Raw genomic sequence first — 72,089 nt, 5'->3', positions numbered from 1 at the left:
TGCAAGCTGCGTCGCGCCGCCATCTTGGATCTTGATTAAATTATTAAACATTACTATGACTGCACATTTAGATGAAGAGGTTACATAAGGATTTATACTTTTCATGTATGTGAAAGATGTAAGAAATAAAGTCAATTCAATTCGATTCGATTCAATATAATAAATTTCTGAATTCTGGGTGGAACTTGAGATGAACACACAGGAATTTTGCCTTCAGTTAAAATGACGATTTCTATCCTTGCTCTTGATGCGTCTCAAACAAGGAAAAGCTTGTTCACACGTGAGAATTTGAAAACTACTGGAAAATATTCATTGCTTTCCTATGTACGACAGGATACTCTTCTTCCAGAGCTTGTTCAGGGGCATTTCAGTAAATCTCATCTTGAGTGTATGATCAGAGTACAGCTCACAAAGTTCTTTTGCTTCCCTCAAAGTCAATTTCTCAGGCTGAGCAGATGATTCAAAGAAAGGATCCCTCACCCAGTCGAACATGTGTTGAAAGGGTAGAAAAATACTGTTCAATTTTGTTCTGCAGTTCTTCCAAGTGGTTTTCAATAAGACTCGAGACTTTCTGACACCCTTCTTCACTCTCAAGCCCAAACAGGAATGGAATTCGCTTTGCAGTTCAAACATCTTGTTGAGAACTCTTCCTCTGCTGAGCCTCCGGATTTCTGTATGTAGCAGATTAGTGTGCTTTTTGTCCAGGTTTTCACACAGTTTTCTAAACATTCTCGAGTGACCTGGTTTTAATATTACTAAATAACCTGAATCTTGAATCTGACTGTGACTTTATTTTCAAAAACTTTAGTCTGTTTGTTTTGAGAATCCAATAGTCGTTTAAAATAATCAGTACTTTTACGTGTCATATGGCTCTGAATTGTAGTTAAGTGCCTTTTCAATTTTGCTTGAGCCATTGCTATATTTGTAAATTGTTCGCCACAGGCTAGACGCAGTGGAAAAGGACAACTTGGATCACCAGTCCATAAGCAGCTTTCATTGTAAAGATATAATACCTGCTGATTACTTTAGTCCCGTCCACTGCTTTTGTTTCCAGGACTCAGAAGAGGCTGGTGGACTTCTTCTGGGGTAACAGGAGGGATTGGGTCTCTGCTACTGTCCTGACTCTGCTGATTGCGGAGGGCGGTTAGTCATTGGTGTGCGTGCGCTCCCAGCTGGAGGTTCTCAGCTTTAGGAACTTGCAGAGGTACCGACCACCCTTCGAGATCGTGTGCTCAGGCGATGCACCTTCTCCGCCAAGTACACTGCCTGCAGGAGGGCACGTGGCTTCTAGGGGACAGCATCAGCTGCGCTGCTTTGAGGGAACTGCCTCGCTTTTATCGAGAACTGTTAAGGGTCTAGTCTCATCCAGACAGAGTGCTCCTGCGACAGTGGGGGGTGGGGGCTCGGTCATCTAGCTATGAGGGTGACTGGTCCCATCCTATCACGGTGGGTGTCGAGAGTGCTCGAGAAAATGCAGAGGAAATGCATTTGGTAGCGGAGTGATTTCCCCAGTGGAAATCTCGTCAAGCAGGGGTCTTTTCCCCTGAACATTGGAGTCCTGGGGTGGAAGGCGTTGCATAGGACAATACCGTACAATAGGTCTTTAAGTGGGTTCACTGACAACCGTCCACTTGTCAATTCTGTGGCTGGGAGGAGTCAGTGTAACAAGCTTATATGGAATGTGAGCCCGTCTTTGAGTATCCAAAGGGGCTGCTGGTCAGGTTCTGGTTGCACTTCAGCCTCGCGTTCCTTATATACAGGCACCCAATACGAAAGGGGGAGGGTCGCGAGAAGGATCTACTGGTGGGCTTGTTCCTGGGCTATGCCAAGATGGTCATTCGCGGGTCTACGGGTCTTGGCGGTGGAAAGTCGAGGGTTCTGCCAGGACCGACTGCCTGCCCCTCTTCCGAGGATAAGTTCGTGCCAATCTGTCCATGAAGAGGGAGCATGCGGTCACAATGGGTACAGTGGGAGATGCCCAGGAGAAGTTCCCTCCTCCCGGGAATTGACTGCTTTATAAACAGTAATAGACAGTAGTAATCATATTTTAATTTGAATTTATTCACTGTCTTGCAAATACTTACTGTTTGTACTTTATGTATTTGTTGTGTAAATAAACTTGTTTAGTTTTGTAAACAAAAGACAAAAGTGCAGTGAAATGACTCAGAAGATCGTAATTCTTCATCGGTAACCTTAACAAAACTGTCGGTATTCCTAGGCCTAGAAGCCTCTTCCATTTCACAACTCCTCTTCCAAAATGGCCACATAGGACCGTCTCTAGAATGCAAATATCCTTCCAATTTTCTATTATACCGATAGAGTTTGTTCGCTCCTCAAAATCAGTCGTCGGCGCCTAAAGGGAAGTTGTGGGAGGTAATTTGGGAGTGAAAGGCTGACGTCACAGCCCGAGTTGGACGTGTCCATTCAATGCTCAGAGAATGCACTTCACGCTCCTCATCAGCCTACCATCCTCCCTTCCGTGCAATATAGCGCTCACCAATTATCAGCGGCTTCCTCTATCTCGCGTCAAAACCTGAGAATGGACCCAACCAAATAAACACGGAGCAAACAAGAGGAAATCTGCAGATGCTGGAAATTCAAACAACAACACACATGATGAACTGCCATACACCACTAACGAGATGATCAACGGAGCTGCTCGGTTACTGCGCGTGACGTCAGCCAGCAAAGCGGGAAAAGTTTAAAAAGAAGACCGCCAGATCCGGCGGCAGCGGAGTGAGAGGGTAGCAGGTGAATAGGGCTTTGGCTAAACGGGCTGAGGCGGTAACGGTACGAGGCGAGGTAGGTTTACCTGTGTTAATTGCAGAAAGGAAGTATATGTATGAGGCCGGTGTTCTGTGCTCGGTGTCAGATGTGGGAAGTCCTGGAGTCTCCCAGCCTCGCGGAGGCCATATCTGCACCAGTGTGTTGAGCTGCAGCTCCTAAGAGACAGCGTTAGGGAACTGGAGTTGCAGCTCGATGACCTTCGTCTAGTCAGGGAGAGCGAGGAGTTGATAGAAAGAGTTATAGGCGGGTAGTCACAACGGAGCTACAGGAGACAGACAAGTGGATAACAGTCAGGAGAGGGAAGGGGAAGAGTCAGGTACCAGGGAGTACTCCTGTGGCTGTACCCCAGAACAATAAGTACTCCTGTTTGAGTACTGTTGGAGGGGGATAGCCTACCTGGGGGAAGCAACAGAGTCCGGCCCTGAGGCTCAGAAGCGTAGAGAAAGGAAGAGAAAGGCAGCAGTGATGGGGGACTCTATAGTTAGGGGATCAGACAGGCGATTCTGTGGACGCAGTAAAGAAACTCGGATGGTAGTTTGCCTCTCAGGTGCCAGGGTCCGGGATGTTTCAGATCGCGTCCACGAGATCCTGCAGTGGGAAGGAGAACAGCCAGAGGCCATGGTACATATTTGTACCAATGACATAGGTAGGAAAAGGGAAGAGGTCCTGAAAACAGACTACAGGGTAATAGGAAGGAAGTTGAGAAGCAGGACCAAAAGGTTGAGGATTAGAATGAGGTGGAAGATAAAAGCATAGCTGAGTGATTGGAGCAGGGGGCAGGGATTCAGATTTCTCGATCGTTGGGACTTCTTCTGGGGCAAGTGTGACCTGTACAGAAAGGACGGATTGTACTTGAATCCCTGGGGTCCAATATCCTGGCGGGGAGGTTTGCTAAGGCTACCGCGGAGATTTTAAACTAGAATTGTTGGGGGGAAGGTGGGAACCGAACTGAAGAGACTGGGGAAGAGGCGGTTGGCTCACAAATAGAGAAAGCTTGCAGACAGTTTGTGAGGGAGGATAGGCAGAAGGGAGAAGGGACGCGCTCAGACCGACGATTTCAGATGTGTCTTTTAACGTAGGGAGTATTGTGAGCAAAGCGGATGAGCTTAGAGTGTTGATCAGTACTTGGAGCTATGATGTGGTGGCCATTACAGAAACTTGGACGGCTCAGGGACAGGAATGGTTACTTCATGTGATGGGTTTTACATGTTTCAGAGAGGACAGGGAGGGAGGTAAAAGAGGTGGGGGCGTAGCACTGTTGATCAGAGATAGTGTCACGGCTGTAGAAAAGGTGGTCGACATGGAGGGATTGTCTATGGAGTCTCTGTGGGTGGAAGTTAGAAACAGGAAGGGACCAATAACTCTACTGGGTGTTTTTTATAGGCCACCCAGTAGTAACAGGGATATTGAAGAGCAGATAGGGAAACAGATCCTGGAAAGGTGCAATAATAACAGAGTTGTCCTGGTGGACGATTTTAATTTCCTAAATATCGGTTAGCATCTCCCTCGATGGGGTAGAGTTTGTCAGGTGTGTTCAGGAAGGTTTATGACACAATATGTAGATAAGTCTACAAGAGGAGAGACTGTACTTGATTTGGTATTGCGAAATGAACCTGGTCAGCTGTCAGATTTCTCAGTGGGAGAGCATTTTGGAGATAGTGATCGTTATTTTATCTCCATTACAATAGAATTGGAGAGAGATAGGAACACACAAGTTGGAAAAGCGTTTAATTGGAATAAGGGGAATTATGAGGCTATCAGGCAGGAAATTGGAAGCTTAAGTTGGAAACAGATGTTCTCAGGGAAGGGTATGGAAGAAATGTGGCAAATGTTCAGGGGATATTTGTGTGGAGTTCTGCATAGGTACATTCCAAATAGACGGGGAAGTTATGGTAGGGTACAAAATCTAGTCAAGAAGTAAAGAAAAGCTTATGAAAGGTTCGGAGAGCTAGGTAATGTTAGAGATCTAGAAGATTATAAGGCTAACAGGAAGGAGCTTAAGAAGGAAATTAGGAGAGCCAGAAGAGGCCATGAGAAGGCCTTGGCAGACAGGATTAAGGAAAACCCCAAGGCATTCTACAAGTTGTAAAGAGCAAGAGGATAAGACGTGAAATAATAGGACCTATCAAGTGTGACAATGGGAAAGTGTGTATAGAACCAGAGGAAGTAACAGAGGTACTAAATGAATACTTTACTTTAGTATGAACTATGGAAAGGAATCTCGGTGATTGTAGTGATGACTTGTGGTGGACTAAAAAGCTTGAGCATGTGGATATTAAGAAAGAGGATGTGCTGGAGCTTTTGGAAAGCACCAAGTTGGATAAGGATGAGATGTACCCCAGGCTACTGTGGGAGGTGAGGGAGGAGATTGCTGAGCCTCTGATGGTGATCTTTGCATCATCAATGGGGATGGGAGAGGTTCCAGAAGATGGGAGGGTTGCGGATGTTGTTCCCTTATTCAAGAAAGGGAGTAGAGATAGCCCAGGAAATTATAGACCAGTGAATCTTACTTCAGTGGTTGGTAAGTCGATGGAGAAGATCATGAGAGGCAGGATTTATGAACATTTGGGTAAGTATAATAGGAATAGAAATAGTCAGCATCGCTTTGTCAAGGGCATGTCATGCCTTATGAGCCTGATTGAATTTTTTGAGGATGTGACACATTGATGAAGGAAGAGCAGTAGATGTAGTGTATATGGATTTCAGCAAGGCATTTGATAAGGTACCCCATGCAAGGCTTATTGTGAAAGTAAGGAGGCATGAGATCTAAGGAAGTATTGCTTTGTGAATCAAGAACTGGCTTGCCCACAGAAGTCAGAGTGGTTGTAGATGGGTCATATTCTGCATGGAGGTTGGTGACCAGTAGTGTGCCTCAGAGATCTGTTCTGGAACCTTTACACTTCGTGATTTTTATAAATGACCTGGATGAGTAAGTGCAGGGATGGGTTAGTAAGTTTGCTTATGACACAGAGGTTGGGAGTGTTGTGGATAGTTTGGAGGGCTGTCAGCAAAACATTGATAGGATGCAAAACTGAGCCAAGAAGTGGCAGATAAAATTCAACCCAGATAAGTGTGAAGTGGTTCATTTTTGTAGGTCAAATATGATGGCAGAATATAGTGTTAATGGTAAGGCTCTTGGCACCGCAGAGAATCAGAGGGATCTTGGGTTCCGAGTCCATACCACGCTCAAAGCAACTGCGCAGGTTGACTCTGTGGTTGAGAAGGCATACAGTGTATTGGCCTTCATCAATCGTGGAATTGAATTTAGGAGCCGAGAGGTAATGTTGCAGCTATATAAGACCCTGGTCAGACCCCACTTGGAGTACTGTGCTCAGTTCTGGTCGCCTCACTACAGGAAGGATGTGGAAGCCATACAGGAAGGGTGCAGAGGAGATTTACAAGGATGTTGCCTGGATTGGGGAGCATGGCTTATGAAAGCAGGTTGAGTGAACTTGGCCTTTTCTCCTTGGAGCGTCGGAGGATGTGAGGTGGCCTGATAGAGGTGTATAAGATCAGAGGCATTGATCATGTTGATAGTCAGAGGCTTTTTTACCAGTGCTGAAATGGCTACCACAAGTGGGTACAGGTTTAACGTGCTGGGGAGTAGGTACAGAGGAGATGTCAGAGTTAAGTGTTTTACGCAGTGAGTGGTGAATGTGTGGAAAGGGCTGCCAGCAACAGTGGCCGAGGCGGATTCAATTGAGTCTTTTAAGGGACTTTGTGGGCCAAAGGGCCCATATTGTGCTGTAGATTGTCTATGTTTCTATGTAAGAGTTTTACACAGAGAATGGTGAGTACGTGGAATGGGCTGCCAGCAATGGTAGTGGAGGCAGATACGATAGGGTCTTTTAACAGACTTTTGGATAGGTACATGGAGCTTATTAAAATAGAGGGCTATGGGTAACCCTAGTAATTTCTATGGTAGAGACGTGTTCGGCACAACTTTGTGGGTCGAAGGGCCTGTATTGGACTGTAGGTTTTCTATGTTTCTCTGTTTCACTGCAAGCGCTAGCATCACGTGTTGCACGAAGTTCAAAATTTAGTGTGTTTTTAATCACGATCTCGCATGGAACCCCTAACAACTTCTCAGAGAACCCGGGTTGAGAAGCCTCGCTCTAGGTTATTCCAGTTTGTGTTTCATTCACAGATATAACACTTTGAAAAATTTTTGATGAACATCAGTTCCTACAGTTTTTTAAAACAGAATTTTCTCTTCATCTGCCTGTACATCCTCTGCAATATTATGTTTTATTATTTCAATTCCAAATATGTCAGATCCTGTTTTAGCTGTAACCTATCTCATATATTATAAAGCTATAAGGTTCAACAACATAGAACCATGTGCAATTCATTCCCATTGCAACATTGCTAAGGACCATGCAACTTTCTACTGTCTCCATTTACCTGTGTTAATTTCATGTTCCTCTAGTTCTTGCTCATTTAAGTTCCTACTCAGCTGCATTTTGTGTTATTTCTGTTACATCAACTGTTAGTTAATTCTATGCAGCTACTCCTTGTGTGAGGAAACTGTGCATCATTTCGCCTTTAGGCCTCATTCTCACATTAAACATCCATCTTTTAGATTTGTTAATGCCTACGATGGGAAGCAGATTCTGGCTATATACCCTATTCCTCTTAATTGTCATTGTCTATCTGTCATGATAGCTTGTAGAAATAAAACTAGCTCAGCCTGTTCATCCTCTCCCCATAACTAAAGTGTTCCAATGATTCCAATATTCCGGTGAATGTGCTTGACACTGGCTGCAGTGCAAACACCTTGTTCCTAAAATGTAGTGACCAGAATATCACACAATACTCCAAGTGGGACCTAACCAGCATTTTCTACACTCTAATATTACGCCCCATCTCTTATGCTCAGGACCTCATCTGCTGAAGGCGAACATGCTATATAGTTTCTATTAGAATTCCTATTTTCAGTTAATTGTTTATTTCTGTCCCTATGTCTCTGTTTAACAAAACTCCCCAGGGACCTTCTATATGTCCTGACCATGTTTAACTGCTCAAAATGCACCATTTGGCATATGACTGAATTTGCTCACTTTCTAGTTGTTGAATATCTTTATTTACACTTCAACATAATGCAAACATCTTTGTGTCATCCACAAACTTCTTGCTACATATATTCCCATCAGTTTTTTCAGTCATCCTGAGTCCCACCTGCAGCTAATGAAGTTAGAAAATGTTTTGTCAGCTTTTCTCTGCACTGAACTCACTGACTTCCATTTCATTCTCAACAGTAAATACAGACCAGAAATGTAATTTAGTTTATCATCTATTTCCTAGCTCTACATTGGTTATGATATTGATCCTTAAGGGGAGCTACTTCATTCACATCCGCCCTTTCATTCTTAATATAACTTTCCCCCATATTGCTAATCTATCGCCCATAGGCTGATGACACCCTGTATGGCACAATAGATAGGGTAAGCACTGAAAATATTGGTGAAACTCAGGCTGAATATAAAATGCTCAGTAAATAAGAATGACAACAGGAAATATATGAACATATTAACATCTGAAACAGTGGAGCTGCAAAGTCTCTTAATGGCATTCACACCATAAATTGATAGTAAGGGGAAAGGCCTGAAAAATATCTATGCAGGAAGACAATGGGCACAATTGGAAGACTTCATAGTTATTTTATAACTAACACTTACTGAACTGGTAAGGCAAGAGGAAGGCAATAGAGAAAATAGACAAGATGAAAATTGATAAAGGAAATGCACTCAAAACGGTGGTTATTCCCGAAATAGATGCAATCTGGATTTGAGAAGATCCAAGGACACTGCTGGAATTCTGTAAGAGTATTACAGAAGTGAAGTCCATCTAATTTCATCCAGCTTAATTCCATAAAAATGCTAAATGTCACATTTATCCTCTGAATGTGAAGATCAAATTTTTCAATACATTATAATCAATTTAAGATTGAGGAAACAGGCGCGTGACATAACACATCAAAGATTTTTTAAAAAGACAGCCATATACAGTAGCCATCATCGTAGCTGCCATCGTCAGAGTGGACTGAGTCAGAGCGGGATGGCTTTGGCTCAACAAGCTTTGGCGTGACCAGGCAGAGGTGAGGGTAGGTTCCGGTAAGGTTTGTTTTGTTTGTTTAGAGTAGAGAGAATGCCAGGCAGGATGTTGGAATGCTCCTCTTGCAGGATGAGGGAAGTCAGGGAGACTTCTGGTGTTCCTGACAACGACACCTGCAAGAAGTACATCCAGCTGCAGCTCCTAACAAACCGCGTTAGGGAACTGGAGCAGGAGCTGGATGAACTCCGGATCATTCGGGAGACACGGCCATAGTGGGGTGTGTCAGGAATGGACAGGAGGAGGAGTATAGGAAACTGATACAGGACTTTGTGATATGGTGCAACTCAAACTACCTGCGTCTCAATATCACCAAGACCAAGGAGATGGTGGTGGACTTTAGGAGATCTAGGCCTCATATGGAGCCAGTGATCATTAATGGAGAATGTGTGGAGCAGGTTAAGACCTACAAGTATCTGGGAGTACAGTTAGACGAGAAGCTAGACTGGACTGCCAACACAGATGCCTTGTGCAGGAAGGCACAGAGTCGACTGTACTTCCTTAGAAGGTTGGCGTCATTCAATGTCTGTAGTGAGATGCTGAAGATGTTCTATAGGTCAGTTGTGGAGAGCGCCCTCTTCTTTGTGGTGGCGTGTTGGGGAGGAAGCATTAAGAAGAGGGACGCCTCACGTCTTAATAAGCTGGTAAGGAAGGCGGGCTCTGTCGTGGGCAAAGTACTGGAGAGTTTAACATCGGTAGCTGAGCGAAGGGCGCTGAGAAGGCTACGGTCAATTATGGAAAACTCTGAACATCCTCTACATAGCACCATCCAGAGACAGAGAAGCAGTTTCAGCGACAGGTTACTATCGATGCAATGCTCCTCAGAAAGGATGAAGAGGTCAATACTCCCCAATGCCATTAGGCTTTACAATTCAACCGCCAGGACTTAAGAACTTTTTTTAAAAGCTATTATTAATGCTTTTTGAGATAGTGATTTAGATGCATATCATATTTCTTACTGAGTTAAGTATTGTATGTAATTAGTTTTGCTACAACAAGTGTATGGGACATTGGAAAAAAAGTTGAATTTCCCCATGGGGATGAATAAAGTATCTATCTATCTATCTATCTATCTATCTATCTAAGTAAAGGTTGAAAGATAGTAGCTACAGGGAGATCAGTAGTTAATAGGGAACTGGATAGTTAGAGGTACCGACAGGAGGTTCTGTGGTCACAACAGATACTCCTGGATGGTTTGTTGCCTCCCAGGTGCCAGGGTCAGGGATGTCTCTGATCACGTGCACAGCATTCTGAAATGGGAGGGTGAGTAGCCAGATGTCATGGTACACATCGGTATCAATAAAGTAGGAAGAAAGAGTGAGGAAGTCCTGGAGAGTGAGTATAGAGAGCTTGGTAGGAAGTTAAAAAGCAGAACCTCGAGGGTGGTAATCTCAGGATTCCTACCCTTGTCACATGCCAGTGATGGTAAGTATAGGATGCTCCGGAGGATGAACACGTGGCTGAGGAACTGGTGTACAGGGCAGGGTTTCAGATTTCAGGATCATTGGGACCTCTTCTGGGGCAGGTGGGACTTGTACAAGAGAGATGTGTTACACCTGAACTACAGGGGAACCAATATCTTTGCAGGGAGATTTGTTAGTGCTATTGGGGAGGGTTTAAACCAGATTTGCAGGGGGGTGGGAACCAGAGTGACAGCAGATAGTGGAGCAGGGGTGAAAATAAAAGCTATTAAAAGTACATGCAAAGTCACAAATAGAAGGTTTGTGTGTGGTGGTAATAATCTTCTGAGGTGTGTCTATTTCAATGCGAGGGAAAGCAGCCGAGCTGAGGCCGTCGATTGACACATGAAATTATGAGATTATAGCCATTATTGAAACTTGGCTACAGGAGGGGCAGGACTGGCAGATTAATGTTCCAGGGTGCCGATGTTTCAGACATGATAGAGGCAGAGGAATGAAAGGTGAGGGGGTGGCATTGCTAGTGAGGGAAAAATATTACAGCAGTACTCAGGCAGGACAGATTAGAGGACTTGACTACCGAGGCCATATGGGTGGAGCTGAGAAGCAGGAAAGGTATGACCACATTAATGGGGTTGTATTATAGACCACCCAATAATCAGTGAGAATTGGAGGAGCTAATCTGCAGAGACATAGCAGACAACACCAGGAAACATAAAGATGTGATAGTAGGGGATTTTAATTTTCCACATATTGATTGGGACTCCCATACTGTTAAAGGTCTAGATGGGTTAGAGTTTGTAAAATATGTCCAGGAAAGTTTTCTAAATCAATATATAGACGTACTGATGAGAAAGGATGCAATATTAGATCTCTTATTAGGAAACGAGTTAGGACAGGTGACGGAAGTGTGTGTAGGGGAACACTTTGGTTCCAGAGATCACAACACCATTAGTTTCAACTTGATCATGGATAAAGATAGATCTGGTCCTCAGGTTGAGGTTCTAAACTGGAAAAAGGCCAAATTTGAAGCAATGAGAAAGGATCTAAAAAGCGTGGATTTGGACAGGTTATTCTCTGGCATGGATGTCATTGGTAAGGTGGGAGGCCTTCAAAGGAGAAATTTTGAGAGTGCAGAGTTTGTATGTTCCTGTCAGGATTAAAGGCAATGTGAGTAAGAATAAGGAACCTTGGTTCTCTAGGCATATTGGAACTCTGATAAAGAAGAAGAGATGTATGACATGTATAGGAAACAGGGAGCAAATAAGGTACTTAAGGAATATAAAAAGTACAAAAAAATACTTAAGAAAGAAATCAGGAGGGCTAAAGAAGACATGAGGTAGTTTTGGCAGTCAAGGTGAAGGATAATTCAAAGAGCTTCTACAGGTATATTAAGAGCAAAAGGATAGTAAGGGATAAAATTGGTCCTCTTGAAGATCAAAGTGGTCAGCTACATATGGAACCAAAAGAAATGGTGGAGATCCTAAATGGTTTTTTCCATCTGTATTTTCTAAGGAAACTGGCATGGAGTCAATGGAAAAGAAGCAAACAAGTAGTGAGGTAATGGAACTTATACAGATTGAAGAGGAGGGGGTACTTGCTATCTGCAGGAAAATCAGAGTAGATAAATCCCCAGGACCTGACAGGGTATTCCCTAGGACCTTGAAGGACTCTAGTGTTGAAATTGAAGGGGCCCTGGCAAGTATATTTAAAATGTTGGTATGTACGGATGAGGTGCCAGAGGATTGGAGGATAGCTCATGTTGTTCCGTTGTTTAAAAAAAGTTCAAAAAGTAATCCGGGAAATTATTGGCCGGTAAGTTTGACGTTGGTAGTAGGTAAATTATTGGAAGGAGTACTAAGAGATCTACAAGTATTTGGATGGACAGGGACTTATTAGGGAGAGTCAACATGGCTTTGCGCGTGGTAGGTCATTTTTAGCAAATCTATTAGAGTTTTTCAAGGAGGTTACCAGGAAAGTCGATGAGGGGAAGGTAGTAGATGTTGTCTACATGGACTTCAGTAATGCCTTTGACAACCTCTCACACGGGAGGTTAGTTAGGAAGATTCTGTCGCTAGGTATTTTTATTTGTTATTTGTCATCTATATCAATGATCTGTATGATAATGTGGTAAATTGGATCAGCAAATTTGCTGATGATACAAAGATTGGAGGTCTGGTGGACAGTGAGTAAGGTTTTCAATGCTTGCAGATGGATCTGGACCAGCGGGAAAAATGGGCTAAAAAAATAGCAAATGGAGTTTAATACAGACAAGTGTGAAGTACTGCACTTTGGAAGGACAAACCAAGGTAGAAAATACAAGGTAAATGGTAGGACACTGACGAGTTCAGTAGAACAAAGGGATCTAAGAATACAGATACAAAATTCCCTAAAAATGGCATCACAGGTAGATAGGGTAGGAAAGAGAGCTTCTGGTATATTGGCCTTTATAAACCAAAGTATTTAGTATAAGAGTTGGAATGTTATGGTGAGGTTGGATAAGCATTGGTGAGGCTGAATTAGGAGTATTGTGTACAGTTTTTGTCACTGAATTACAGGAAAGATATTAATAAGGTTGAAAGAGTGCAGAGAAGGTTTACAAGGATGTTGCCGGGACTTGAGAAACTGAGTTACAGAGAAAGGTTGAATAGGTAACATTGAAGTAGTAAAATGGATTCAACAGTGGCTGGATGGGAGATGCCAGAGAGTAGTGGTGGATAACTGTTTGTCAGGTTGGAGGCCATTGAGAAGTGGTGTGCCTCAGGGATCTGTACTGGGTCCAATGTTGTTTGTCATATACATTGATGATCTGGATGATGGGGTGGTAAAGTGGTAAGTATGCAGATGATATTAAGGTAGGTGGCGTTGTGGATAATGAAGTAGGTTTTCAAAGCTTGCAGAGAGATTTAGGCCAGTTGGGAGAGTGGGCTGAATGATGGCAGATGGAGTTTAATGCTGATAAGTGTGAGGTGTTACAGTTTGGTTGGAATAATCCAAATAGGACATACATGGTAAATGGTAGGGCATTGAAGAATGCAGTAGAACAGAGTGATCTAGGAATAATGGTGCATAGTTCCCTGAAGGTGGAGTCTCATGTGGATAGGGTGCTGAAGAAAGCTTTTGGTATGTTGGCCTTTATAAATCAAAGCATTGAGTATAAGAGTTGGGATGTAATGTTAAAATTGTACAAGGCATTGGTAAGGCTGAATTTGGAGTATTGTGTACAATTCTGGTCATCGAATTATAGGAAAGATGTCAACAAAATAGAGAGAGTACAGAGAAGATTTACTAGAATGTTACCTGGGTTTCAGCACCTAAGTTACAGGGAAAGATTGAACAAGTTAGGTCTTTATTCTTTGGAGCATAGAAGGTTGAGGGGGGACTTGATAGAGGTATTTAAAATTATGAGGGGGATAGATAGAGTTGACGTGGACAGACTTTTTCCATTGAGAGCAGGGGAGACTCAAACAAGAGGACATGAGTTGAGAGTTTGGGGGCAAAAGTTTAAGGGTAACATGAGGGGGAATTTCTTTATTCAGAGAGTGGTAGCTGTGTGGAACGAGCTTCCAGTAGAAGTGATAGAGGCAGGTTTGGTATTGTCATTTAAAGTAAAGTAAAAGATATATGGACAGGAAAGGAATGGAGAGTTATGGGCTGAGTGCGGGTCAGTGGGACTAGGTGAGAGTAAGCGTTCGGTATGGACTAGAAGGGCCAAGATGGCCTGTTTCTGTGCTGTAATTGTTATATGGTTATATGTGGTTAGGGCTTTATTCTCTGGAGCATAGAAGAATGAGGGGAGGCTTGATAGATGTATATAAAATTATGATGGGTATAGATCATGTGAATGCAAGCTGGCTTTTTCCACTGAGGCTAGGGGAGAAAGGAACCAGGGGACATGGGTTAGTAAAGAGGGAAAAGTTTAAATGGAACATTGGGGGGGGGGCTTCTTCACACAGAGAGTGGTGGGAGTGTGGAATGAGATGCCAGATGAAGTTGTAAAAGTGGGCTCATTTCTAACATTTAAGGAAAAACCTGGACAGATACAAGGATAAGAGGTGTATAGAGGGATATGGGCCAGGTGCAGGTCAGTGGGACCAGGGAGAAAAATGGTTCGGCACAGCCAAGAAGGCCAAAAGGGCCTATTTCTGTGGTGTAAAGTTCTATGGTTCTATTTAGAATTATAATGGCATGAGAGGGTAACTGGCCAACGTTGACCAGAAAAGGACAATAGAGCAAAGAACAGCAGAGTAGCAATGTCTGGAGCTTCTACGAAAAAGAGGGACGTGCAAAACAGGTATATTCCAAATAAGAAAAAATTTTTGAATGGAATAAGGATACTACTGTAGCTGACAAGTGAAGTCAGAGCCATTGTAAAAGCAAAAGAGAGGGCATACAAGGAAGCCAAAGCTAGTGGGAAGGTAGAGGATTGGGAAGCTTTTTAAAACTTGTAGAAGGAAACTAGGAAGATAATTAGGAAGGAAAAGATGAACTATCAGGGGAAGCTGGTGACTAATATCAAAGAAGATACTAAAAGCTTTTTTGAGGATAGAAAGGGTAAAAGAGAGTTGAGGGTAGATATAGGACCAACAGGAAAAGACACTGGAGATATTGTAATGTGAGATGCATAGATGGCAGAGGAACTGCATGCATATTTTGCATCAGACTTCAGAGTGGAAGACATCAACAGTATACTGGACATTCAACAGTGTCAGGGAAGTGAATTATGTGCACTGAAAGTTATGACTGAGAAGCTGCTCAGGAAGCTTAATGGTCTGACGGTGAATAAACCTCCTGGACCTGATGGGATGCACACTGGTGTTCTGAAGGAAGTATCTGGAGAGATTTTTGTGGCATTAACAATGATATTTCAAGAATCGATAGGTTCTGGCATTGTAGCAGATGACTGGAAAATTTCAAATATAACTCTGCTGTTTGTGAAAGGTTGGAGGCAGCAAAAAGGAAACTATAGAGTTGTTCGCCTGACGTCAGTGGTTGGGGGGTTGTTGGAACCGATTGTTAGGGATGAGATTATGGAGTACCTGGAAACACATGACAGGATAGGCCAAAGGCAGCATGATTTCCTGAAAAAAAAATCCTGCCTGACCAACCTACTGCAATTTTTTGAATAAATTACAAGCAGGGTAGATGAAGGAGATGCAGTGGATGTGGTGTACTTGGGGTTGCAGAAGGTCTTTGAAAAGGGGAGGGAATTCAAAATGCAGAGATTCAAAGGGACTTGGGAGTTCTTGTGCAGGATACCCTAAATGTTAAGCTCCAGGTTGAGTCAGTGGTGAAGAAGGCAAATGCAATGTTGGCATTCATTTCTAGAGCTACAGAATATAACAGCAGGAATTTGATGGTGAATCTCTAGAAGACAGACGTGTTGAGGGTCTACACTTGGGAGTATTGTGTGCAGTTTTTGGCTCCTTATTTTAGAAAGGATATACTGACTTTGGAGAGGGTTAAGAGAAGATTCACGAGAATAATTCCAGGATTGAAAGGGTTACCATATGAGGAACATCTGACAGTTCTTGGACTGACAGTAGAACGGGGTGGGGGGGGGGGGGGGGTTCTCATAGAAACATTACGAATGTTAAAAGGCCTGAACAGATAAGGCATTTGATAAGGTACCCCATGCAAGGCTTATTGAGAAAGTAAGGAGTCATGGGATCCAAAGGGCATTGCTTTGTGGATCGAGAACTGGCTTGCCCACAGAAGGCAAAGAGTGGTTGTAGATGGATCATATTCTGCATGGAAGTCGGTCACCAGTGGAGTGCCTGAGGATCTGTTCTGGGATCCTTAGTCTCCGTGATTTTTATAAATGCTGAGGAAGTGGAGAGATGGGTTAGTAAGCTTGCTGATGACACAAAGGTTGGAGATGTTTTGGATAGTGCAGAGGGCTGTCAGAGGTTACAGAGAGACATTGATAGGATGCAAAACTGGGCTGAAAAGTGGGAGATGGAGGTCAACCCAGATAAGTGTGAAGTGGTTCATTCTGGTCAGTCAAACAAGATGGCAGAATATAGTCTTAATGGAAAGACTCTTGGCAGTTTGGAGGATTAGAGGGATCTTGGGGTCTGAGTCCATAGGATGCTCAAAGCAGCTGCACAGGTTGACTCTGTGGTTAAGAAGGCGTACGGTGTATTGGCCTTCATCAATTGTGGATTTGAATTTAGGAGCTGATAAGTAATGTTGCAGCTACATAGGACCCTGGTCAGACCCCACTTGGAGTACTGTGCTCAGTTCTGTTCGCCTCACTACAGGAAGGATGTGGAAGCCATAAAAATGGTGCAGCAGAGATTTACAAGGATGTTGCCTGGATTGGGGAACATGCCTTATGAGAATAGGTTGCGAGAACTCAGCCTTTTCTCCTTGGAGCGACGGAGGATGAGAGGTGACCTGATAGAGGTGTACAAGATGATGAGAGGCATTGATCATGTGGATAGTCAGAGGCTTTTTCCCAGCTCTGAAATGATTGCCACACGAGGACACAGGTTTAAGGTGCTGGGGAGTAGGTACAGAGGAGATGTCAGGAGTAAGTTTTTTCTCAGAGAGTGGTAAGTGTGTGGAATGGGCTGCTATCAATGGTGGTGCAGGCGGATACAATAAGGTCTTTTAAGAGACTTTTGGATAGGTAAATGGAGCTTAGAAAAATAGAGGGCTATAGGTAAGCCTAGTAATTTCTAAAGTAGGGACATGTTTGGCACAACTTTGTGGGCTGAAGGGCCTGTATTGTACTATGTTTCTATGTTTCTATATGACAAAGCTATTTTCCATGGTAGGGGAGTGTAGTTCAAGAGGGCATGACTTCAGGATCAACGGATGTCCATTTAGAACTGAGATGTGGAGAAATTGCTTTAGCAGAGGGGGTAAAGCTGTCATATTTGTTGCCACGAGCGGCTGTGGAAGCCAGGTCATTGAATGCATTTAAGGCAGAGATAGATAGGTTCTTGATTAGCCAGGGCATCAAAGGGTATGGGGAGAAAGCAGGGGAGTGGATATGACTGGAAGAATTGGATCAGTCCATGATTGAATGGTGGAGCAGATTTGATGGGCCAAATGGCCTACTTCTGTTCCTATATCTAATGGTCTTATAATATTGGACATTAAAAAGATGTATATTAATCATCTGTTGTAGTGAACCATATTTATAAAGGAGAATCATCATAACATATACAAGTTGTCTTTCACTTATTTGGTTTGCATTTTGTGGAAGCTAAAATAGGAATCCAATGAAGGTAATCTGGCAGATAGAGGGATTTGCGTAAAATGCCATCTAAAGTCCTACATAAATCTGGGAAGAAGCTGTTCCTGAATCGCTGAGTGTGTGCCTTCAGGCTTCTGTATCTCCTACCTGATTGTAACAGTGAGAAAAGGGCATACATCTATGTAGACTCTAAACTAGTGGCATGAACTTCGATATCTCCATCTTCTGCAAATCCATTCCCGCCCTTTCCTTCTTCAGTTGCCCACTCTAGACCCTCTGCTTATTACCTCCCTCTGGTTTTCCCATGGTCTACTCTCCTCTCTTATCAGATTCCTTATTCTCCAGCCCTTTACCTTTTCCACCTACCACCTCCTATCTTCTTACTTCATCCCCCCTCACCAACCCATCTGGCAACAGCTATCACCGTCTAGTTGTATTCCCTCCTCCCCATCACCTTCTTATGCTGACATCTTCCCCTTTCCTTTCCAGTCCCAATGAAGGGTCTCAGCCTAAACCTTTCACTATGTATTCATTTCCACAGATGCTGCCTGTCCTGCTGAGTTCCTCCAGCATTTTGGGTCTATTCCAGCATCTGCAGAATCTGTTGTACCTAATAAAACAAATTAGTTCTATCTGATCGTGGTCGAGATCTTTTAAAAAAGAACTACAATTAAGTGTTTTATTTACGCCATAGAAAATTGAGTGGCTTGTGTGCAATTGTAGAGCTTTGGCTGGTTTAGAGCCCTACAAGTACATTGAAATCAATAGAAACATAGAAAATACGTGCAGGAGTAGGCCATTTGGCCCTTCGAGCCTGCACCACCATTCAGTATGATCATGGCTGATCATCCAACTCAGATCCCTGCACCTGCTTTCTTTCCATACCCCCAATCCCTTTAGCCACAAGGGCCATATCTAACTTCCTCTTAAATATAGCCAATGAACCAGCCTCAACTGTTTCCTGTGGCAGAGAATTCCACAGATTCATCACTCTCTGTGTGAAGAAGTTTTTCCTCATCTCGGTCCTAGAAGGCTTCCCCTTTATCGTTAAACTGTGACCCCTTGTTCTGGACTTCCCCAACATCGGAAACAATCTTCCTGCATCTAGACTGTCCAATCCCTTTAGAATTTTATATGTTTCAATAAGATCCCCCCCTCAATCTTCTAAATTCCAGTGAGTATAAGCCTAGTCGATCCAGTCTTTCTTCATATGAAAGTCCTGCCATCCCAGGAATCAATCTGGTGAACCTTCTGTGTACTCCCTCTATGGCAAGAATGTCTTTCCTCAGATTAGGGGACCAAAACTGCACATAATATTCTAGGTGCGGCCTCACCAAGGCCTTGTACAACTGCAGTAGAACCTCCCTGCTCCTGTACTCAAATCCTTTTGCTATGAATGCCAACATACCATTTGCCTTTTTCACCACCTGCTGTACCTGCATGCCCACCTTCAATGACTGGTGTACAATGACACCCAGGTCTCGTTGCATCTCCCCTTTTCCTAATTGGCCACCGTTCAGATGATAATCTGTTTTCCTGTTCTTGCAACCAAAGTGGATAACCTCACATTTATCCACATTAAATTGCATCTGCCATGAATTTGCCCACTCACCTAACCTATCCAAATCACCCTGCATCCTCTTAGCATCCTCCTCACACCTAACACCACCGCCTAGCTTTGTGTCATCCGCAAACTTGGAGATGCTGCGTTTAATTCCCTCGTCTAAATCATTAATTTATATTGTAAACAACTTGGGTCCCAGCACTGAGCCTTGTGGTACCCCACTAGTCACTGCCTGCCATTCTGAAAGGGTCCCATTTACTCCCATTCTCTGCTTCCTGTCTGCCAACCAATTCTCTATCCACATCAATACCATACCCCCAATACCGTGTGCTTTAAGTTTGTTAATAGATGTTCTTCGTTTCGTAGAATCACTTCATATATCGGTTTCTACACAAGATGGCTCTGCAGTGCATTAGAACAGTGTTATAGTCCTAATCAGGTCTTGTTTTGAGATAGGTCTGTGCATTTTCATGAACATGCTGGACAGGTAAAATATCAATTTTAATGTCTTTACCTATGAGCAAGTTTTGAGAAAACTTTAAATATTATTTATTAATTTAGTGGGTTATTTTACAATAAGGAATTATTTACAATAAATTTCAACATGACAAAAATTGTAAAAAAATGTGGGTCTTCTGAATGCTTCAAATTTTGCTATCATTTGTGCTTCATTAGACCACATAAAGGGGAAATGCAAGTGCAATGAGGAAATGACTGCAATTAAATTACTGCATCAAACTGAAGTGGAACTTGGTTTCTCTTATAACAAACGCTGTCTGACCTGTTGTGTATCTTCAAAACATTGCTATTGTAATGATTAGAATGGCTTTTGTGTATTGGAACAATGTATCCTGAACACAGTGTGCTGATTCTGGGTCTGGTTTCTTCTAAATAGAACATAGAACGTAGAAAACCTACAGCAGAATACAGGCCCTTTGGCCCACAATGCTATGCTGAACATATATTTAATTTAAAAATTACCCAGGGTTACCCATAGCCATCTATTTTTCAAAACTCCATGTACCTATCCAGGAGTATCTTAAAAGACCTATCGTATCCGCCTCCACCACCATCACAGGCACATTCCACGCAATGACCACTCTCTGCATAAAAAAACTTCTCCCTCACATCTCCCCTGTACCTTCTTCCAAACACCTTAAAACTGTGCCCTCTCATGTTAGTCATTTCAGCCCTGGGAAAAAGCCTCTCACTATCCACACGATCAATGCCTCTCATCATCTTATACAATTCAATCAGGTCACCTCTCATCCTCCAAGGAGAAAAGGCCAAGTTCACTCAACCTATTCTCATAAAGCATGCTCCCCAATCCAGGCAACATCCTTGCAAATCTCCTGTGCACACTTTCTATAGTTCCCACATTTTTCCTGTAGTGAGGTGCCAGAACTGAGGACAGGACTCCAGATGGGGTCTGACCAGGAGCCTATATAGCTATAAAATTACCTCTCAGCTCCTAAACTCAGTCCCACGGTTGATGAAGGCCAATGCACCGTATGCTTTCTTAACCACCGAGTCAACCTGCGCAGCAGCTTTGAGTGTCCTATGGACTCAGACCTCAAGATCCCTCTTATCCTCTGCACTGCCAAGCAATTCTGGATCCCTTGGATCCCATGCCTCCTTACTTTCTCAATAAGCCTTGCATGGGATACCTTATCAAATGCCTTTTTGAAATCCATATACACTACATCTATTGCTCTACCTTCATCAACGTGTTTAGTCAGATCCTCAAAAAATTCAATCAGGATCATAAGGCCTTTGACAAAGCCATGCTGACTATTACTAATCGTATTTTGCCTCTCCAAATGTTCGTAAATCTTGCGTCTCATGATCTTATCCATCAACTTACCAACCACTAAAGTAAGACTCACTGGTCTATAATTTCCTCCGCTACCTCTACTCCCTTTGTTGAATAAAGGAACAACATCTGCAACCCTTCACTCCTCTGGAACCTCTCCCATCCCCATTGATGATGCAAAGATTATTGCCAAAAGCTCAGCAATCTCCTCCTTCGACTCCCACGGTAGCCTGGAGTACATCTCGTCTGGTCCCAGAGACTTATCCAACTTGAAGCTTTCTAAAAGCTGCAGCACACCCTTGTTCTTAATGTCTATATGCTCCTTTTCTCTCTGCTGTAAGTCATCCCTGCAATTGCTAAGATCCCTTTCCATAGTGAATACTGAAGCAAAGTATTCATTAAGTACCTCTGCCATCTCCTCTGGTTCTATACACTTAATTCCACTATCACACTTAATTGGTCCTATTCTCTCACATCTTATCCCCTTGTTTTCCACACACTTGTAGAATGCCTTGAGGTTTTCCTTAAACCTGCTCACCTTGGCCCTCCAATGGCCCCTTCAGGCTTTCATAAATTCATTGTTAAGCTCCTTTCTGCTAGCCTTATCATTTTCTAGATCACTATCGTTACCTAGTTTTTTTAAAAAACTTTTGTAAGCTTTTCTTGACTAGATTTTCAAAAGCCTTTGTACACCACAGTTCATGTACCCTACCATCCTTTACCTGTCTCATTGGAACGTATCTATGCAGAATGCCACACAAATATCCCCGAACATTTGCCACAGTTCTGCCATACATTTCCTTGAGAACATCTGTTCCCAGTTTATGCTTCCAAGTTCCTGCATGATAGCTTCATATTTCCCCTTACTTCAATCAAACACTTTCCTAACTTGGATTCAGAATGAGTGTACAGAGAGGTGCAGGAAAGTTGAGGAAGAAATGCAGGTTAATCGATTGGAGATTCATACATACTTTCAGCCTATCTTATTTTTCTATTCCATATAACCTTCTTGCCTTGATTCCATCCTACCAACTTCCAATTTATTAAATGTCCCTTTAGAAACCACACTTGAATCTGCAGGCATCATACTTTCAGGCAACAGATTCCAGGTCAAAAGGTTAATGCTTACCCCCATTAAATCACTTGTCCTTGGGCTCTTCAATACAAGACAGTTTTCCTCAAATAAGAAAATGAAAGTCAATGTTTTTTACATATGCCTAAAAATTCCCATTAAGATATTTGTTTTCCACCGAGAAGAAACCTGCTGTGTAACTAAAATCCCAATTAGAGTTCTCTGCAGTATATCAATTACCCTCAAACCCTTCTCAAAGAATGCGACTGAAAGTATAGACAATAGTCTTGCTATTTAACTTGTTTATATTAATATTTAACACAATGTACTGCACCGCTCTAATTACACTGGACAACAAAGATTTTGCTTCCTGAATATTTTTGGGTGTATCTTATTGATTTTGGGCTGCTGGTCATGAAAATTTCCTATCATGCAGCATTATTTTGAAATCACCTATATTTGCTACTTCAATTCATATTTTGAGTCAGTTAAAATGTTGTCCAAATGTAAGCTAAAATGTTTCCCATGTTGGCCGGGTATGTCTGGGCATGCTTAAGGCAGTGCAGATGCTGCATGGCAGGATGGGTTTTAGAAAGGTTTTAAAGCATCACTGACACATCATTGTATATATTGTGTTTACATGTATATCGGTTTACAATCATGTTGATGTGCATGGTCGATGCACATAGCATAATGTGTGTACTCATTATATTAAAATAACAGTATTTGCAGGAATATTTGTGATAGGAAAATGTCTTGCCAACCTTGCAACAGTCACGAGACTTTCTGTTATATGCTTAAACCTCAAGACAGAGTATGACTCCTCTTATTAAGAAAGCCTATGAGCTCTACTTTGCATGTAAAGTTGGCAACCAACACAAAGCCTGGGCTCCATGTATTTATTGTGCAAAATGCACTGTCAATCTTAAAGCTTGGCTCAGAGGTACTTTAAAGTTAATGCAGCTCACTGCTCCAATGATATGGCGAGAGCAGGAGGATCATGTGCCCTACTGCCACTATTGTATGACCAGTGCATCTGGTTTCTCTGCTAAAAACAAGAATTCTATTGAATACTGCAATCTCCCTTTCAGCCATGAGACATGTGCTGCATGATGCCAGTCTTCCAGTACTGAAGCCAAGAGAGATGTGAAGTCTAGAGGAGACAGACAAAGATGCCATCTTGCATGAGCAAGGAATATAAAACGACACTGACACTGATGTAGATTTTGAAAACATTATATTGAGTGAGCCTCATCTGATAAAGAAATCATTGTTAAATGACCTGATCATTTAACTAGTGGTTAAATGATTGTGACTAGTGGTGTGCCATTGGGATCAGTGCTGGGTCCATTATCTATATAAATGATCTGGATGATAATGTGGTAAATTGGATCAGCAAATTTGCTGATGATGCAAAGATTGGAGTTGTAGTGGACAGTGAGGAAGGTTTTCAAAGCTTGCAGATGGATCTGGACCAGCTGGAAAAATGGGCTGAAAGATGGCAGATGGAGTTTAACACAGACAAGTGTGAGTTATTGCACTTTGAAAGGACAAACCAAGGTAGAACATACAAGGCACTGAGGAGTTCAGTAGAACAAAGGGATCTAGGAATACAGATACAAAATTCCCTAAAAGTGGCATCACAGGTAGATAAGGTAGTAAAGAGAGCTTTGTAAATCATTGGCCTTTATAAATCAAAGTATTGAGTATAAGAGTTGGAATGTTATGGTGAGGTTGTATAAGGCATTGGTGAGGCCAAATTTGGAGTATTGTGTACAGTTTTGGCCACCAAATTACAGGAAGGATATTAATAAGGTTGAAAGAGTGCAGAGAAGGTTTACAAGGATGTTGCCAGGACTTGAGAAACTGAGTTACAGAGAAAGGTTGAATAGGTTAGGACTTTATTCCCTGGAGCGAAGAAAAATGAGGGGAGACTTAATAAAGGTATATAAAATTATGATGAGTATAGATGGAGTGAATGCAAGCAGGCTTTTTCCAATGAGGCTAGGGGAGAAGAAACCAGAGGACTTGGGTTAAGGGTGAAGGGGGAAAAGTTTAAAGGGAAAATATTAGGGGGAGCTTCTTCACACAGAGTAGTTGGAGTGTGGAATGAGCTGCCAGATAAAGTTGTAAATGCGGGGTCACTTTTAACATTTAAGAAAATCTTGGACAGGTACATGGATGAGAGATGTATGGTGGGATATGGGCCATGTGCAGGTCAATGGGACTAGGCAGAAAAATGGTTCGGCACAGCCAAGATGGGCCAAAAGTCCTGTTTCTGTGGTTTAATGTTCTATGGTACTATGGTGGTTCTATGGTCAGAGACTTGGGTTTCTTAAAGACAAGCAGATTGTTCAAGACTGTGAGTATAGAATCTGCTGTCACCAGGCACTAAAAAATCCATGAAGGATGTGGACATTGTAGACAGATGTTTCCCAGTATAAATGATGCCAAGATTAAGGAAGGCATTTTTATTGGCTCATAAATCATCAATGGCAGGTAATTCAAAGAACTTCCAGTGGGACCAGTTAACATTACAGGTGAACTAATTGATGGATCATCTGATGAACTCAAATTACATGGAAATTTACAAGAGGCAATTGTGTATGCAGAGGACTAACTTGCCAGTTTTGGATAGAAAACTGGGATCTTGAACTATAGAAGATCACTCAATGTCCACCCAGAATCAATTGACCTTTATGTTGTAATATTATTTGGTTTGGTTAAATCACAACAGCTTGTGTTTAGTTATTTCATTGTATATGCCAATCTTAAACAATGGCTTTTGTAATAAGGATGCACCCATTGATACTTTAACCATTGAGCTACTGCATTTTCAAAAGACACAAATTATGAAACATGATATTTAGAAATACTGAAGCATTATGCAGTCCATTATTTCAAAAGTGCCAAAGAGCAAACTTCCCCTTCAAAGTCTGTACACTAGTATATTTCATTCCATTGGCATTTCCCATATGAGATACAGATGCTGAATTAAACTGAAATCATGGATGAAATCAGTGGGCCAATTGAATTCTGAACTTGAAGTGAAGATAAATTTGCTTCCTTGTTACAAGTAAATCAAAAATGGGGTAGCTTTTTTAACCACCTGATAGTCTGCTTGCCAATAAATTACTGACACAGCAAAGTTCAAAGTTCAATGCATTTTATTATCGAAGTACACATGTCACCATATCCAACCCTGAGATTCATTTTCTTATGGGGATCTTTAACAAATTTATGGAATAGCAACTATAACAGCATCAATGAAAGACAGCCCAAATAGGGTGTTCAACCAGAGTGCAGAGGACAACAAACAACGCATAGGCAAATATAAATGAATAGCAAGAAACAACAAGAACATGAGATGAAGAATCCTTGAAAGTGAGCTCATTCACTGTAGGAACATCTCATGATGGGCCAGGTGAAATTGAATTAACTTACCCCCTTTTGTTCAAGAGCCTGATAGTTGAGGAGTAGTAATTGTTCTTGAACCTGGTGGTATGTGCCCTGAGACTATTGTACCTTCTATCTATGACAGCAGTGAGAAGAGAGCATAAAGTGCATGGTGGGTATTCCTGATGAGGGATGCTTTGACAGCATTTCACATAAATGCACTTAATGGCTGGAATGGCTTTACCTGTATTGTACTGGGCTGAATCCACTACTTTTTGTAAGATTTTCCAGTCAAGGGAATTGGTATTTCCATACCAGGCCATGTTGCAGCCAGCCAATATACACCCCACTACACACCTATAAAAGTTTGTCAAAGTTTTGGATGTCATGCTGAATCTCTGCAAACTCCTAAGAAAGTAGAGGTGCTGCTGTACTTACTTTGCCATTGGCCTTTTGTGCTAGGCCCAGGGTAGGTCCTCTGAAATAGTAATACCTAGGAATTTAAAATTGCTGGCCCACCTCTCACCCTCATGAGGACAGGCTCATGTACCTCTATTTTCCCTCTCCTGAAGTCTGTAATCAATTCCTTCATCCTGCTGACATTGAGTGAGAGGTCGTTGTTATGACAACACTCAGCCTATATTTTCAATCTCTCTCCTATCTGCTGATTCATCACCATCTTTGATTTGACCCATGACTGGTGTCATCAGCAAACTTCTTATGGCATTGGAGCTATGCTTAGTAATAAGCATAAAGCAAGTAGAGCAGAGACTAAGCACGTAGCATTGTGGTGCATCTGTGCTGATGGAGATTGTGGGGGAGATGTTGTTGCCAATCTGAACTGATTGGGGTCTACAAGTGAGGAAGTCCAGGATACAATTGCACAAGAGGAGGGATTGAGGGCAAGGTCTTGGAACTTATTGATTAGTTTTGAGCAGATAATGGCATTGAATGCTGAGCTGTAGTTGATAAGGAGCATCCTGATATATGCATCTTTGCTGTCCAGCTGTTCCAGGATTGAGTGAAGAGCCAATGTGATGACATCAGCAGTTGACCTGATGCACATCAGTCGCCTCTCAGGCAGGAGCCAATATGTTTCATCACTAACCTCTCAAAACACTTCATCAGTGTGGATGTAAGAGCAACTGAGAGATAGCTGTCCCAAAACAAAGCAGAAGATTTTGAAATACCTTTGTGTTTATAGTAATGTGTCGCTTGGTTGCAAAACAGTTATTTCACTCACGAGAGCACAAATTTTGGAGCTGTGAACAGTGTGTATAAATAAATTGCACCCAAACTTTTAGTAAACAGATCTATAGAATGATCTGCCTCTCCAAGTCATGAATCTTCAAGTTTCCTGCTACAGTGGTCATTTAGCTTAAATATTAAAATATGACAAGATTTTCAGATACCTCAGGGAATACCCTTCATGTTGTATGGTAAATATTTTGGAATTTTAAAAATCAATCCTGATACCTTATATTTCTGTAAATGCACATTTATACTTTAATATAAGTCATCATATAAAAGATACAAAAAATTTGTTCAGTGCTTAATAGGCAGTGCTGAGTTGAAACCAGGTTTTCATACCTACGTATGATATAACACTGATAAATGGTCTCAGCCCAAAACATTCACTGTTTGTTTATTAGTTCATGCTGCAAGTTCCTCCATTATTTTGTGCATGTTGCATTGGAATTCCAGCACCTGCAGAATCTCTTATGCTTAAGTATCATACATTCCCTCCTCTACAAGGGGATGACATTGTATGATGACATTGTTCATGCTGACTTAACTGCTAATATGGGGAATATCAAAATTCGTGTATTAATACCCTATTAATAAGAAATACAGCATATTGTTTAAAAGAAACATCAGCTTCTAGTTAAACTGAAACAAAGCTTGTTCTTTTAACTACTTTCATGAAGGAGCTCGGGAGAGAAAATGGCACCTAACAGTGATTCCTTTGCTTTCATCTCTGGAAACAGCTCTATTTCCGTCTTTAATATCTCTATTTTTCCCCTTTCAGGGTTCTTTTGAAGACCCTGAGCTGGAGTTACAAGCTAACTTTGGTTCTTTGCAGGAATGGGACTCGCTCTTGGGTTTCATGACTGGCCGTGGGAGACAAAAGATCAAAAGCAGCGAGTTCGCTGCTGGCTGTGTGCCCAGAGACCTGATTTGGGCACAGAGCTGGGAAAAAGCGATGCAACGGACTTTTAGCATTGTAAATTAGTGAGTTGTTTGTTATGTCTTTCCTCTCACTGTGAAATGAAGACATCTCTTGCTCCCTTATTAGGGAGAGAGAGAGAGAGAGAGCTTGTGGTATGTTAAATACTGGGTGAATGTTTGGATTACTGCAAGTCTGTGACTTTGCCAATGCTTTGCTGCATGCTTGAGTGCTTGTTAGTGGGTGCTGATGCTTTTTTTTGCTGGTGGGGGAGGGAGCTTTGTTGAGGCTTATGCATGGGAGAGGGGAGCTGAGGCTTTGGGGTTCTTTTTTTCTTTTTCAATATATTTATTAATTTCTTATATAAAAGAGTACAGGGTGCAGTAAGATATATAATATATACCAATTACAATATATTGAAATCACAGAGGAGATGTAATTACCCCATATCCATATAGATTAAATTTAAACATAAAATTCAAAAGAAATAATTTCATTATACAAAAACTCTAAACCCACTACCAGAAAAAAAAGCTGTCTGGTTAAAAAAAAAGAAAAGGAAAAAATCCTTAACAGATAAATCAGAAAAGAGGCTAGTCTGCACAGGCACGTGATGTAGCACACCAAAGGTTTAAAAAGGACAGCAATTTTTCAATGGTCTTTTAAATTGAAGCAGGAGGCGGTAGGTGAAGTAAAGGCATCTTGGAGAGAAGCTGTATTTTTTAACTGATCGGAGAAAAGAAGCTAAACTGCGCAGGTGCCAAAGGTTTAAAAAAAAGACCACCACATACAGCAGCCATCGTCATAGCGGCCATCATCAGAGTGGACTGAGTCAGAGTGGGACAGCTTTGGCTCAACAGGCTTCGGTGTGAACAGGCAGAGGCGAGGGTAGGTTCTGGTAAGTTTTGTTTTGTTTCGTTTAAAGTAGAGAGAATGCCAGGTAGGATGTTGCAGGATCATCTTGCAGGATGTGGGAAGGTCAGGGAGACCTCTGGTGTCCCTGACAACAACACCTGCAAGAAGTGCATCCAGCTGCAGCTCCTAACAAACCACGTTAGGGCACTGGAGCAGGAGCTGGATGACCTCCAGATCATTTGGGAGAATGAAAAGTTTATAGATAATAGTACAGGGAGGCAGTTATGCCAAAGGAGCAGCACACAGGTAATTGGGTTACTGTCAGGCAAGGGAAGGGGAAAGGACAGGTAGAGTAGGGCTCCCTTGTGGCCATTCCCCTCAACAACAAGTATACCGAATTGGATACTGTTGGAGGGGGGGGGATGACCTACCTGGGACAAGCTGCAGAAGTCCGATCTCTGGCACTATGTCTGGTTCTGCCATGCAGAAGGGAGGGGGAAGAAGAGAAGAGTGATAGTGATAGGGGACTCAATAGTTAGAGGTACAGGCAGGAGGTTCTGTGGTCATGACAGAGACTCCCAGATGGTTTGTTGCCTCCCGGGTGCTAGGGTCAGGGATGTCTCTGATCGCGTGCACAGCATTCTGAAATGGGAGGGTGAGCAGACAGATGTCATGTTACACGTTGGTACCAATGACGTAGGAAGAAAGAATGAGTATAGAGTATAGAGAGCTTAGTAGGAAGTTAAAAAACAGGACCTCAAGGGTGGTAATCTCAGGATTGATACCTGTGCCAAGTGCCAGTGAGGGTCAGAATAGAATGCTCTGGCGAATGAACACGTGGCTACAGGGAGACCAATATCCTTGCAGGGAGGATTGTTAGTGCTATTGGGGAGGGGGGGGGTTAAACTAGATTTGCAGGGGCGATGGAAACCAGAGTACCAGAGTAGACAGTGGAGCAGGGGTGAAAATAAATGATGTTACAGTTTCATGCGAATTCACAAATGGAAGGGTTGTGTGTGGTGGTAATAATCTTCTGAGGTGTGTCTATTTCAATGCGAGGAGTATTGCGGGGAAGGCTGACGAGCTGAGTGGGTGGATTGACATGTGAAATTATGACATTGTAGCTATTAGTGAAACTTGGCTACAGGAGGGTCAGGACTGACAGCCTAATGTTCCAGGGTTCCAATGCTCCAATACATGAGGTAGCTTTGGTAGTCAAGGTGAAGGATAATCTAAAGAGCTTCTACAGGTATCTTAAGAGCAAAAGGATAGTAAGGGATAAAATTTTTCCTCTTGAAGATCAGAGTGTATGGAAACAAAAGAAATGGCGGAGATCCTAAATGGTTTTTTTTGCATCTGTATTTACTAAGGAAACTAGCGTGGAGTCTATGGAAATAAGGCAAACAAGTAGTGAGGTCATGGAACTTATACAGGCTGAAGAGGAGGAGGTGCTTGCTATCTTTTTTTAAAAACTGTTTTTATTGTTTTCAAATAGTTACAGAATAAATGTGTATAAAAAAAATGTTACCCAGCCCCCCTCCCCCTAACATCCCTATTAAAAAAATAAGAAAGAAAGAAAAAAAAAAGGAATGCCTGGATATTGGAAGATCCCCACATGCTCCATGGAGTTCGTAATAGCTTTAGTATATATATTTATTTCTTTCCCCAAGTAACCAATTATTTCATCTTCAGAGCACCTATATATTTAATCCTGTCTTTTGTAAATAAGGGCGCCAAATTTTCAAAAATGTTTCATATTTATCTCTTAAATTATAAGTAATTTTTTCAAGTGGAATACAGCCATAAATTTCGTTCTTCCAACGATCTATACTTAGATATGTATCCAATTTCCAAGTCACTGCAATAGCTTTTTTGGCTACTGCCAATGCAATTTTTATAAATTCTTTCTGATATTTATTCAATTTGGATATCGGTTTTATCCCTTCAATATCACCTAGTAAAAGTAATATTGGGTTGTGTGGAAGTTGTATTCCAATAATTTGTTCCAGTAAAACTCTTAAATTTGTCCATAAAGGTTGAATTTTAGAACAAGACCAAGTAGAATGTAAAAAAGTACCAATTTCTTGGTTACATCGGAAACACTGATCAGATAAATTTGGGTTTAATTTATTTATTTTTTGTGGTGTAATATATAGTTGATGTAAAAAATTGTATTGCACTAATCTTAATCGAACGTTTATTGTATTTGTCATACTCTCAAGACAGTCTTGACCAGTTTTTTTCTTCAATTTTGATATTTAAATCACTTTCCCATTTTTGTCTTGACTTATGGACTCCTTGTTGAATTGCCTGTTTTGAATCAAATTATACATACAAGAGATAAATTTTTTAATCTTTCCTTTTTGAATTAAAGTTTCTATTTCATTGGGTTTCGGTAATAACATTGTTTGACCTAACTTTTCTCTTAAATAAGCCCTTAGTTGAAAGTAACAAAAAAGAGTGTTGTTTGATACTTTATATTTATTCTTTAATTGATGGAATGACATTAATATACCTCCTTCAAAACAATCTCCTATATATCTAATCCCTTTTTGAAACCAATTATATAAAAGTTGATTATCCATTGTAAAAGGAATAAGTCTATTTTGAATTAAAGATCTCTTTGCTAATAAGGATTTCTTTGTCTCATCGTCAACATTTATCTTATTCCATAAATCAATCAAATGTTTTAATATAGTAGATTCTTTCTTTTCCCGTATCCATTTGGATTCCCATTTATATATAAAGTCTTCTGGTATGTTTTCTCCTATTTCATCTAGTTCTATTCTGATCCATGCCGGTTTATCTTTCTCAAAAAAAGATGCAATAAATCTAAGTTGATTTGCTTTATAATAATTCTTAAAATTTGGAAGTTGTAACCCTCCTAGCTCAAATTTCCATGTCAATTTTTCCAACGATATTCTTGACATCTTACCTTTCCAAAGAAACTTCCTCACATATTTATTCAGCTCTTGAAAAAACTTCTGGGGTAATTGTATTGGTAGTGATTGAAATAAGTATTGTAATCTAGGGAATATATTCATTTTTATGGTATCTACTCTACCTACTAATGTTATTGGTAATACCATCCATTTATCAAGATCTTCTTGAATTTTTTTCAATAGTGGTAAGTAATTTAATTTGTATACGTTCTTTATATCATTATCCACTCTTATACCTAAATATTTTATACCATTTGCCGGCCATCTAAATTGAGTTATTAATCGACATTGATTATAGTCTCCTTTAGTAAGAGGTAAAATTTCACTTTTATCCCAATTTATTTTATAACCTGTTATTTTCCCATATTCTTCTAATCTATAGGATAATTTACGCAACGATTGCAATGGGTTTGTTAGATAAAGCAGAACATCATCAGCAAATAAGTTAATCTTGTATTCTTCCTGGTTAACTCTAAAACCCTTAATATCTGGGTCCATTCTAATCAATTCAGCTAATGGCTCTATCGCCAACACAAATAAAGCAGGTGATAATGGACAACCTTGCCTAGTTGACCTTGTTAACTGAAATGGTGTTGAAATTTGACCATTTGTCACTACTTTAGCTTTGGGATTAGTATTTAAGGTTTTAATCCATTTTATAAAAGATACTCCTAATCCATATTTTCCCAATACCTTAAATAAAAAATCCCTCTCCAATCTATCAAATGCTTTTTCTGCATCTAAAGCAACTGCCACGCTCATTTCCTCCCTCTTCTGTGCTAAATGAATTATACTAAATAAGCGAGTTACATTATCTGCTGATTGTCTATTTTTAATAAATCCTGTTTGATCCATATGTACTAATTTTGGTAAGCATTTAGATAATCTATTAGATAAGATTTTTGCTATTATTTTATAATCAGTATTTAATAAAGAAATCGGTCTATATGATGATGGCTTTAAAGGATCTCTATCTTTTTTTGGCAATACTATTAAAATAGCTGTCGAAAAAGATTCTGGAAGTTTATGCGTTCTTTCCGCTTGGTGTATTAACTCCATAAGAGGAGGAATTAATAAATCTTTAAACTTTTTATAGAATTCAGGTGGAAAACCATCTTCTCCTGGAGATTCATTACTTTGAAGTGATCCTAAGGCTTCTTCGACCTCTTTCAATGTAAAAGGCATATCTAATCCCTTCTGTTCTTCCGTATTTAATTTTGGAAGAGTTATTTGTGATAAAAACCTTTCTATCTTGACATTGTCATTTTGTGATTCTGATTTGTACAACTCAGAATAAAAATTCTTAAAAGCTTCATTAATTTCTAAAGGTTTATAAGTAATTTTATTTACTCTTGTTCGAATTGCATTTATTGTTTTAGAAGTCTGATCTGTTTTTAGCTGCCATGCAAGAACTTTATGTGATCTTTCACCTAGTTCATAATATCTTTGTTTAGTTCTCATAATTGCTTTTTCTGTTCGATATGTTTGGAGCGTATTATATTGTAACTTCTTGTTAATAAGTTGTCTTCATTTTTCTTCTGTCATATTTCTTTGGGATTCTTTTTCTAATTTTGTAATCTCTTTTTCCAATTGATCTATTTCTATCATATATTCCTTCTTAATTTTAGAAGTATAACTTATTATCTGACCTCTCAAGTATGCCTTCATTGCTTCCCACACTATAAATTTATCATCAACTGAATGTGAATTTATATCTAAAAAGAACTGGATCTGTTTTTTCATAAAATCACAAAAGTCTTGACGTTTTAATAATATTGAATTAAATCTCCACCTATACATTGATTCCTCTTTATCTATCATTATCATTGTCATTATTAAAGGAGAATGATCTGACAATATTCTTGCTTTATATTCCACATTTTTCACTCTATCTTGAATATTCGTTGATAATAGGAAAAAATCTATCCTTGAATATGTTTTATGACTATTTGAATAAAATGAATAATCTCTTTCTTTTGGATTAATTCTTCTCCATATATCAATCAGATTTAAGTCTTTCATCAATGATAGAGTTAGTTTTACTGCTTTTGATTTTGTAACAACCTTTGTTGATCTATCTAAAACTGGATCTAGACAAAAATTAAAATCTCCACCTATTAATATTTTATCATGTGCATTAGCCAAATTCAAAAAGACCTCCTGTATGAATTTTACATCATTTTCATTTGGTGCATAAATGTTCATAAGGGACAATAGTTCTGAAAAAATTTGACAGTGTATAATTAGATATCTCCCCGCTGAATCAATTAATACTTTTTGTATTTTAATTGGTAGATTTTTGTTAACCAAAATTGCAACTCCTCTCACCTTTGAATTAAATGAAGCTGCAATAACATTTCCAACCCAGTCTCTTTTTAATTTCTGATGTTCTATGTCTGTTAAACGAGTTTCTTGTAAAAAAGCTATATCTGTTTTCATTTTTTTAATATATGTTAAAATTCTTTTTCTTTTTACTGGCCCATTAAGCCCATTAACATTAAAACTTAAAAAATTTAGTAGATTAGTCATTTTTTATTATATTACTCCAATCTATAATAATACCTAATCTTTCAACTTTCGTGGTATCCTGGGAAATCTATATAAAAATCTCCATGTTGCTATGTGTGTCCCCACCAATCATCCAGGCAAAAAGATAGAAGAAAATTAAAATATAAAGAAAAAAACAAAATACCCCCCTACTAATGTTGTGGAAAAAAAACACAACATTACCCCCCCTCTGCTGTACGGGTCATGGCAACCACCATGATTACACACGTGAATCCCGCAGTAACCGATCCAAAGCTCCCCAGCCCCCCCCCCCCCGCAACATAAAAAAGTATATGTATAAGAAGAGGAAAAAAAAATACTATTCTCATTTAGTATTTCTAAAATTTTGCTTTCCTCTTCTATAATATCCATAGATGTCCATCACTTCTGTTCGTTGGGTCTATCTTCATCTTTAATCCATTACGTTTGGAAGCCTCTATGTGTAATTAGCGAATAGATGGAAGTTTTTGTACAAACTCCTCCGCTTTTCGATAATCGGAGAAAAAAAATTTTCCCTCCTCCAAAAAAATTATCAGTGTTGCTGGATGACGCATTGTAAATTTATAACCCTTTTCCCATAAGGCTTTTTTCGCTGGGTTAAATTCCTTCTTTCTCTTCAACAGGTTGTAACTTATATCAGGATAAAAAAGAACTGGTTTCCCTGCTATCATCAGTGGCCCGTTTCTATTTTTGGCACTTTGGGCAGCGGCCTTCAGGATCTTTTCTTTGTCTTGGTATCGTAAGCATTTTACCAAAATTGATCGTGGGTTTTGATCAGCTCGAGGTCTTGACCTTAAGGATCTATGAGCCCTTTCAATCTCAATTGGAGTTTCTCTTTACATTTCCAATTTTTCAGGGATCCATTTTTGAAAAAAATTTATTGGATCTTCTCCTTCTATATCTTCTTTAAGTCCAACAATTTTAATATTATTTCATCTACTGAAATTTTCAAGCTTATCAATTTTTTCCATAAATTGTTTTCTTTCTGATGTCCAAGCAGTATTTTCATTTACCATTTTGTCCATTCTTTCAACCATGTCCTCCGTTGTAGTTTCCAAGTCTGTAATTCTTTTTTCCATTTTTTCCTGTCTCTTTGTCATTTTATCAAGCATAATCTTCATATTGGTCATTTTTTTCGAGTATTTTTTGATTATTTTTGATTACTTTTAATGTGTCTAATTTACGCATTATTTGCCTCAAAGTCTTTTCTATATTTCTAGAAGGACTTTTAACTCCCTCTTCATCTGATCTTTCCGGAAGGTCTGACTCTCCCTCCGATTCACTATCACTTTCAGTTGCAGTGGTAGCTGGGCTTTGTAGTTTTTGTTGCTCCCCTTTGCGCATGCTCCATCCTTCGCATTTGCGCAGTTCGCGATGGCCCTTTCCTTTAGAAATGGCCAATGTTGCCGCAGTCTCCTGTTCCATATCGCCGGTGGTATAATGTACCTGAGACCGCGGTTCCTCGGTAGACATGGGCCTTGTTCTTGTTCCAACTTGCGTAGTCTTCCCAGTATTAGTTTTCTTCATCTTCCTTCCTTGAGACATAGCTTGACACAATCCGGAGTAGTTTATAAGTAACTTTTAGAAAGTATTGACTAACTTTTCTTCATTTAGATATTAATTTATTAACTTTTTACGGGAGAGCTGGGTTCCAGCGTCTCGATCCTACGTCATCACGTGACGTCCCCCCGCCCCCCCCCCCCCCGGTGCTTGCTATCTTGAGGAAAATCAGAGTAGATAATTCTCCAGGACCTGACAGGGTATTCCCTCAGACCTTGAAGGAGACTATGTCATAAGGGGACGTGAGACTGGACCCAAATGCAGGATGCAGGCACTGAAGTACTAAGGGCAGGTCGGGACAAGCTAAAGGATAGGACGAGGTGTGCAGACCATGGCGTTCATGGAGAACATGGCATTCAGAGATGATCTTGGAGCTCAGAGAGATCTTGGGGTCCAAGGAGGCTTGGCTAGAGGCAGGGCTCTCGAGGCTTGGCTAGAGGCTGGGGTCTCGAGGCTTGGCTGGAGGCTGGGGGCTCGAGGCTTGGCTGGAGGCTGGGGTCTAAAGGCTTGAGGCTTGCTTGCGGCTGAGGTCTTGAGGCTTGAATTGAGGATGGGTTCTTGGGACTAGGAATGCTGGGAGGATAGCCCCCTGGGCAGGCTGCAGAACTCCTGGTCAGGACCCGAACCTCCCAGGTAGGACACAGGGGCCTGGGCAGGTTGCGGGGCTCCTGGGCAGGTTGTGGGGCACAACCCGTCGGAGGCGAGGGATAGGAAGGGGCAGAGTCCCCCACTGGGCAATAGCATTCCGGCCTGGTTTACCCGACGGAGGCAAGGTCCAGGGTGACTTCAAGACTCACTGTGGCCGGAAGACTCGGGCGGGCTACGGAGCAGCCAGCCCATAACTCACCCACAGAACTCGTCGTTAATGGTGGTACTCCAAACCGGGACAGACAGGATGACCCCCCCCAAATATACTCAATCCCAGAGCCCCTTATATTCACAGCCAACCAATAGGCATCAGGCGCGCCTCCTTGAGCCCAACCAAACTAAGATGATCCTCAGGTGTGACTATTTGAGTTCAAGGTGAAACAAGGGGCAGTCGAAAGACCCAGAGTCCGGAGTCCACGGACCGGATCAAGAACCAGAATGCGGACTTCGGACCCGACCATAACAGACTAGTGTTGAAATTGCAGGGACCTTGGCAGATATATTTAAAATGTTGGCATCTACGGGTGAGGTGCTGGAGGATTGAAGGATAGCTCATGTAGTTCAGTTGTTTAAATAAATCTCTAAAATTATTCCGGGAAACTATAGGCCAGTAAATTTGACATAGTAGGTAAATTATTGGAAGCAGTACTAAGAAATAGTTTCTACAAGTATTTGGATAGACAGGAACTCATTATGGAGCATCAACATGGCTTTGTCCATGGTAGGTCATGCTTAGCAAATCTATTAGTGTTTTTCAGGGAGGTTACAAGGAAAGTAGCTGAAGGAAAGGCAGTGGATGTTGTCTACACGGACTTCAGTAAGGCCTTTGACAAGGTCCCGCGTAGGAGGTTAGTTAGGAATATTCATTCACTAGGTATACATGGTGAGGTTGTAAATTGGATTAGACATTGGCTCAATGGGAGAAGTCAGAGAGTGGTAGTGGAGGATTGCTTCTCTGAGTGGAGGCCTATGACTAGTGGTGTGCCACAGGGATCAGTGCTGGGTCCATTGTTATTTGTCATCATTATCAATGATCTTGATGATAATGTGGTAAATTGAATCAGCAAATTTGCTGATGATACAAAGATTGGAGGTGTAGTGGATAGTGAGGAAGGTTTTCAAAGCTTGTAGATTATCTGGACCAGCTGGAAAAATGGGCTGAAAAATGGCAGATGGAGTTTAATACAGACAAGTATGAGGTGTTGCACTTTGGAAGGAAAACCCAGGGTAGAACATACAAGGTAAATGGTAGGACACTGAGGAGTTCAGTAGAACAGAGGGATCAAGGAATTTAGACACAAAATTCCCTAAAATTGGCGTCACAGATTGATAGGGTAGTAAAGAGAGCTTTTGGTACGCTTGGCCTTTATAAAATAAGTATTGAGTACAAGAGTTAAACTGTTATGGTGAGGTTGTATAAGACATCGGTGAGGCCGAATTTGGAGTATTGTGTACAGTTTTGGTCACTGAATTACAGGAAGGATATTAATAAGGTTGAAAGAGTGCAGACAAGGTTTACAAGGATGTTGCCGGGCCTTGAGAAACTGAGTTACCGAGAAAGGTCGATTAGGTTAGGACTTTATTCCCTGGAGCATAGAAGAATGAGGGGAGACTTGATGGAGGTATATAAAAATTATGATGGGTATAGATAGAGTGAATGCAAGCAGGCTTTTTCCACTGAGGCTAGGGGAGAAAAAAACTAAAGGACATGGGTTAAGGATGAAGACAAAAAAGATTAAAGGGAACATTGGAGGGGGGCTTCTTCACACAGAGTGTCGTGGGAGTGTGGAATGAGCTGTCAGATAAAGTGGTAAAAGCAGGCTCACTTTTAACATTTAAGAAAAACTTGGACAGGCACATGGATGAGAGGTGTATGGAGGGATATGGGCCAGGTGCAGGTCAGTGGGACTAGGCAGAAAAATGGTTTGGTACAGCCAAGAAGAGCCAAAAGGCCTGTTTCTGTGCTGTAATGTTCTATGGTTCTATATAGTAAAACATATAGATGTACAAAAAGGCTGGATGAACTCAGCAGGTCGGGCAGCATCCGTTGAAACGAGCAGTCAATATTTCGGTTCGAGACCCTTCGTCATGACTAAAGAAGGAGGGGGCACGGGCCCTATAAAGAAGGTTTTGGGTGGAAAACCAATCAGAGGAAAGATCAAAGGGTGGGGAGGGGAAGCAGGGAGGGGACAGGCAGGAGAGGTGAAGAAGGAATCGTAGGGGAAAGCACTATGGGGAGAAGAAGGCAGAGTCATCAGAGGCGATAGGCAGCTAGAAGAGGAGACAGAGTGAAAGTGGGATGGGGGAAGGGAGAGGGAGGGAATTACCAGAAGTTGGAGAATTTGATGTTCATACCAAGGGGCTGGAAACTACCCAGATGGTATATGAGATGCTGTTCCTCCAACCGAAGTTTGGCCCCATCATGGCAGTAGAGGACATATGTATGGACATATCCGAATGGGAATGTGAAGGAGAGTTGAAATGAGTGGCAACCAGGAGATCCTGTCTGTTGTGATGGACGAAGGTGCTAGACGAAGCGGTCCCCCAATCCATGTCCGCGTTTTAATTTTACTTTGTTCTTATTTTCATTGGACAATTGCTGGTCGATGATAACTGCTCCTGCTTTTCATCTGAGCAAATGAAATGAGTTACATCTCCAAAAGCTTTGCTATCATGATTTAAATTGCCTCAGTTCTCTTTTTCTTGCATGCTTTTAAGAGTCTATAAGCATTTTAGATAAGGTCAAAATTCTCCTCTGTTTTGATAGATAGATAGATAGATAGATACTTTATTCATCCCCATGGGGAAATTCAACTTTTTTTTCCAATGTCCCATACACTTGTTGTAGCAAAACTAATTACATACAATACTTAACTCAGTAAAAAAAATGATATGCATCTAAATCACTATCTCAAAAAGCATTAATAATAGCTTTTAAAAAGTTCTTAAGTCCTGGCGGTTGAATTGTAAAGCCTAATGGCATTGGGGAGTATTGACCTCTTCATCCTGTCTGAGGAGCATTGCATCGATAGTAACCTGTCGCAGAAACTGCTTCTCTGTCTCTGGATGGTGCTATGTAGAGGATGTTCAGAGTTTTCCATAATTGACCGTAGCCTACTCAGCGCCCTTCGCTCAGCTACCGATGTTAAACTCTCCAGTACTTTGCCCACGACAGAGCCCGCCTTCCTTACCAGCTTATTAAGACGTGAGGCATCCCTCTTCTTAATGCTTCCTCCCCAACACGCCACCACAAAGAAGAGGGCGCTCTCCACAACTGACCTATAGAACATCTTCAGCATCTCACTACAGACATTGAATGACGCCAACCTTCTAAGGAAGTACAGTCGACTCTGTGCCTTCCTGCACAAGGCATCTGTGTTGGCAGTCCAGTCTAGCTTCTCGTCTAACTGTACTCCCAGATACTTGTAGGTCTTAACCTGCTCCACACATTCTCCATTAATGATCACTGGCTCCATATGAGGCCTAGATCTCCTAAAGTCCACCACCATCTCCTTGGTCTTGGTGATATTGAGACGCAAGTAGTTTGAGTTGCACCATATCACAAAGTCCTGTATCAGTTTCCTATACTCCTCCTCCTGTCCATTCCTGACACACCCCACTATGGCCGTGTCATCAGCGAACTTCTGCACATGGCAGGACTCCGAGTTATATTGGAAGTCTGATGTGTACAACACAGTAAATCACTCTGACCAACTGTTTAAAGATGTGAAGGCACAAATCATTTCCTTCTTCACATAAAACAATGCTGTGAAACATGTCAATGTCTCTGGAGCATAGTAGAAACTACATTAATTAAAGAAGACATTGCAGTTTCACTCTTTTTAGTAAATGTCAGGTTATTCAAAGTTAAATGGTAAGGTGTCTTGTATTGCAACAACAAAATGATTAAAATAATTCACATATTTCAAAGAGAAACTGTATAATGCATTATTACGTAATGCACTTGTTTTATAACATAAAGCATGGGAAACTCGAGATTGTTACCTGTGTCATATGTTTGCAAGCCCTGAACTAGGATGATTATAGTTTAATATATGGCTAAGGAGTTATTGTAGATGGGAGGACATAAGTTTTTCGGATCATTGTGCTCTCTTCCAGGGAAGGTGTGACCCGTACAGAAGGGACATTTTGCACCTGAACTGGAGGGGGACTAATATCCCAGCTGGAAGGTTTTTTAATGCTGTACTGTGGGGTTTGAACTAGAGTTGCAGAGGGATGGGAACCAGAGTGCCAGAACAGTGGAGAAGTTGTTGAGGGAGATGTTGGTAAGATCTCACACAAAGTCAGGAATCAAAATGTTGAACATGATGTGACTAGTGTGACTTGTGGAATGAGCTTCCAGTAGAAGTGGTAGAGGCAGGTTCTGTATTGTCATTTAAATCAAAATTGGATAGGTATATGGACAGGTAAGGAAAGAAGGGTTATGGACTGAGTGCGGGTCAGTGGGATTAAGAGAGAGTAAGCATTCGGCAGGGACTAGAAAGGTCGAGATAGCCTGTTTCTGTTCTGTAATTGTTATATGGCTATATAGTGTCCTATTTTTCAATGCAATAAATAATTTAAGAAAGGTGGATAGCTCAGGGCATGGATCAACACCTGGGATTATAATGCTGTAGCCATTAGTGAGACTTGGTTGCAGGAGGGACAGGACTAGCAGCTCAATATTCCAGGGTTCCATTGCTTGAACATGTCAGAGCAGGAGGGATTAAAGGAGGGGGCATGGTGTTACTAGTCAGGGAAAATGTTACGGCAGTACTCCATCAGGACAAATTGGAGAACTCAACTAGTGAGGCATTATAGGTGGAACTGAGAAATGTGAAAGGTAGAGTCCGTCAATAGACCTATATTACAGATTACCCAACAATCCTAGGGGTTTAGAGGAACCAAGCTGTAAGGGGATTGCAGACTGTTGCAAGAAACATAAGGTTGTTATAGTAGGTGATTTTATCTATCCTTATACTGACTGAGAATCCCATACTGTAAAAGGACTAGATGGCAAAGAGTTTGTAAAGTGTGTTCAGGAATAGTTCCTACATCTGTACGAAAAGTCCCAATCAGAGAGCATGTGATACTGGAGCTGCTATTAGGGAATGTGGTCAGGCAGGTGACAGAAATTTGTGTAGGGAAACATAGTATCCAGTGACCATAATGCCATTACTTTCAAGGTTAATATACAAAAAGATAAACCGGGTCAGTGGATTGTGATACTAAATTGGAGAAAAGCGTATGTCAAGCATTTCCAAAATGATTGCACAAATCCGCAAGTGCAGATTGGGACAGGCTGTTTTCTGGCAAAGGTGTGCTTGGGAAGTGGGAGGTCTTCAAAAGTGAAATTTTGAGAGTACGAAGCTTGTATGTGCCTGTCAGATTAAAACATGAAGATAAAACATGTAGGAACCTTGGTTTTCAAAAGATATTGAGGCCCTGGTTAAGAGAAAACAGAAGCTGCACAGCAGGTATAAGCAAGTAGGAACAAATAGGTTGCCTATGGAGTACAACAAATGCAAGAGAACACTTAAGAAAGAAATCAGGAAGACCAAAAGAAGGCACAAACTTGCTCTAGCAGACAAGGTGAAGGTGAATCTTAAGGGATTCTACAGATATGATGTGAGCAAAAGAATTGCAAGCGTGAGGTTTTGCACTTTGGTAGGACCAACCAGGGTAGGTCTTACACAGTGAACGGTAGGACACTGAGGAGTGTGGTAGAATGAAGGAATCTGGGAATAAAGGTCAATAATTTGTTGAAAGTGGTGTCACAGCTACATAAGATTGTAAAAAAAGCTTTTGGCACATTTGCCTTCATAAATCAATGTATTTGGTATAGGAGATGGGAGGCTATGTTGAAGTAGTTTTAGACATTACTGAGGCCTAATTTGGAGTACTGTGTGCAGCTTTGGTCACCTACCTACAGGAAAGATGTAATCATGGCTGAAAGAGTACAGAAAAATTCACAAGGATATTGCAGGATCTGGAGGACCTGAGTTGTAAGGAAAGATTGGATAGGGTTATGATTGCATTCTTTGCAACATAGAAGCTTGAGGGGAGATATGATAGAGGTATAGAAAATTATGAGGGGTATAGATAGGGTCATTGCGAGCAGGCTTTTCACTGAGGTTGGGTGGGACTACAACCAGAGGTCATGGGTTGAGGATGAAAGGTGAAAAGTTTAAGGGGAACATGAGGGGAAACTTCTTCAGTCAGATGGTAACAAAAGTGTGGATTGAGCTGCTGGCACAAGTGGTGCATGGGAGCTTGATTTCAATGTTTAGGAGATGTTTGGATAGGTACATGTATAGTAGGGATATGGAGGGCTATGGTCCCAGTGCAGGTCGATGGGAATAGGCAGTTTAAATTGTTTCAGCAGGTACTAGATGGGTCAAAGGGCCTCTTTCTATGCTCTGGGACTCTTTGAGCATATGTGCATTTTTACAGTCATCACCCATGGGATGTGGGCATTGTCTATCAAGGCCAACATTTATTGCACATGCCTAGTTATCCCAATGATGTGTTGTTGTGAACTGTCAGAATTTATCACAATAACTGTTAGAACTGAATAGCTTCATAAGTCACTTATCAAAGACGATTGAGAGTTAAACATGATGGTGTGGAGCTGGAGACATGAATTAGTTATTTTCATACAAGGCCAGTTACTTTTGTATTTAAAAAACTACTAATGATTTAAGGTCAGCTTCACTGGTGTTGGAGATTTTTTTCCCTGTTGGCAATTATCTATTAGATGTGAAAATCACTGGGGTAGTGCTGCTAGTGGGTGGACAGGAATATTAACAATACCAAGTTGAAGATAATTAGCTCTTTTCCTCATTCAAAATAGGTGCCATAAGTGACTGCAGTGCTCCGGACTTGAATGTTCTAATTATTGTTCTAATAATTTCAGACAAGAGACCAACACATCTTTTAATTTTATTTTAGTACCTTCTTCAAAATATGAGAAGATGGTCTCATTTCTCTGTACATCATTACTTAGTTACATTTCTTTGCCATTCATATTGGCTTAAGGGAAGTAACCAACAAGTGAACATTGTGACATAATGTGAACTATTCAGCTGTGAAATGTGTCAGTTTCTTAAGAAAAGGAGAAAAAGATTGACAGGTGTGGGAATTTGAACGGGGAGATATATTCATTAATTGAATTTCAAGGCAAACAACATATTGAAAGTTTTACTTAATACAATGAATATGTGGTGTTACTGTTTAGTTATTGTTTTTGGTCTTAGTCTAAAAGGCCAAATTGAAACCAATTATACATATTTAAGTGGGAATATCAAACCAGTGTGAATAACCACTCTAAACACAAGGAAATCTGCAGATGCTGGAAACTCAAGCAACACACACAAAATGCTGGTGGAATGCAGCAGGCCAGGCAGCATCTATAGGAAGAACTACAGTCGATGTTTCGGGCCAAGACCCTTCATCAGGACTAAGAAAGAAGAGATAGTAAGAGATTTGAAAGTGGAAGGAGGAGGGGGAGATCCAAAATGACAGGAGAAGACAGGGGGGGGGAGGGATGAAGCTAAGAGCTGGTAAGTTGATTGGCAAAAGGGATACAGAGCTGGAGAAAGGAGAAGATCACAGGATGGGAGACCCAGGGAAAAAGAAAGGAAGAGGGGAGCACCAGCATGAGATGGAGAGCAGGCAAGGCATAATTGTGAGAGGGGCAGAGAGAGAGAAAAAAGGGGAAATAAATAATAAATCAATCAATCAATAAATAAATAAAAGATGGGGTAAGAAGTGGAGGAGGGACATTAACGGAAGTTAGAGAAATCAATGTCATGCCATCAGGTTGGAGGCTACCCAGACGGAATATAAGGTGTTGTTCCTCCAACCAGAGTTTGGCTTCATCTTGACAGTAGAGGAGGCCATGGATAGACATATCAGAATGGGAATGGGATGTAGAATTAAAACGTATGGAATTATAACGTGAATCACCACTGTAATTGGTGTTGGTCAGATGTTGGCCTCAGCAAAGGAATGGGTATTTTTCAGGCTGTAAGTGAAGTTCTCCAAAGATACTTAGTAAGAATGGTAGGCTAAATGACAAGATATTTCCACTCATGGGACAGACACGAACAAGAGATCTGTTTTTAAGATTAGAAAGAAGCTATTTATAAGTGAGAAACAGTCAAACCTCTTCTCACAAAGGGCGGTAAATTGCTGCAATTAGGTCGCTGGCATGTCTAATGAACTTTTGAAAAACCGGGGAATGGTGGGTAAGTAGCATAGAAGTGAAGATGCCACAGTCTTTAATCATATGAATGGGCACAGACTTGAGGGGCTAAGTGGCCTATCCCTGCTCCTATTCCTGATTTTCTCATATACAGACTGAAATAATGAACTCATGAATTCATAGGACTCTCCACAAACATGACTGGATTGACTGAATGCAATGATATTGCATATGCTTTAATCTCTAAGAAATCCATCTTTGTTTTGAGGTATATCAATGTGTCCATTTCTCTTTAATTACAGATTCAGAGTTTTGGCTTGTACAAAGAAAATTTTAATTTTATTTAAAGCGAAATGACACAATATTTGTTTCTTGACATTTATGCTATTATGCAGATTGTCTATATTTATAGCTTTCACAAGGAAACAGACAAAACTGCTCTGAAGCATAAACATACAATGGCTTAATTATGTGCACATCTCATATCTCAAGAGTCTGTGAGGATTAATAGCATTATATTAACATCAGTTATTTAAACAAAGCATATGTAATGTACAGCAGATACAAAATAAATAGGCAGCAAGCCGCAATCCCTAATACACAAAGGTATTTAAAAAAATCAATGATTTCTTGTTGACCAAAAGAGTTTGCTAATGGGGCTAATTCACTCTCTCCTGTCTCTCTGCTGGCCTACAACAGTTAGTGTGTGATGATGTAATTGTAATTCAGCAAAATACAAGAAAACATAAAACCAAAACATAGAAATATTCTCTGCTATTAACTACAAAAAGTAATGTAGCATCAATACTGAGGGCAATTGTGGCCTTCACAGCCACTGTTAGTGTAAAGCAGATGGTTGTTTGTCTTTGCTACCTTTTATAGTAGATGATTAATACAAGTCCCAAAGCATTCTATTTCACCAAATTCCTGGAAATCTGAATCTCAAACACCAATCAAATGAATCTGGAATAGATTTAATGTGGTATAAGTTTATCTATCTCTAATATGAACGGAGTGTTTCCTCTCCCCACAAATAGTGAATGATCTTGCTGGCCTTTTCCAATTTTCTCCTTTTGGCTTCACTTCTTTCCAACAGACTTGACAAACATTTCATAATACACATGTCCTTTCATTTCATCTGCACTCCCGCTCTCACTATAGTTTCAATCATTAATCAAACAAATACAGGTCTGTAAACTGCATATATCCACAGCAATTCTGTCTCACCCAATCATCTCCACAAATTGAAACTAATTTATTTTCTCATTTCTCCAGTTCTGAAGAAGGATCTTCAAACTGAAATGTTAGCCATTTCTCTTTCCACAGATCCTGTCAGCCTGTTAAACATCCATAGCATTTTCTACAAATGCTGATCACATACCCCTCTTATCTCATCAGTTCTGAATTATGAGTACACTTTCAATAAGCAATCAAGTGCATTTCTCAATGTCCAAAGAAAATGAGGAATTCTTCACAGTGTATGCGACTAAAATATTTATCCAAAAATAGTATCTGAATAAAGTTAAAATATATCCTCAATATACTGGTTGGAAATGAACAATGCGTTTCTAATATGTGTGGAAAGAAGATGGTGACAGAAATAAAAACACAAAAAAGTAAAGCAGATGCTGTCAGACATCTTGTGTGCAAGCACAAAAATTTTCTTAAATGGACAGAAATAAATTCTGAATTCCTCACAATGTGTATGAATGACAGCTAAAGGAGAACACTTACTCTGTAGATGAAATGTGGCCAAAACCATTTATTTTGGACAAAAATCCCATACTGAACAAAGCTCTTGAAATAGATTTATATTTTTATGTTTGTAATCCCTACAAAAACTAATCATCTGGCATATGTGCACGCTCTTTGAAGACAATTTCTATCATTTAAAAGAAAAAATTCTGCAGTGTTTCAGAGTAAAGCAGTGAGCCCATAAGACACAGGAGCAAAATTCAGCCATTCAGATCATCGGATCCGTTCCGTCATTCCATCATGGTTGACTTATCATCCCTTTGAGCCCCCACTATACTGCCTTCTCCCCATAACCTTTGATTTCCTCACTATTTCAGGAGCTATCAACCTGCACTTTAAATCTACCCAAAGATTTGACCTCTACAGCTGTCTATTGTAATGAATTCCATAGATTCACCACTTTCTGATTATAGATATTCCTCCTTGTCTCAGTTCTAAAGGGACATCTTTCTATTCTGAGGCTATGCCCTCTGGTCCCAGACTCCCACACTTTTGGAAACATCCTTTCCCACATCCACGCCATCGCAACTTTTCAATATTCAAAGGCCTCAATGAAATCCCCCACCACACCACCTCTACGTTCTTCTAAACTCCAGTGAGTACAGTGCCACTTGCCCTCCTTACTATTGACTCAACTTGCAAGTTACCCATTAAGGAATCTTTCACTACCAAGTCCATTTGTACTTCTGATTTCTGAATCTGCTCCCTGCTTAGAAAATTATGTTTTTATTCCTTCTGCTAAAGTGTATGAACATACACTTCCTGAATATGTATCCCATCTGCCTCTTCTTAGACAGAATAGGAGAATGGGCAAAGTTCTTCTGTAAATCCCATGCTTTCTCAACACTACCTGACCCTCCCTTACCTTTGTATTGTTTGCAAACATGGCCACAAAACCATCATCAAATCATTGACATATAATGGGAAAAGAAGCAGTCTGCGGAACACCACTAGCCACTGTCAGCCAACCAGAAAAGACTTCTAAGTTCCCACAGTTTGCCTCCTGCTAGTCAGTCAATCCCGTATCCATGCTAATACCACTAAAAGCATAAGCTCTTATACAGTATATTGTTTAGCAGCCTCATGTGTGGCACCTTGTCAAAGCCTTTCTGATAGTTCAAGAAAACAACATCTACTGACTCTCCTTTATCTATCCTGCCTGTTACTGCCTCTAAGAATTCCAAAAGGTTTGTCAGGTAAGATTTCCCATTAACAAAACCACATTGACTTTGACTACTTTATCAATGTTTTAGGAAGAGATTAAGTATAATAAAATGCAGTAATTAATGACTTTTAACACCAAATATTTTGATGACAGTGTATTGTAATATAAGCATTGATGGCATTACTTGAGCTATAGTTACCATACAATTCATTTATTTTATTTAATGAGATCAGATACTCATTGGTTCTCTTCTCTTTTTGTGATGTTTCTTGATCTTTGCCGAGGCATTTGTAGCATCTTCTGTTCTACTTGGGTTCCTTGGTGTCATCTCTATGCTCTTTTTTATTGGCTCCTGTTTCTTTCTTTCTTTAGGCTTTGCTGTTATTGGTTCACTACACCGTGAACAGGACTTCATTTGAACCTTGTCTTTATGAGCTGCAAATAAAATACAGTGGACAAATTTTTCATTGATAAATAGGAATCGCAGAAACACTAAAATATTTTAAAATCCATTATATGGTGTGCTGGTACTACCAAGCATCGTTGGTCTATCTAATATATGTTGCAACATTGTTAAGATGATTATAGGACTACTAAAATTGTCCTCGTGTCCAGGGACTACTGAAGACTGAGAATATCAGGCAAAATTCTCAGTTCTGACATAGTTAATTATGAAGTTATCTATGTGAAGTACTTAGTTATAGTGTGATCAGGAATTGCTTCCTTAGAAGTTTGGCTATTGTTACACGTGGAGAAGGGGACTTTGAATGAAACACACAAAAGGTGATGCAATTTTTCTGGGTCCACCAGAATGGAATGTTAGAAGTCCAAACTTGAGCTTCTTTGTCAGTTAGTGAAAACCATTCAAATGAATGGAATTGCTCTGCAACTAAAGTACTTTAAAAATGTAGTTCCTGCTACTCTTTGAGAATCAATTATTGTACTCATGCCACTGTTCCATGAACAACAAAATAAATACATGTAAATTAGGTGACCTAATCAGATAGCAGCTTTCAATCATTTTGAATGTGGGATGAACACTGATTAAGGAATAGAGAGGAATTAAGCTGCTTCTGTTAAAATGGTATTTCAATTATTTGGATTCACTTGAGAGAACAATGAAAACACAATTCAAAAATCACAGATGACTGACATTGAGTACTCCTTTACAGTCATTTGTAAAACAGGATCTTGTGTTAGAATCTCTTTCCTGTTACAATGGCAAATGTACAAAGAGTCAGTGTTTCAGGCTGACACCTTGCATCAGTTTGTACACTATTGCACTTATTCGAAAACCATTCAAAATGAATAAAAATGCTCTGTAACAAAAGTACTTTTAAAATGTAACTCCTGTTATTCTCTTAGATCTGTTCCAGATTCTATAACATTAAAATGATCAAAATAAGGGAATTGGAAATCAGAGGCATGAAGTTACTATGTATTAATACGAGGGTGATTAAAGGAGCTCTTTATGTATTTATTGGGATGGGCAACAGATTCTGCACTTTACAGTGTTACCCACTTTTATGGAAATGAAGATATAGAGAAAATAATATACAGGTTGTTAAAATTTTAACTTAAAACTAAGAATCCGTATTTTTAAAGGGTTTGACAGTAAATAGAAATTCAAGCTTCCTGGAAGTAGATTTAGGGTGGAGATTTAAGAATTTTAGGACATACAGTATAAAGCAATATTTAACAGGATGAAGACAGTGGATTCAATAAAGGATAAGGGGAAAAAATTGTTGATTTTCAGGACAGAAAAGATGGAATATCAGTTTTATATAGAAATTCAATCTCAAAGAGATAAGAGAACAAAAACATGAGTGGGCAGGAGAGCAGGGGCAAAATAAAATCACCCATAAATTGCCCTAAAATATTCAATGTCCTTTAAACATCTGATAAGTCTACCCACATAATAACTTGTGTCTTGTAGTTGAGCATGAAAAAACTAGTTGGCTGAGTTGTTTTACATGTAATCATTCCTGCAAATTAGCATTTAATATCCCTTGACTTAAAGGATTAACACCACGGTGAAAATTCAAGTTATAATATGCTAGCAGGTCCCTAAAGTTACAAACACACTCACAAAGGAAGGAACAGCATTAAAGTAATGGCTTGGTTGTGAGGAAACAAGATAAACAATAATGGAGGAAACAGGTGGTAAAGCCTGATAAATATGATTAATATCTTGTAACCTTCTTAGTCATTGTCCTTGTACATAGCTTCAGTGGCAAAAGCAATTAGATACAGGAGTCATGAGTTCAAAACATAAGTGGGCTAGGACACAATAGGTAAAGTTCTTGTACATCCCTGTAATTGGAAAATAGAGATCAATGAATGCCTTGGTAAATGTAAGGATTTTAGGATTGAAGGGTACAAACCTCCTCCTCACCAATCCTGTCACTTACAGATATAGGTGTTCCTGAGGCACATACTGTATATCTGTCACACATAGATCTGTCACGTAGAAGTGACCACAGCACGATTGTCATGGAGACAAACCTCCTTATTTGCATTTCCCCTCTCCCTACAAGTATGATTATGTTGGGGCTTAACACTGATTCAGTGAGGAGTGCAGAAGGGCATGCCAGGACTAGCACCAGGCTCACCCAAAAATCATAACTGCAGCGACAAACTACACTCACACTAAGCAGCAAACTAGCATGCAACTGACAGAGCTGAGCAATCTCAAATAAGCAGATCCAACAAGTTCTGCAGTCCCACTAAATCTACTTGTGAATGGAAATAACAGAGTCTCAATGACAACTTGCTTAGCATATGACTGCTGGAGTCATGGCTACATCCAGTCAGAAGTGCCAAATAGGTCATCCTTCTATCTAAAATCCCAGGACATGCCCCCTTCTCATTGACAATGTTGGAAAGGAGGTACAGAAGCCAGAAGGCACACTCTCAGTGATTCAGTAACAACTTCTTCCCTTTTACATCTGATTTCCAAATGGAGATAGATAGATAGATAGATAGATAGATAGATAGATAGATAGATAGATAGATAGATAGATAGATAGATAGATAGATAGATAGATAGATAGATAGATAGATAGATAGATAGATAGATAGATAGATAGATAGATAGATAGATAGATAGATAGATAGATAGATAGATAGATAGATAGATAGATAGATAGATAGATAGATACTTTATTCATCCCCATGGGGAAATACAACTTTTTTCCAATGTCCCATACACTTGTTGTAGCAAAACTAATTACATACAATACTTAACTCAGTAAAAAAAAATTTAGATGCATCTAAATCACTATCTCAAAAAGCATTAATAATAGCTTTTAAAAAGTTCTTAAGTCCTGGCGGTAGAATTGTAAAGCCTAATGGCATTGGGGAGTATTGACCTCTTCATCCTGTCTGAGGAGCATTGCATCGATAGTAACCTGTCGCTGAAACTGCTTCTCTGTCTCTGGATGGTGCTATGTAGAGGATGTTCAGAGTTATCCATAATTGACCGTAGCCTACTCAGCGCCCTTCGCTCAGCTACCGATGTTAAACTCTCCAGTACTTTGCCCACGACAGAGCCCGCCTTCCTTACCAGCTTATTAAGACGTGAGGCGTCCCTCTTCTTAATGCTTCCTCCCCAACACGCCACCACAAAGAAGAGGGCGCTCTCCACAACTGACCTATAGAACATCTTCAGCATCTCACTACAGACATTGAATGACGCCAACCTTCTAAGGAAGTACAGTCGACTCTGTGCCTTCCTGCACAAGGCATCTGTGTTGGCAGTCCAGTCTAGCTTCTCGTCTAACTGTACTCCCAGATACTTGTAGGTCTTAACCTGCTCCACACATTCTCCATTAATGATCACTGGCTCCATATGAGGCCTAGATCTCCTAAAGTCCACCACCATCTCCTTGGTCTTGGTGATATTGAGACGCAGGTAGTTTGAGTTGCACCATATCACAAAGTCCTGTATCAGTTTCCTATACTCCTCCTCCTGTCCATTCCTGACACACCCCACTATGGCCGTGTCATCAGCGAACTTCTGCACATGGCAGGACTCCGAGTTATATTGGAGTCTTTTATTTCTTTTATTTCTGCAAACATGAGGAAATCTGCAGATGCTGAAAATTCAAGCAACACACACAAAATGCTGGTGCAATGCAGCAGGCCAGGCAGCATCTATAGTAAGAATAGTCGAAGTTTCCGACCCTTTGGATCTTGGCCCGAAACATTGACTGTGCTTCTTCCTATAGATGTTGCCTGGTCTGCTGTGTCCCACCAGCATTTTGTGTGTGTTTCTTTTATTTCTGTTTTTTTTTGCACTAATTTTAACTTAACTATTATGTATGTATATATATATATATTTATTTATTTACTGTTATTGCTTTTTTCCCTCTATATTTATTTATCATGTATTTCATTGTACTGCTGCAATAAAGTTAACAAATTTCACGACTTTTGCTGGTGATATTAAACCTGATTCTGGTTCTAATTCTGATCACAGAAGCAAACCTTCATCAATTCAGCTCTCTCCAAATATCAGGAAATGTCTGAGAGCAGTTGATACACTGGATACTTTGCCTTTAAATATCCTTCACCTAATCTGAAAACCCAGTGTTTGTCATGCCAATTTACATTCTCTTTTACTTTGAGCAGCTCATGAGGGGAAAAAGTCACATAGAACAAAATTTTGATGATGAAGCCCAAAATAACAGAATGGTTAATTCACTAAATTCTTGAATGATATAAACATAGTCATTGAAAAGAGATTGGTTCTTACCTTTGTGTTTACATAATTTATAGCATAATATTGTTAAAAACAGAAGCAGTACAAGAATTCCTCCACAAAGATAAATCCACCAGGGATGATGGAAAATCTTGCTGGTGTCTGGAAAGCAGATACAAAAAGGAGAAATGAAGTAGCCTATTCTCTCATGTAAATGATGATTCAGGAGGTCACCAATTTCTGGGAGCTCTACACAAAGTATATATATGATGAATTTAAGTTTCCTGTGCAACAAAAGCACTGATGCTCAAACCGACATCTTGTTTAACAAAGATAAATGTTAGCACAATGAGGTGTCATTCAAAAAGAATTTACTTCACCAGCTTTAAAATCTCAGTCATTTTCTTGCTTGCTGGGTTCAAAACATTTCAAGAGTTAGGTGAGGATTTGTAATCCATGGTAAAGGTCAACACAACATTGCAACCAGCAGTGTTCCTGTAGTTCAGCTCTAAAGACTCAAGAGTCAATCCTAAACCCTCCTGCTGACTGTATAGAGTTTGCACAGTTTCTCTATGACCAATAAGCTTTTCTCAGGTGTTCCATTTTCCTCCCACACCTCAAGGATATGCAGGTTGTTAGGTTTATTAATTACTGTACATTTATCTAGAGTGTAAGCAAGTGGTGGTTGGGGATGGGGCTGGGGTTGAGAGGAATGTATGGAGAAGGAAAATATGGGATTAATGTAATTGGATGCCAGAGGATTAACTGTCTCATTGAGCCAAAGGGCCACTTTCTGAGTTCTATGTGTATGATTAATCTCAAAGAATTGAAGTACAAGGCCGGGAAAGAGGGGTAAATAAAAAAAGCATATTATTCCCTCAGTTCATTGAGTCATACAGCATGTATGATGGGTGGTTGGTCCTTTCATCCAAAGTTCACACCAACTGTATCACACAACATCCACTGTATCTAACTTACTCACATTTTATTTACTCCAGTTCCCCCACCCAAGATTCTCCCACTCATTTACACAACAGAAGTCATTTCCCATTGTTATTTGACATATCATCCTGCACCTCTTTAGAATATGGGAAGATACTGGAATATGCCCAGAGGAAATCCATGCAATCAGAGAAAGATTCTGCGAACTCTGCACAGACATCATCAGAGATGTTTTGATAGGAACATGAATGTGAGGAAAATAGAATATGGACATTGTGTAGGCAGAGGGCATTAGTTAGGTTGGCTGTTTGATTACTAATTTTATTGGTTCAGCACAACATTGTGAGCTGAAGGAGCTATTCCCATGCTTTACTGTTGTGCGTACTTTTTTATGTAATAATAAATTGTAAATAAAATAACAATACATTTGCCATAGTGGCAACATTTTGTCAAGTCTTCTATTTTTAAAGAAAATATGGTATCATTGGTAGAAGGTTACATCCAATTAAAATGTTGATGTGAGTAAACCTTTATCCTTGAACTCTCAAAATGATGCATCTTAGTCCAGCTGCTCTTTATCTTGATATATACAAAATACATAAGACCATAAGAAGCCTGTCATGTTATTCCATTCACAATTCCTCTCCTGTATCAGTACAATATTGGCCTTAATTCTCTGATTTTTCAAAGTATCATCTAACTCCTCCTCAGATATCTCCAGTGATCTAGCCTTCTCATCCCTTCCTAAATGAATTGCAGAAATACACCATCCTCTGTAACAAAAAACTTCAACATCAGATTTAAATGATCATTCCTTATCTTGTACCACTGTCCTCATATTAACCATATAACCATATAACAATTACAGCATGGAAACAGGCCATCTCGGCTCTTCTAGTCTGTGACAAACACTTACTCTCACCTAGTCCCACCGACCCTCATGCAGCCCATAACCCTCCATTCCTTTCCTGTCCATATACCTATCCAATTTTTCTTTCAATTACAATATCGAACCTGCCTCTACCACTTCTACTGGAAGCTCATTCCACACAGCTACCCCTCTGAGTAAAGAAGTTCCCCCTTGTGTTACCCCAAAACTTTTGCCCCTAACTCTCAACTCAAGTCCTCATTTGAATCTCCCCTACTCTCAATGGAAAAAGCCTATCCATGTCAACTCTATCTATCCCCCTCATAATTTTAAATACCTCTATCAAGTCCCCCCCCCTCAACCTTCTATGCTCCAAAGAATAAAGACCTAACTTGTTCAACCTTTCTCTGTAACTTAGGTGCTGAAACCCAGGTAACATTCTAGTAAATCTTCTCTGTACTCTCTCTATTTTGTTGACATCTTTCCTATACTTCAGTGACCAGAACTGTACACAATACTCCAAATTTGGCCTTACAAATACCTTGTACAATTTTAATATTACATCCCAACTCCTATACTCAATGCTCTGATTTATAACGGCCAAGATACCAAAAGCTTTCTTCACCACCCTATCCACATGAGAATCCACCTTCAGGGAACTATGCACCATTAATTCCTAGATCACTCTGTTCTACTGCATTCTTCAATGCCATACCATCTACCATGTATGTCCTATTTTGATTAGTCCTACCAAAATGTAGCACCTCACACGTATCAGCATTAAACTCCATTTGCCATCTTTCAGCCCACTCTTCTAACTGGCCTAAATCTCTCTAGAAGCTTTGAAAACCTACTTCATTATCCACAATGTCACCTATCTTAGTATTATCTGCATACTTACTAATCCAATTTACCACCCAATATTCAGTATTCAAACTCAAGTGGAAATATCTCTGACTCTACCCTGCTTAGGAATTTACATGCTGCTCCTCAATAGATGACTATTAATTAAAAGCATAATTATCACCTTAGTTATAATATTCCTACAACAGGTCCACAGCAGATGCCATCTCATTGGCTCTTCCCTCAACCCTGGAATATCTGGACAGCAAAGATGCATATATCAGGATGCTCTTTCTCGACTACAGTTCAGCATTGAATACCATCATCCCACTAATCAATAAGTGCCAGAACAACAAGTCTTACACAAAGTCAGCAAGACCAAGGAGCTAATTATTGACTTCAGGAGGAGGAAACCTCAGGTCCATGAGCCAGGCCTCATCAGGGATCAGAGGTAGAGAGGATCAGCAACTTTAAATCGCCTGGCGTTACCTTTTCAGAGAACCTGTCCTGGACCCAGCACATAAGTGCAATTATGCAGAAATCATGGTAGACCTCTACTTCCTCAGGAGTTTGCAAAGATTCAATATGACATCTAAAACTTGGACAAACTTCTATAGATAAGTAGTGGAGAATATATTGATGGATTGCATCACAGTTTGGTATGGAAACACTAATGCCCTTGACTGAAAAAGTAGTGGATACAGCCCAGGCCATCACGGGTAAAGCCCTTCCCACATGAAGCATTGTTGCAGGAAAGCAGCATCCATTATCAGGGACCCCCTGCCACCCAGGTCATGCTTTCTTCTCACTACTGCCATCAGGAAAAAGGTACAGGTGCCTTGGGACTCACACCACCAGGTTCAGGAACAGTTACTACCCCTCAACCATTAGGTTCTTAAAGATTAGACACTTTGGGGCAATAAGAGGATGGTTCCACTTAGATGCAGATGAGTTAGCTATTTGTCACAATGAAGCTTATTGGGGTAATTTCTTTTTTAATTGTTTTGTATACCTCAAGTTCATCCAGCATGGGTTAAGAACAATTTGGTTATGCAGTGAGAGGTTGGAGTGCAGAATGCACTGCCTGCAGATGTAATGGAGGCAGGCTACATTGAACCCTTCAAAAGATTAAATGGATAAACATGTAGTGCAGAACAATTTGCAAAGTTGCAGGGAATATGCTGGTCTGCAGACATAAGAGATTTCCTCTGATAGAAAGCCAGCACATACAAAATATACCAGATAGCCTCAATGTGTGTGTAATCAGTCAATGATTCTATGACATACTGATCAAATGTACAGAGTAAGAAAATTAAATGAAAACACTTCATATGCTATAAATTTGAAATAAAAACAAAAGATGCAGAAAAGATTTCAGATTAGTAATTATTATTAACTCAGTTTCTCTGTTCAGGGATGCTGCCTATACTGCTGTGTGATTCCATCATCTTTTTTTTAATTAAATAGAAGATCATCGGACTGAAACAACTATGCAAGAGTACATCTACAAGAGCCAATGTACTCAAATAGACTTTTGGTAGCATTAAAAAGCTGAGCCCTGAGCCTAGCAGCTGCTGGTTCACTCACGACCTTCTAAGTATTATTACTATTTTTTTGGCATTTTCTTTTTTTTTGTAATTTATTTTTTATTGAAATTCATCATCAAACAAAAAGTTTCCATAAAACATTTCAAATATTGTACATATATATCATATAGTCATATATGCTACAAATCTCCACATAATATTTATCTGAGGTATACACTGATAGAAAAGAGGAAAGAAAGAACAAGTGAAAGGAGAAAACTATGTACAAGTAGGGAGTGATCTTTTTTTTTTACAACATATTCATTGATTTGTGAGGATAAAATCAGGCCTATGAGATGTTATGTAGTTAAAACATTTTTCCCCAATATGAATCAAATTGTTCCAACTTATGATTAACAGATGCTGTTATCTTCTCCATTTTGTAAATGTAAATTGTAATTTCCATCCATGCATTTAAGGTTGGGCTCTCCTGTGATAACCATTTCCTGGTAAGAGTCTTTTTACCAGCCACCAGCGCTATATTCATTAAATATTTATCTCTTTTCAACCATTTTTGTGATATATACCCAAAATATATAGTCTTACTTTCTAAGGGTATTTCACATTTAAAGATGTCTTGTAGGGCATTGTGCATCCCACTCCAATAAACTTTGGTAATGGGGCATTCTCAGAAAATATGATAATGGTTTGCATTTTGATTTCCACAATTTCTCCAGCAAACAGGGAGGTTACTATCATAATGGGATTTCAGAGAAGGTGTATCATATCAAGTTTTTCCATCCAAACACCTTTCATTTCTGTGAACTGGTACACTTCCATTGATACCTCCATATTACTGTCCATTCTTCCTCAGATATAATTATCCCTCCTTTTTTCTCCCATTTTGTTTTAAAGTATGAAGTCGAATGTGCTTTAAGATTTGACAAACCCTTATACATGCTTGAAATGATTCTACTACCGTTATCTGAATTATATGCTTTTCTAAATAGCTCTATCAAACATGTCCTTGCCTTGGTTGCATTCTTAATCATCCTAATAATATATTGTCACATCTGTAAATATCGATAAAAGTCTTGGTTTTCTAATAAGTGTTTCTCTTTAAGCATTTCAAAACTGAACAGTGTTCCTTCTTTCATTATATTGCAAAGAACTGTTATTCCTTTAGCTGTCCAGTCCTTAAATATAGCATCCAGTTTATTCAGCATAAAATCTGAGTTTAAGACCATTTAAGAATTGCAATATCTCCCTCTAGTTTATATTCTTTTATAACTTTTTTCCATATTTTAAGAGTCTATTTCACCCATGGGTTCTCAATAGTATTTATGAACCTTTCTAGGTTGTTATCAGCAAAAATTGCCTGTATGGGGATGAGAAGTATCCATTCCTCAATGTTTTTCCATTGAGCGTCATATGATGGGTTGCACCAACATATCACAATTCTCAACTGTGCAGCAAAATAATAATCTTTAAGACAAGGTAGGTCCCATCCCCCCTTTTCCTTGGCTAATTGCAAACTTTTGAAGTAAGCTCTAGGCCTTTTACCTTGCCAAATATATCTTGATAGCATTTTGTTCCATTCATTGAATTGATTTTGATTACTCTCTATCGGTAGGGTCTGTGTTATGAGTGATGAACAAACCTGATGGACAATGGGGTGAAGAGTTAACCATCCCCCCCCCCCCGAGAAACACAAACTATTACTGTTGCTATGCTGACCATGAGAAAGAGACGAAAAACAGGCAAGAACATTGGCTACAGATAAGAGAGGGGAAAGAGACTGTTGATTTACTGTATTATGACTTCTGCAAGGGTTATTTATCTTCTGCTATTTTGCCCATAAACATTCGTCAGTGGACTGAAGGAGTGGCCTTATTTGATGGACACATTCATTCAGGATTGATGGATAGCTGAGTCCCCGTTGGTAGGGATAAAAGACAGGTCTGGAGAGACAGCCTTCAGACACGCCAGTGGACACTGACTGAGTGTTGGAACCCACAAGAAAGGTGGGGGCTTCGGAGACCGAACCAGGAGATCGGTCAGTAAAACTCACACCAGCAGGGCCGGTGGGGACTTGTGTGTGTGTCCACTCATGCCAGAGTGACGAGTCCACCACATAAGAACAGTCTGGCTGAAGACCAGAGGGGTCATAACTGAAAGACCACAAAGATACGACAGATTAAGAAAGCAAAGGAAGTTTTGGCTGCTGTAGCTGTTACATCTCGCTCGCTCTCTCTCTCCAACGATTACAATACAACAACCATAACTACATCAGCACTCATGAACTGAACTGAACTTTATACTTTTCTATGACAATTTATTTACCCCTAGACATCAATAGAGCTTGTTTATTATTGCTTATTATTATTATTCCTACACTTTTAGGTTTATTACTGCTAACTTGTTTTACATGTATATTTGCATTATTGATATGGCTTTGCTTATTTTTATTAATAAACACCTTTAGTTTGGTACCACCAGACTCCAACGGATTCTTCTTTCTCTGCTGGTTAGACACCCAATTACGAGGTACATAACAAATTGTGGCCTCGTCTCAAGATTTGATTACCAAATTAGGGGGCCAGTGAATCGGGATAAAAGTCCCTTATCTGATCTGGTTGTGAGATTAACCAGACGGGAAACCAGCAGAGATGGACATTATCAAATTTTTAAAAGACCCGACTGCCAGGAAGGCTGAATTGGTGAATGTTGCGAAACGATTAGATCTCCCAGAGGTGAGAAAAGTGGATATACAGAGAGAAATAGCTATGCATTATGTATCCAAGGATGTGTTCACACCAGATGTATTGGACCTGTTCCCGGAGAGGAAACCAGCTGAGGTGGAGGTTCCGTTAGAGATGGAAAAATTAAGTTGGCTGAGGAAAAGGAGAAGAGGCAGCATGAACTTCGGATAAGGCAGCTGGAAGCAGAGAGAAAAGCTGCAGGGCAAAGAGAGGAAGCTGAAAGGCAGATGGAGGAAAGGGAGAAAGTGAGGCAGCATGCGCTGGAAATAGAGAAGTTAAAGGTACAACAGAGAAAAGACCGGGCGGCAGACCCAAATGAGGGGTTCAAGATTGGTCGGGAGATCCAATTGATATCTCCATTCGAGGAGATGGATGTCGATAAGTTCTTCCTCCATTTTGAGAAAGTGGCTGTGAATGAGAACTGGCCTGAGAGAAAATGGGCTGTTCTGGTACAGAGCGTACTTAGGGGGAAGGCTCGGCAAACGTATTCGGCATTGTCCATGGATGAGTCTAGGAATTATGAGGAAGTAAAAAGGGCTGTACTGAGGAGTTACGAGTTGGTGCCAGAGGCATACCGGCAGAAGTTCCGGAACTTGAGAATGCCGTGGAACCACATGTATTTAGAGTTTGCCCGTGAGATGCAAATATATTGTGAGCGTTGGTGCACCTCAAAAGGGGTTGAGGAAGATTATGATAACCTGTTACAGTTAATACTGATAGAGCAGTTTAAAAGTTGTATCCCTGAGAGTATGAAGACGTACTTGGATGAGAAGGAGACAGAGACTCTGCCTGCGACTGCCAAGTTAGTAGACGAGTCCGCCTTAACCCACAAGTCAAAGTTTTCCTCAAATAAATGTTACCAGAGAGGCAGTAGGGACGGTAGAGAAAGCCCACCAGCTATTGCAGAGAATAAGCTGGGAGCAAGTGGAAAAGGTGAGGAGGAGGAAAAGCAGGCTGGCAGGAAGGTTCCTAGCTTTACGTGTTATAATTGTGGGGAAAGCTGGTCATATAGCATCTAAGTGCTTTTCTCCGAAGAAGGAGACAGGAAAAGGGAAAACGGCAGTCCGGACAGGTTGCATTGAGTTGGTCAGCAGATCGATGAGGAAGGCAAAGGTAGATAGAGCCCAAGAGGGGCGTGAGAAGTTTATCTCGGAAGGGACGGTGTCTGTGAAGGAAGGAGAAACCCCAGTTCCAGTGCGGATCTGGAGAGATACTGGGGCTGGTCAGTCATTGATTTTAAGGAAGCTATTAGATTTTGGTTCTGAGACTGAGACTGGGGAGGTTGTGTTAAGAGGTATCGGAAAAGGGAAACAGGCTGTACCTTTGCACAGGATATTTCTGAAATGTGACCTGGTATCTGGACCAGTCGAAATAGGGGTGAGGTCGAAACTACCGATGGACGGCGTGGACGTCCTACTTGGTAATGATCTGGCAGGTGGTGACGTGTGTTCAGCAGTGAAGCTGACAAGTGTTAAGTGCTGAGGACTCGCCCATAGATTCCAAGATTTATCCCGCATGCGCAATAACTCACAGCATGTCCAGAAAGGCGGCTGAGAAAGGAGCCAGTTTAAATGAGTCCAGTGTTGATTTGGCGGAGACGTTTTTACCGACCCTGTACCAAGAAGGGTTAGGGGGTGGTGAAAGAGAGTAAAGGAGAGGAGGTAGATCCACCCTTAGCCAGGAGGGAATTTATAAAGAAACAGATATGGCCGTTAGAGGGTCCAGGGTTGGACACGGATGATCTGTCTGGCTTGACAGAGCAGTTTGCAGTTGAAGAATTTAAATGTGTTCCCGATAATGATGTAAGGGCTGTCCTAGATGAAAAGGATGCCGCTACCTTGAGGGAGTCTGCTGGGTTAGCAGACGAGGTTGTTTTAACCCGCAGGGTTGAGTTTACTCTGGATGGGAGTTGCCCAGAGAGTAACTGGGAGGATCAGGGGAATTTAGAATTTGTAAAGGGGACTGGTATTGAAAGCCTGGAAGAGGTAGATGTCCTGTTTGCGTGTGTTCAGGTTGTTGAAGTACCTGTGGAGTCACAGGGTTCTGAACCTAGTATTGAAACTCAGGAAAAGTCTGAGGTATCTGATTTAGTTGAAAAGAAATGTAGTCCTTTTGGGTCAGATGGACTTGGTTCAGTGAAGAAAGGGTTAACCTTGGTACCAGTGGAAAGTGAGAATTCTCAGTTGTTTGTGTTAGAAGGTGTGTTAAAAGTTAATGATGAGATGAAAGCTGGTGATGTGAATATTATTGAAGGAAAAGGGAAAGGTGTTCCTAAATTGAATAAAGAAAATTTAAAGTTTGAATTGGTTTTAGAAGGATTGGCAAAAGGGAAGGGACCGTTAACTGAACAATGGCTTGTGAACAAGGTGCCTGTGAATCAATTACAATTTGTTTGGAAATTTAAAGATAAACAACTTGCTGATGTTATTCAAGTATGTGATTTGGAGAGGCAGAATTTGAAATGTTGTTTTGACCAAGAGAGATCATCTGCCGCTGTTAAACTGAAAACAAATAGAATGAAAGATCCTGAAGATAAAATTAATGACTTGCTTAAAATTAACAAATTGTGTGGAAGTTCAGCAAATGGTCTTAGTTTGGAAAACATTGGTGATAAGATAGCTCCTTTGAAAGGTGTCCGTGAAGGCGTATTCCGCACTGGTGAGCAAGCTAACCACGTGAGAGTTAAGTGGAAAAGGAACAAAGGTTGACCAAATACCACTTTGAATAACAGGATCTGGTTTTGAGAGAATTTGACAAAGCATGTGAAAGATAAAAACACCATGAAAGATTGACTGTTGAATGTTAAGTTTAAAAGTAAAATAGAGATTAGTATTTGTACAAACTTTTGTAATGTACTACTGTATAATCACACATGTATTGGTTCACATTTTGTAATATACACCTAAGCTAAGAACATAACCCCTTCAGTATTTTTTTTGCTAACATGAAAAATAGAAGTAGGCGGTTATTAAATTGGAGTCTGTTGTTACAGGAATTTGATATTAAAATACAACATGTAAAGGGGAGTGATAATGTTATTGCTGATTGTTTATCTAGATGTTAATTTAAAGAGATATAATAGTCTGGGCAGTATATTCATTTTAATTGATTCAATCCTTAAACTGAGACTAAAAAAAAAAGGAATTAGGTTCCATCTTGTAATATATAACAATTAACAATTACAGAACGGAAACAGGCCATCTTGGCCCTTTTAGTCCATGCCGAAAATTATCTTCCTTAACTTTTTATATATAGGCTGATAATTGCATTCTGATATTTTTGCCAAATTTTTTGGTGTAATGATGCCCAAATATTTGAAAGACTCTGTTTGCCATGCCCAGGGATATCTACTTTCAATTTCTCTTGGTGGGCTATAGTTATATGAAAGTAATTGGGTTTTATCTATGTTGATCTTGTATCCTGATAATTGACCACATTGTTCAAAGGATTGCATCAATTTAGGTAAAGAGTATGTTGGTTGCCCTAGATAGATCAAAATGTCAGCCGTGTAAGAGGCCAATTTATGCTCTGTCCCTTTAATAATAATTCCCCTGATATCTTAATTTTGTCTGATGTATTGAGCTAATGGTTCCAGATATAATGTGAAGAGTAGTGGTGACCATGCACAACCCTGTCTCGTGCCCCTTTCTAGGGTAAAAATAAATGTCCATTGATTTTAATCCGAGCAGTAGGGTTGTCATATAGTGCCTGTATAGTTTTAATAATTCTGTCATGGAAACCAAATCTATGTAAAACTCTGTAAAGGAAATTCCAATTAACCAAATCAAACGCCTTTTCAGTGTCCACGCTCATCACTAATGCTTCGATTTTATTTTTTTGTATATGATTCACAAAGTGAAATGTCCTTCGTATATTGTCTTGTGTTTGGCATTGTTGTATAAAACCTGTCTGATCGTTATGTATCAGTATGGGTAGAAACTCTTCTGATCGTTTGGCCATGATGGAGGTAAATAATCTATAATCTATATTAAGAATGGATATTGGTCTAAATGACCCACATTCCATTTTATCCTTGACTTCTTTCTGTATAGTTGAGATTGCTTCCTTCCAGCTGGGTGACATTTGTGCCTTTTTTAGAGCCCAGTTCAGTGTGGGGAGTAAGATAAGAATTAACTCATTTTTAAATTATTTGCACCACTCTGCCGTATACCCATCTGATCCTGGTGACTTGCTTAATTTAAGCTTACTGATTGCAGCTTTTAGTTCATCTTCAGTTATGTCAGCAGAAGCAATTCTATTTTGTTCTTTGCTTAAAGTGGGTAACTCTAGAGAATTCAGAAAGGTGTTAAATTAGGTTATGCTTCCCCCTGGAACTTTGGAATATAGAGTTTTGTAAAACACTTAAAGCTTCTTGAATTTTACTTAGGTTATTTTTTTTTATCATTTTTGTCTAAGTATTATTACAATGAAAAAAAATACAAGGAGAAGTATTTGACCAGGCATAGTGTAATCACATGCAAATTAAATCACACCAAAACAGTAACGTTCTTACCTCCAATTTTGACAGTATAATTGGCCAAAGCTGGAACTTTGAGGCTGATGTGAGACACCTTACATACATAAACAGTTCCATGCTGAGCAGGCTGTCCCTCTTTCAAAAGACTGGAAACTACAGTTAGACCATCCATTGTTTGATGTTTATTTTCTTTAGTCATAACTTCTTGACCATTTTTATACCATGTTAAGTTATACTCAGGAGGATAGAAACCAGATGTGTTACACCATAGAGAACCATCAGCAGGTTGTATTTGAGAAATCTTCAAAGGCTCTGGGGAATCTGTAGGAAGTTTGAATGTAAAAGGATATATTTTAATATCAATGTTGGAAACAATGTGTGAAGTCATATTATCTATTGAGCTTTGTTTAATGATACTTCCTTTTTTCCTCATATTTCATTCCCCATAATTATTGGCTACTGCTTATTCATGAACAACAGAATATTTTGTCACAGTAATCTAATAAAACCATATACAAAAACATAATTGTCCAGATTTATTGGATTCTGATCCACTAAGTTCAGCTTTTATATAAAATTTAATTCTGACCCAACCATGATGAATTCAAATCCAATATAAACTTGAGTACTTTACTTTTGTCTACACCACTCACAAGGACACTTTAAGACCCATTTGCTGAAAGGTAGCAAAAAAAAAAAAGGCTCTTTTGCCAGCTCATATAATGTTTTCAATCAGGAGAATGAGTACACACAATAAAGTAATGTGCCTGACCTGGATTAATCGCTCAACCAGATTGGCACTGAATGGCATGTCCTAGACCAAACCCACATTGTTTTACTTACCCAATCCAAACTTGATGGATTTGTTGATGAAATATATTTCTTACACATCATTACCTGTGTACAGTAGCTTAATCAGGAGAATACTCAACAGGAGAATTTGAACAGAACGGGAATTCAGATGGCAATTAACTTGAATGTTTAGAAAGTTGTGCAATCTAAATTCCAATTATGTTTTTCTTGCACTTCTTTGCTCTCTTTAAGAATTAAATAGTGTATACATTTAAAAACAGGCTATTCACCCAGAAAATACTTTTATCATTGTCAGTTAATATTTACATCCCTGTTAAAGCAGAGCTTGTGCAGTGAACAAGCTTTGCAGCATTAATGGAAGATTTAAAATACAAAGCATATTTCCACAATGTTTATCAAAATAAATTAATGATTTAATGGAATTAAATTAGGTTAGATAATGGCAAAGATGTTATGGTATCCGAATGATCTTTACTTCCAGTCAAGTAAAATTCGTGCATAATGCTTATTGCTCCAGATAGTACTGAGGTTTCAAGTCAAATCCGTAAATTGCAAGTTACCCACACCTTGATAGATCAGGACGAAAAGCGCTGCCATAAGAAAACAAACACTGCATTCAATTTAAACTATCCTTCGTGTATGAAACTCCGTACAGTTTCATTAAGCAATAACTCGCACCAATGCATAACTTACATTATACAGCTAAATACTATTTTGTAATGTGGGAAAATGTCGTGAGGGTAATTTAGATGACAAGGGTCTTTACTCGCAGGAATGTTTTTTTTTCCTAATTCCAATCCCTCACAGTTTCCGTTTGCTTTTACACCCTTTAATTCCACACCAAACCCATTTCTAATAGTTAACATCCTTTAATCACGAACTTCGGCTGTGCATTTATTCTGCTGCATCTGCTGTCAAAAAATTTAAAAGCATTCAAGTTGAAAGCAAATCAATACACATATAAACCATTTATCTAAAGCCATAGAATGGCATTCAAGGATAGAACAACGTTTTGACAGAGAACTCAGTGGAATAAATTCATGTATTTTCGAAATATGAAGCACCCTTTAATTACACAATATGTGCCTACTGTCTGCAGAGGATAGTTCGTCGGTTGAATGCAGGGCTAGAGGATATGTTTATGAGAAAGTGGTAAGGCTAAGAGAATACTTTATATGAAATCCCTCACATCCCTTGCATTTTATAAAAAGGCCCATTTAATCTCTGGCCAACACCAGTACCTTTAAACTGTGCCCCAAACAATAACGGCATTAGAAAACTGCTAGAAAAGACACCAGTAATTATCCACATCCTTTTTGGAGGGGAATCATATTACAGATCATAATTTATATAACATATACAATCCTGAATGACCCCCTCAATGAGACGATTCAAAGTACAATTAAAACTCAGATGTCCAGAAATGATATTTATCGTGTTACCCATCATTGGTTGGCATCCTCACTCAAAGAATTCCTCCACAAGCCACAAATTTTAAAGCATGAAAACGAGGTGAACATTTGGACTTGGATCAGTTTGGCAGATGGGGAGGGAAAGGTGTGGGCACGTTACAAGCTTCAAATATTAATCCCATTTTAAATGGGATTTTTCGTTTTTCCGTGAGCGAAGGATTTGTTATTTAGATTTGGAACTAATCAAATAAGAACACAGGAATGGATCCTGATCAAGTGAGGCCATTTGAAATGGGAAGCCTTCACTCACCGTTTGCCTTTGAAAAACCAATGATTGGCGTTACGCTGAAGTAACAACGCAACACCAACACATATTAAAATATTTTTGTAACATAGTTCAAGGTGGAATTGATCCAATTTACAACCCCGATGTCGCAGCTTGCCTTTGAAAATCTTTAGATACATCCAATGCATTTTATTACGTAATCCTAAGGTGCCCTCAGCTAGGTTCGTAAGTTGATTTTGTAAGAAACTGGGAAACGAAATATTTTCAATCGAAATAAAACTCAGTAATGTAAACCAACATTACGCCTTTTGCACAATACTGTGGTCAAAACTGCCCCACTTCAGAAACAACTAAGCCACAGAGAAGCACATCTGCGATACAGCCAGGTGGTTGGGGAAGAACGTTTAATTTCAAAGACTGTGCAAAGTATCCGAACGGCCGGTTGCTATACACTTGTTAGCATCAGAAATAAATGAAGGCAGCTTGTCTACAGATATGCTCAATAAAGATTGTTCCAATTAATAGTTGCGCTAATATTTCTTGTCAGCTTGATAACACCGACGCTAACACATGAAGTACATTAACTGAAGACAGTGCTAAGTGTTTTTCCCGTTACCACGCCCATTTGGACACTTGATTGTTATCTTCTCCATGTGGGAGTACTGTACAGCCGAGGGGAAACTTAACAGGTATACGTGCTGAGAAATACTACTCTCCAATCCAGGAACATTATTAACAGCGTTGATAGTATAGCAATATACATCAATAACTCGCATTATCGTTTTCCCTCAGCTTAGTTTATTCAACCGTCAATTTTAAAGGCTGCTCGAACAATACAATCTGCGTTTCCCTTTCTTCGGAATGCAGCAAAGCCTTATTACAATAAAACATTTCAAATTTCTCTGTAAAGAAATCTAGTGATGGGCTGTCTAAATTTTTTAAAAATCTGACCGATTATTCTGCATCCGCGCTGCAGAGCCCTATATAAAACCGCTTTTAAAGATGGACAATAATTGATACTTAAATAATTAATTCGTTCTAATATAGAAAGCTGGGGTTCATTAGTAATTTCACTGGTGGACATGAATACTGGGGCACGTTTATTACATTTCATATTAAGGCTTTGTGCCAACAAAACACAATTGACTCCGACATACACTTTAAAATGCAAATTAGTTCAAGAAATTATTTCGAAATAACTGCTCAGCCGATGTCTTGTAGAATTGGAGCGGAATTAGAACGAGATGCGCCACTGGCAGTCCTTTTTTTTTTTTAGCAGATTCCCCAAGGTTTTATTGAATAAAAACCACGCTCTACCATAGTAAGAGTATATGCTACCGAAGACACTTTCGGAGCCCCTGCCACTGCCAATAACGTTCTGCCCGGGACTGATCATCCTTTGTGTGTACTATATGAGCCGTATGCGAAAACTCGTTTCATCCGCTTGTTCTTTACCCCACCTGGCTCACCTATACACTGCTCCAGTTCCCTGTCTCCCTGACCCCGGTTTCTAAACACAGATGCAACCGCAAGTCATCGAGATTGATTCTCACCCCAAACAATGAGCCGTGTGCCAGTTCCATTTCCAGTGAAGTCACCCTCCACTCTGCAGTAATAGACCCCGGCATCACTAAACCTCATGTCCTCAAGCTGAAGGAACCCGCTCGCTTTATTTTCCACAACAAAACGTTTCCTGCGATCTTGTCCCTCTTTGAAGAATTCCCGTCCTCCATCTTTCCACCAGAAGATCCTGATTTTAGATTTATCTCGAAATAACGGGAACGCGCATTGGAATTTCGCATCCTGTCCCACCAACGCTTTGATTTCCACCGGCATTTGACGTACTTTAGAAGCCTCGATGAATGCTGTAAGAGTAAACAGAAACAAAAATGTAAATTGTAAATTCAGGACAACAGCAACCATTCCAGTCGCTCAGGTGATTCCCTGAAATTCCCTGAAACTGGCAAATTACAGACACCAGAGGAACGAATACCCTCCAGAGAACGAACCACTACGAATTCAATCGTAAAAGGCAATTTAATTAAATAATTAACTACTTAATCAATTACTTAAATGTTAATTCGAAACTTTCTTCTACAAAGAATTTTTAAAGAATACCTGTGCAAACAACGGCCAAGATGAAGAAGGGGTTAAATTCGTTTCTTCCAAACATACTGAGCACAGACTTTCGCAACTGAGGACCAGCGAGACAACGGACCCTGCGCTGTTTTCGCTTGTATGTGCTTGTTGGGGGTGGGGGATATCGGTGGAGAAATGGAGTATTATTTTTAGTGGCGTGTTCATGCAATGTAGAACCGAAACCAGATGTCAGCCTTGGAGCCTTGCGGTTTCAATACCCGCAAGCGTCAGTTGAAAGCTGCAATAGTTGAAAATGCTGATCGGGCCCATTTCAAAGAAATTTAAAAAAAAACTGAGATGTGTGCGACAAGATGGAAGTGATAGGACCGTTCGGGTGAAGGCAGTGAATTCTGTCACTCTGCAACTTTCTGTTCTTCAGCTCAGTGATGAGCAGACTCCCGTCCCCGCGCAGATGAAACACAAGGGGCTTAAAACACCCTCGGTAAACAGGATAGCATGCAGCGTTTGCACTTAATTTCTGCGTGCTTCACTAGGTGAAAATTATCTGATTTGCAAGTTTAAGCAAACGTATTTCGCAACGAAGAGCGAAGAGAAATAATCGAGAGGTAGCGGACACACAAATATGTCCATCACCATCGAAAGCAAAAACTGCTGCTGTTAGAAATGATCATATAGAATGGCAGGGGAGGCTTAAGGGGCGAATTGTCTTCTCTCGCAGAACTCACCGGGTTAAGCAGTATCTGTAGAGACAAATGGTCCCGCTCTCTTTTTGCCTCCACAGATGTTGCTTGACCCACTTTTTCCCCACTTTACTCTTCAAAACATCTTGCATTATACCTTCCAGGCAATTTGAAAGTTCTGTAGTAGGCATTATCTGAAAACAATTACATTCCTACGTTCAAAACAGTTCAAGTTTATTGAAAGAAGATATCCCCCCACTACTCCATTAAAAGTGTATCTACTCTTCCTTTGTAAAAGATACCTAGAGAGTAGATGATTGCCTCCTCTTATAATCCTTATTGCTGTCCAGTTCTCCTTTGAACTTCCTCAATCTCATGTGTTTTTCCCACACCATAGTGTGATAAGGACTCTTGTTTTACATTGAATGTTGTGAATGCAACTGGGAAGAAATCACTATCAGGATTGTCCCCTCATTTGACATCTAAATATACTGTATTTAATTCTTAGAATATTTGTTTCAAAATAGTTACTTCCATCTTTTTAAATAAGTATGATTATAACTTCTTAAGACCTCAATGAGTTAATTTGTCACTACAAGGAAAACAATTATTTAAAATAATCACCAAAGCAAAACAGCTGTCAACAGAAAAGGTCAGCTTCTCTGTTGGCTGAAAGTGACTAACAGAGTAACAATCTAAGTGACTGAAATATTGTATTCAAATAAATATGACAAAAATGACAAACAAGAGAAAATCTGCAGACACTGGAAATCCAAGAAACACACACAAAATGCTGGAGGAACTCAGCAGGCCAGTTATCATCTGTGGAAAAAAAATGATAACTTTGATGTTTTGGGCCAAAACCCTTCAGCAGGACTAGAGAAAAATAAAGATTAGATTTAAAAGGTGGCAAGGTGGGGAGTTGGGGAGGGGACAGAGAAGCACAAACTGGAGGGAGAGGGATGAAGTAAAGAGTTGGGAAGTTGATTGGTGAAAGAGATACAGGCTGGAGAAGGGAACACCAAAGGCTCGAGGAACTCAGCAGTCCAGGAAACATCTATGGAAAAATATCATCAATGATTCAGGCCAAGACCCTTTGAAAAGATGAGGAGTAGATTTAAAAGGTGCAGGGAGGGTTTCTCCAGCCCTGTACCTCTTCCACCAATTAACTTCCCTACTCTTTACTTCATCCCTCCCCCTCCCAGCTTCATCTATCACCTTATGTTTCTCTCTCCCCTCCCCCCACCTTTTAAATTTACTCATCTTTTTCTCTCCAGTCCTGCCAATGGGTCTCTGCTCGAAATGTCAGCCAGCTGTACTATTTTCCATAGATGCTGCCTGGCCTGCTCAGTTCCTCCACCATTTTGTGTGGATTCAACTAAACATGTTATTTTATGTTACTTTCTAACTTTCAAAACTTATAACACTACATCTGGTATGCAAAATCCAATTGAACACCTAAAACTACAATTAAAAACATGTTAACCCGAGGATTAGCTATCTTCAGTACTGAAGCAGTGAAATTATAGTAAAGAAAATAGCAATTTATATTTTATTTGCATGTTGTGTAAAAGTTTGAAGCAGTAAGCAGATTTTTTTCACATCATGCAATTAAAAATACAAGTTGCTATTGGTCTTGAATTGATGTGTATCTTGGAAACAGATTTTGAAATTCTTATATATTTCACAACATTAACTAGAATTGCACAATAGCCATTTTGAAACTCTGGCTCTCATTGCTTCTAAAGTTAATTCATATAAATAAATCACAAAGTAAAGGAGTGCAGATTTGCAGTCAAACACAGTAAATTAAAACACATCATTCTCTCTACTGATCTTTGGACACTTGCATTTAGTGAGACAGTGTAGAGTAGGTCTTTCAGGTTTTTTAAGCTGCACTACCCCAGCAAACTCCTACTATCCTTTAAAATATGAAATAAAAAGACTCAAGCTTTTAATGTTCCTGTAATGACCTCTTCACTTCCTTCCTTCACTTGTATCACTTAAACACCTATCCAAAAATTAACAAAAAAATTTAAAATCTCTCATTGGGGTATTGTGAGCAGTTTTGGGCCCCTTATTTAAGAAAGCTTATGCTGACATTGCAGATCATTTAAAGGAAGTTCACAAAAATGATTCTGAGATTGAAAGGCCAAAACCCTTCTAAAAACGGGAAGTGCTGGGTGTGGGAACTATAGAAGGGTTTCGGCCCGAAATGTCGTTATTACCTCCTCCCATAGATGCTGTCTGGACTGCTGAGTTCTGCCAGCATTTCGTGTTTTTTTACTCAGAATAGAGGGGCATCCTTTTAGAACAGAGATAAGGAGGAACTTCTTTAGCCAGAAAGTGGTGAATCTGTGGATTTGTTGCCACAGGCAGCCAAGGAGGTCAAGTCATTGGGTATATTTCAGGCAGAGTTTGATAGACTCTTGATTAGTCAGGGCTTAAGGGGATATGGGGAAAGTGCATCAGATGTGTGCTGAGAAGGAAATTGCATTAGCCTTGATGAAATAGCGGAGCAGACTTGATGGGCCAAATGGCATAATTCTGCCCCCATATTTTATGGTCTTATTAACATATTCTGACTCAATTCAGAACAACAATAGAACTTATTCTCAATGCTTAGAGGCCAGACAATGTAAGAACATGGCATTATGACCAAGTTTCAAAGATTTAAAGTACATGTATTATCAAAGAATGTATAAAGTATACACCTTGAAAATTGTTTGTTTACAGGCAGACAAAACAAGAAACCCAAAGAACCCAATTTAGAAAAAGAAAGACTATAAACTGTGCTGATAAAGAAGGAAGAAAAACACACACCATGCAAAAGACAGCATTCCGAATTAGATTGAACCCTTAGATCTGCTCCCCAGAGCAGCTGGAGTAGGCCCAAGCCTCGATCTCAGTTCATCATAATAGCAGGGCAAAAATGCTGCAAAACTCGCAGAGACAACAGCTATCAGAGCAGTTCACAGCCACAGCACTTCCAATCCATCTTGTTACAAGAATCACCCTTGTAATAATGATCAGTGAGGCACAGAAAATCAGTATTTACTGACAAGTAACTTTTATTGCTTCAACTAAACAACAGGTGGGTTCACAAACCTACCTGTGTGCACCCAACTAGAATCCATGTCCCTCTATGAACAGTCAGTGAAGAGATAAAGGTATCACCCTGGAAAAGAGTCTACACTGGCCAGGCATTCCTCGTGGTCCCAATCTCCAGATGCCTGTGCAGTCTTCATTATCCATGATGGTTGGTCTCTGGTTGCTGGAGAGTTATCGTCCCTGCGTATTTGGAGCACCTGACTCTTGTAATGTTTCTCATCAATTGAACTGGTGAACCTCCATCCCATTGACTCAAGATCACCTGACCTACCAGGCTCACCTTTCTACTGGTCACTGTACAAGGCTACAACCAACAACATTTTAAGTTTCTGCCCACCCCACCCTTGTGTATTT

General features: G+C 40.0%; 1 protein-coding gene across 1 annotated transcript; it reads right to left on the bottom strand.

Annotated features, from left to right (window-relative positions):
* Positions 1–43,078: 43,078 nt before the first annotated feature.
* Positions 43,079–68,098, bottom strand: LOC140740451 (natural cytotoxicity triggering receptor 3 ligand 1-like). The gene is made up of 5 exons (XM_073069613.1): positions 67,963–68,098; positions 67,398–67,709; positions 63,370–63,654; positions 51,970–52,077; positions 43,079–47,648 (listed from the first exon to the last, which is right to left on the bottom strand). Exons 1-5 carry the CDS (start codon positions 68,015–68,017, stop codon positions 47,443–47,445), a joined length of 966 nt encoding a protein of 321 aa, XP_072925714.1. The 5' UTR covers positions 68,018–68,098; the 3' UTR covers positions 43,079–47,442.
* Positions 68,099–72,089: the final 3,991 nt, after the last annotated feature.

Source organism: Hemitrygon akajei, chromosome 17 (genome assembly GCF_048418815.1).
Source record: "Hemitrygon akajei chromosome 17, sHemAka1.3, whole genome shotgun sequence".
Taxonomy (NCBI): domain Eukaryota; kingdom Metazoa; phylum Chordata; class Chondrichthyes; order Myliobatiformes; family Dasyatidae; genus Hemitrygon; species Hemitrygon akajei.
Note: the sequence above shows the minus strand (reverse complement) of the source record. Positions and strands in the feature narration are given on the sequence as shown.

Excerpts from the sequence above, each read along its gene's own strand:
- LOC140740451 (XM_073069613.1), bottom strand. The coding sequence starts at position 68,017 with ATGTTTGGAAGAAACGAATTTAACCCCTTCTTCATCTTGGCCGTTGTT. Across the intron at positions 67,710-67,962 it reads CTTGGCCGTTGTTTGCACAG|CATTCATCGAGGCTTCTAAA; the intron begins GTATTCTTTAAA and ends TTACTCTTACAG. Across the intron at positions 52,078-63,369 it reads TTATACTGTCAAAATTGGAG|ACACCAGCAAGATTTTCCAT; the intron begins GTAAGAACGTTA and ends TCTGCTTTCCAG.